Raw genomic sequence first — 72,089 nt, 5'->3', positions numbered from 1 at the left:
GAAACTCCAAAGGAAAGTATAGCCTCAAAATTTAAATTCCTATGTGACCTTAAGTCACAATTAATTCTTGAAGATAGTCTCAACAATAAATGCCAACCATCACTCCAATTGGTAACCCACTTCAACTGCACACTCTGATCAACTCACTAAGAACTCGAAGTTAAAATCTATTGAATTTAATACTATCACATCTAATCCACTTCAGTACTCACCAAAGCCACTTCTCTCAAGCCAAAAAGAGACTAGGATTTGTACCCTCCGAAATCCATACACCCTCACCACCACTATAAATGGATCTCATGTACCCTTAGCTAAGATCAATAATCATTCTAACGTATAAGTGATCCATCACTTCCATTTCCAACATCCGTACCTTATCCTCAAAATAAACAAAATTTCATTTCCCAAAACCTGCATCATCTATTATCCTCAACTCGGTATGAATCAATCCTAAAACTTGTCACTATAACCTCCAGCTATAACAGTTATTGCCAACCAACATTCCATTGAGTAACACGCTTCCACTGAACGCTCCAATCGATTCACCACTATCACGTGTCGATCTCATACGTCCTTGGCCGAAACCAATAGTCATTCCAACTTACAAGTAATTCATTACTATTTCCATCATTTGGACTTATATATGCAAATCAACATGAATCATTCCTATATCTGCTTAACTTATACCCTTAACATCAGCAAATAGTTATCGCTTAAAACTTTGTACTGAAAATGACCTTAAACCTGCTAATAATCCGTTCCCAAAAGTCTCTGGAACATAAGGTCTCAACTTCAATCGAATTCAATACCAACAATTAAACTATTGCTTCCAAAACCTCAATGGATCTATTTCTTCCGAACCGATAAAAATCATTTCCTAAAATCGATTACTACAACCTTGAGTTAACAATAGTCATTTTCTGAACTAAGTCAATATCTACAATCCTCAAAGAAGTATATGAGCTAAATCACTACCTTCCATTCTCAAAGAAATGTACCCCAGAAAAATTTCATATCATTAACTCAACTCTGATCAACCACATTTTAATGGTTGCAAACTAATCACTCTCCAGAGTGGATCAAGCTAGCACACCAAGTCTGTAAAACTAAGAACTCAACTCTTATTATAAATTGGTCCTTCAACTCTGCAATTCTAAAACCTTAAATCAAATAAAAATAATTTCTAGAATTTCTAAGATCAATGAGCTTACACCCCATAATAGAACAATCGGCTCCCAAAGCTTTTAAAATCTAATACATTAACGGATAATAAATCATTTTCTGAAATCCTCGAGATTGATGGCTTTAATCCAAAACATTCACCTTAAAACTTGTAAATTTTAAAACTCCAATTGCCACCAAATTGTTCATCTGAATCAGCGAAATTTAAAACTTGAAATTTAATTATTTCCCCCAAAGCTTGTCGAACCTAACACCTTAATTACCAAAATCTTATTTCCTAAAATCTATAAGGCCTCAAACCTTAGATAAAATTCTCTTAAACCAATCCTTAAAGTTCGTTGAACTTACACTCTCCTATTCTATAGCCTCATTACATAAATTCTACAAAACCTAATACCTCAATAATCTTAAGCGACTTAAAGCTAATTCCCCTCCTTAGTTGCAACTTACATTCCTACTCCCAAGAGATCGCCTAATCCATGTCGTTCCCTTCTAGCCACAATATTATAAAAGTAACCCACCTCTATAAAATTCAACCCTACTACACTAAGTATTTATTCCTATCAACGATATTCTCGATAGTACCGTCCTCCTGCCATAGCATAATCCTCAACCCCACTTTTTTAACTCCGGACAAAACAAAACAAAACAACTTAAAATAAAATAAATAAAACAAATAAAACAACATACTTGCATTCAAATAAAATAAAATCAAACCAAACCAAATCAAATCGAATTAAATAAAATAAATTCAAATCAAATAAAATCGAATCAAGTTAAAGAAAAACAATTCAACTTAAATAAATTAAAATAATTTTAACACAAGCTTTTAAAACTTTCTGGTACTCCACCTATGGAACATATGGTTTTACCCAGAGCCGAACTGCTCTGATACCACCTGTGACGCCCCCAACTCCCACGTACGGCCACGTAGAAATTGAGACATCGGGACGATGATAACAGGGTCACACATCCCATCGCCAAGTGCGAAAAGTGTGTGTACAAGCAATATGTGTACAAATAAAAACACGTAGCGGATTAATAAAGTCATATAACTAAGTACTAGAATTTTTTTGTTTAACTACAAACCAGTTTAAAACAAGTGTAAATAAAATATTACATGTTCAACATCTCAAATCTAAATACATACTAATAAAAACAACGACGAATGTAATATATAAAAAGCACTCCAAAATACTCCTCTATCGGAGCCGTCTCCTCGGGCTCAGCCTCCTCGTCATCTACATCTGTACTAAAATCTACGGTACCAAAAATTGTGCCGCAAGTAAGTAATAATCCAAACGACGCAAGATAAAAACATATTACAACCAAAACAATATGCATGAAGTATGCCCAATGCACATGTCCCAAAAACAATATATTTTTCCACACACACACCAAAATCCCATTTGGCCCAAAAACATAACCTTTCCAAATATCCCGCCAAAAGTCACATTTGGCCTATATCCAACTCAAACCATTAACCAATTAATCCGTATGCACCATGACCTCCCCTAGGGGTCATCCGCACACCTTGGCTCCTGTGCCACACCACAGGTAACGACCATGCATGTGACACCTAAACGAGCGATGCCCAGTTCCGCACCCGACGCGTTCGTAGCCAAGCATCCTCTAGCCCCCACTCCCGCCGTCGCCCAGCGACAACTTAGGGGACGTCACTCAGTATATTATGCTCTCGAGTGACCAGAGGAGCTCCACCGAGATAATATCCCATCTTGGCATTGGGGTCGTGATACACACGCACCCAAAATCCATTTTAACTCATGAAAACCCATTTATCAATAATTACCACATGCATATGCTTGCACAATGCAATGCCAATAAAATTACACAATTCACCAATACTTTTGAAACATCCAAAACAACCAACAAACAACTCCGTCCTCAAATCCAACCGACCCCTGACTCCTCGGACTCAGTCTGGAATAACCAACCAGATCACAAATAATTATTGTAAAGGCAATAAGATATTTAAATCTAAAACGAAGTTTGAAAAACACTTACAGCGCTATATATTAATTTTTGAAGGATCGGCGCGCAACAAACGGTGAAGGAAAAGCAACGTAACAGTGAAATTTCACTGTGGCCATGGGTTGTAAAATACCCACTTTTGAATGGGGACAAACTAAAGCTCAGAATTGATAGGGAATGGTCTAGGGATATTTATGAAGTTAAGGGAAGTGGAGCTTGGCCATGGGTGGCGGTGCAAACGGCGGAGGAAGGGCTTAAACGTCCAAATCGGAAACTAGCTCGTGGGAGCTGCTCCGGCGACGGAGCGAGGCCGGAAATGGGTGGGTTAGGACGGCAAGGAGTCAGTGATGAAGTGGTGAAGAGGTGGTAGCCGGAGGTAGAGCGACGGCGTCGCTGGAGCACTTTGATGCCGCGAGTTGATGGGCTTTTTCTGGCTAAACGGCGGCACGGTTGGAGATGAAACTTGGTGGGGTAGTTCATCGGAGGGAGGGGAAGATTTTGGTGGTGGTGGTGTGGGCCATGTCCCCGGCGAGCGGCGGCACAGGGTGGAGAGAGAAAATGGGCAAAATGGGTATAGAGAGAGAGAAAGAATTCTCACGGGGGAGGGGGAAACCGCGGGGGAAGGGAGAGAAAAAGAAAGGGAAAAAGAAAGAAAAGAGAAAAAAAAAAGGGAAAAGTGAAAAGAAAAGATGGAGGAAAAGAAATGAGGTCCAATCCTCACCTTTGGAATCCAACAACTGATCCAACGAAAATAAGTTTAAAAGCAATAAAACTAAGAAAATATTTTAAACATAACGTAAAGCTAAAATACAATAAATAACTAGTAAAAACAAACTATTTAATTTTAAATCCAAAGACAAGCTAAAATAAATTAAACAACAATTTAAATTCAACAGCAATTAAAATCCAATTAAAATTTGATAATTTAAAATAAAGGAACTATTATATTAATTAAATTAAAATATTCCTTCAGTGAAAATACACGTAAAAACGGGGTATCACATAAAGCATGAGCAAATAATTAGAGAGAATTGGAACTCAATTATTTCTTATTAATCCTACTATTAAAGAAGCCAAAGAAACTCCTTTATTTGTTCCCCATAAAATTTCATCTCATTTAAAAATGATTTTTTCTAAAAACAAAATGATTTATTAGAACAAATCTCTAATAAATTAGAAAATTTAAATATTAATAATACTGCATGTACTTCAAAACAATCTCACAATAATGTATTAAGTAAGACAAATTAACTTGATTTATCTAATTTTGAAATTAGTAATATTGAAAATCAATTTAAAAATTTATATTTACAAATAAATAAGATTAGAGAAGTTCATATTAATAGTTTCTCTGCTAGAGATTCTAAACATCATGTTTTTATTACTTGTAATAGATATCCAAGGCCTACTCCATTGGATATATAATTCGAAGAAAGATAACATATAGTAAGATCTGTTTTTTCACCAGATTTACTATATAAATGGAATATAGATGGATTATTTGAGTATAAAATATTAAATTATTTTGAAGAAATGATTATGATTGTTAATGTTTTTAAAGGAAATGGAAAAACAGATTATCAAGTAGCTCATATTCTTGTTTTAGGTTTTACTGGACAAAGGTTATTTATACAGCTAATGGAGATGAGGGTAAGTCAATAATTTTGGTTGCAAGATGCACCTTGATGATACCTTAAGATGATATAGTTTAAGTCTAAGTTGAATCTAATTTGCTTGTATTTGTAGTCTGGGAATGAGGAAAATTTGGTTGATTTCTTTAAAGAAGTGAGGTGGTTGAAGAAGAAGAACAAACTTGTGACTCTCATTGTGGAAGAGAAATTATGAGTGTTAAAGTAAAATCCCAAGAATTTCAAGAAAAACAGCCAAATTATTTTGTGTGGTATGAGTACATATTCCTTATTAACATGTGTGATTTTCCAATGGTTGATAGTTGGAGATGGTTGTAAAGATGTCAGAGCTGGAGCCTAAGAAGCGGACTAAGGAGGCTATATTAACAATCTTTAAGGAAGTTTTGAGCCATAGATCTAGGAATGAAAGAGGGCTCGACGAGATGGTTATTCCCGAATCATCTAAACAAGCAGCTGATGCCTAAATAGCAGAATTAACTAAATGTGTAGAAAATGTGATGACCCGCTTTCACGTGTTTTTTTCACTGAAGGGTTGTTTTCATTTTAATTAATATATTAGTTTATTTATTTTAATTTATTGCATTTTAAAATTGGTTTTTAATATATTTGATGTTGTGTTTTATTTATTTTAGTCATTTTGCGGTTTTTAATCTCTTTCTCGGGGGTTTTGTTTTGTTTTCCCGGAGTGATGATTGGACCTCATCTCTTTCCTACATCTCTTTTTCCCTTTTTCCCTTTTTCTTTTTTCTCTTTTCTTTTTCTTCTTTCTTTTTTCTTTTTTTCTTTTTTCTTTCTTTTCTTTTTCTTCTTCCTTCCTCTCCCGATCGGCTCTCTCTCTCTCTCTCTCTCTCTCTCTCTCTCTCTCTCTCTCTCTCTCTCTCTCTCTCTCTCTCTCTCTCTCTCTCTCTCTCTCTCTCTCTCTCTCTCTCCCCTCTCCCACGCCGAAGCTGCCTTCTGCCCTCGACCCGCCTCTGTCTGGCCGCCGTGCAGCACACCGCCCCCACCGGTCGAAGCCTCTCCCTCCGGCGCACCTCCCCACCGAACCTCAGCCCCATCCGGCCAGCCGTTTGGCCGGAAAACGCCCTTGAAGCTCCCACGGTTTTTGCCTCGATCCGCCCCCGTCGCTCCACCTCCGGCCACCACTTCTTCACCACTTCATCACCGGTCCCTTGCCGTCCTAACCCACCCATTTTCGGCCCCTAATAGTCATCGGAACAGCTCCCACGAGCTAGCTTTCTATTTTGGGAAATCCGGCTATCAACCTCCATTTCCGCCGCCACCCACGGCCAACCACCACTTCCAATAGCTTCATAATCATCCTTAGACCATTCCCTATCAATCCCAAGCCCTGGTTTGTCCCCGTTCAAAAGTGGGTATTTTACAACCCATGGCCATAGTGAATTTTCACTGTTACGTTGCTTTTTCTCCGCCGTTTGCAACGCCGCAAGCTTTCTAAAAATACCATATAGCGCTGTAAGTATTTTCCAAACCCTATTTTCAGATTTAAAAATATATTGCTCATTCAATAATTTATCTGCTGGTTGGTTGATTCTGGACTAAGTCCGAGGAGTTCGGGGATCGGATGGATGGAGGACGGAGTTGCTTGTTTTATTGATATATGTTGGTTGATTATTTTTGTGCATTGATATTGCATTTACATGGTGCATGCACGTGTGTTTTTGTTTAATTGAGAAAAGCCTGTTTAATTGGCGTAAGTGGACTTACGGTTGCGTGTGTATCACGACCCCAAGCCGGGATAGGGTATTATCTCGGTGGAGCTCCTCTGGTCACTCGGGAGCGGAATAAACTGAGTGATCTCCCCTGGGTTGTCACTGGGCAACGACGGGAGCGAGGGCTAGGGGATGCTTGGCTACGAACGCGCCAGGCGCGGAACTGGGCATCGCTCGTTAGGTGTCACATGCGTGGTGGTACTCTGCGGTGTGGCACTGGAGCCAGGGTGTGCGGATGACCCCTATGGGAGGTCATGGTGCATACGGATAAATTGGATAATGGTTTAAGATGGATATGGGCCAAATGTGACTTTTGGCGTGGTATTTGGAAATGATATGTTTTTGGGCCAAATGGGATTTTTGGCGTGTGTGGAAAAATATGTTTTCATGGGTTTGCGCATTGGCATCACTTCATGCATATTGTTTGAGTTCTATATGCTTTTATCTGGTGGTGTTTGGATTTTACTTACCTGCGGTACCATTTTTGGTTCCGTAGATTTTGGTGCAGGATTCGAGGAGGAGGAGGAGGCTGAGACTGAGGATGCGGCTCCGCCAGAGTTTTGAGTCGAAGTTATGCTTTGTATTTAGTTCAAAACTATATTTGTGTTTTTTTTGTAATATTTTATTTATGTATGTTTTAAACAATTTGTATTATGCTAAGAAAAATTCTGGTACTTAGTTATATGACTTTTGTTATCCACTGCGTGTTCCTTCGTGCACATTTGTTGCTTTTGCACACACTTGGCACTCGTTGATAAGGTGGTGACCCGGGTTGTCACCATCCAGACGTCTTGATTTCCCCGTGTCCGTGCGTGGGGATTTGGGGGCGTCACAGAAAAGTTTGAAAATGCTGCTTTAGATTATAAGGGTCAGCTTGATTACTTACGAGGGAATGTCATGCTACTAATGAAGAGCCAAGCTGAATACGACAAGTTTATGGAGAGATACGAGTCAAAGAGGCAGACCTAGGGAGAGTCTCATAGGTAGACCCAGGCAGACTCAGGGACCTGCATAGTTAGTTACTCATTTTGGAGAAGAAACAATGTTTTGTGAATTTTGGTAAGGAGATGAAGGTTAAAGTAATATATTAAAACAAAATGTCTCCTACTTAGATAAGATTTTGTTCATCAATTTACTGGTGTGGTGTAGGTAGTGTATTATTGGGTTTTGCGGATATTTTGTAGCTTATGTCAATTTACATTTCTCTTGCCACCAATTGGTCACTTGAAAGTTGTTGGTCATTTAATGTCCAGTCAAACTGCTACAATAAAGTAAGTTATCAATACATGGCTGAACTGTATTTTTTCATTTATTCCTTTTCTTACTTTTTGCTTTTTATATATCTTTCATCATTATGCTTCAGTTCTTGTGATTTTACTCACCATATATTGAACTAATGCTATTATTAAATGCTCTGCCAAAATTGCTTGCTAAATTGACCATTTTCATTAGATAGATAAATCTAGTAGATTTTATATACTTTTATGATCCTTAGAAGTTGTAGATATCAATAAATATAGATGGCACCTTTTTTTTTCTTTTTTCTTTTTTTCATTAATTAAATGAGTTGCTATGGTGTTATTGCACTCAGTACTTGAAATTTTATAGACCTTGTTGGAAACTTGCGGGTTCATTATCAAATAAACTAAGGGGGTTTTTCCCATTGTGAAGCACTCCTACTAGTTGTGCTATGGTTTAAATGATCAGTTTTGTTATATTTCTGAAAACATTATTTTCGCTCTATTGGTATAATCATTTCTTAGGGTTGACATGCACATATACACACACACACATGTATGTATCATGTTTTCATGACATTTTGCAGAATGAGGTGTGGCACTGTATTGGTTGGTAGAAGAGTGGGACGTCTAAGGACGGAAGCCAAATGACTATTTTGGGAGGTGCAGTATAGAATTACATTTCCATATAAAAGTTAATATATACTCTCTCATTCGCACCTAGATTTTATAATGATTTATTTATGATTGATGGTTTCTCATTTAATAAATTGTAGATTTGGTGCTTTCAAATAAGCTGGTAGTCTATGATCTTGTAAAACAAGCAATTAGATGGACTAAATACAATTGTGAGTACTATGTATTGATTTAATTTTGTGTTTGCTGGTTTTGTTTCAAGTATTTATTTTGACTTGATACTTCTAATCAATTCTCACGATCTTGCTCTCTCTAGCGAGAGATATAAATCCAAAACCTCATAATCTGTTTTGTGCTCTTATTTCTCTTAGGATTGAACCAAGGTATCAAGAAATATAGAGTAAAAAAGTTTGAAAAGCTGTCAAAGATGGAATAAAAGTTGAATCCATGAAGAAAGAATTTCACTTATAAATTTACATTCCATTGTGATATGTTGGATGATATTGTGTAAAACTTAAGACTAAAAACTGGTGAATTTCAATATGTATGTTAATGTAATTTGAATGATGTTGGCAAACCAATACAAATTTCTCCAAATCTAGTATTTTTTAATTTATTAGCAAACAATTACTAGTCATAAAATAAATAAATATCAGGGAAAAAAACAACCTCACACCAGGAATAAATTTTGTCGTTTCCAAAATGCTAGAAAATTATTTTGGCAAAGACAAGACTATTTGCGGCAAAACTAACTATTTGTGACAGATCGCCGAAAATATAATTGGTGACTCAATAAATTTTGACAAAATTTTTTGCGACAAAATTTTATCAAATTAGCTGCTATTATTTTAGTAAAAAATAATGGATATTTCTGTCAATTTTTAAAATCTTCAAAAAATATTTTACTTGGCTTTCTGGAAGCAGCTACGTACTTCGATTAAAAGTAGACAAAATTCATCAATTACGGCAATTTTACCTAGTATTTTCGGAAACTTATATCGTCAGAAATGAGCTTATTTCTTTTTTTGATACTCAAACTTCCAACTTCATTAAATCAAAGAGAAGATTATAGACATAAATCAAACCATAAGGTTTGAGATAAAAAGTCCAGAATACAATCCCACCAAGTTGTAATACTATCAAGATTTCTACCATGTTGAGCTAAAGAATGGGTTGCCTTGTTAGCTTCCCTATAAACATGTGTAAACAAGCAATTTCGGAACAAAGAAGACAACTTTTTAATCTCCAAATACATCCCTCCATACTGTGAATTGGACATACTATCATTGTTTAAAGCTTCAATTACCAAAAGGCAATCACTTTCCACTTGGATATTACAAATACCCATTCCTGCACAAAGCTATAACCCACGGAAAATAGCTAAAAGTTCAATATGCTCCACTTCATTAACAAATACTTTCAGTAGTGCTGCTGCCAATAGAATGCTGCCCATATTATCTCGTAATATAGCTCCAGTTCCAGCTTTTCTAGCTTCTATATGCAAAGAACCATCAACATTAAGCTTGAGAAAATCTGCCTGAGGCACCTTCCAGTGGTTAAGAGCTTGCACTTGCCGTCGGTTATGTTTTTGTATAGATTTATAACTTCTCAACACAGATAAAGCATGATCAACAGCATGATATGGAGAAACAACAATTTGATCATGATAAAACTTATTGCGTCTATACCAAAAACCCCAAGCCACTGTAAAGAAAATAGATAAACTCTCCCAACTCTTGTCCAAACAAAACTGGAAAGCAAGATCAAAAAAATTTGAATGAGATGTTGCATGCATAGAAGGTAGGACTTTCAGCCAGGTTCTTTCCAGTAATTTACAGCCCACCAATGCGTGATAAACTCCCTCTTCCTGCTCCTTACAGAAACTGCAAATCCCATTGATAGGAACATGTTTTAGCAAAAGATTAGACTTTGTTGGTAACCCATCTTTGCAAGCATGCCACGCAAAAATCTTTATCTTGTTTGGAACCGGCAACTTCCATAAATGTTTCCAGAGCACTCTTTGAGATGTAGCATTAGAAGATTCAACTGCTTGAAAACCTTGTTTATCCATAATGAACCGGTAGCAACTTCTGACATTAAAAACACCATTTCTTTCAAACTCCCACATCCTTTTATCTCCTCGATTCATAGCACCACACGGCATTTTCAGAATTTTCATAACTAAACTTGGATTAAAGAGAGCTCTAAGTTTGTCTATATCCCAAGAAACAGAATTTTCAAAGAATAGATTATTAACACAATCCTGTTCAGTTCCCCTTCTTATCTCAATACCCTCTTTCTCCAAAGAGGCATGACCTGGAATCCACTTATCACTCCAAATATTAACACTAGTGCCATCACCTATCCTCCATCTACTCCCATCCGCAACCCACTTTCGAGCCTCCCAAATCCCTCTCCAAGAGTAAGAAGGACATCGACCCAACCCGGCTGCCAAAAAATTTGAAGATGGAAAATATTTAGCCTTTAGAAGTCTATGGAGTAAAGAACCCTCATCTTGGAGCAAACGCCACCCTTGTTTAGCTAACATAGCTAAATTATGAATTTTCAACTTTTTAAAACCCAATCCGCCCCATGCTTTCGAAGAACACATTTTATTCCAGCTTAACCAATGTATTTTCCTTTCATTATCCTTATGACCCCATCAAAACCGGGCCATCATAGCCTCCAAATCATCACATAAAGTAGAAGGAAGAAGAAAACAACTCATAGAATAGGATGAAATTGAAAGTGCTACTACTTTTATCAAGATTTCCTTACCCCCTTGAGAAAGCAATTTTTCTTTCCAAATTTGCAGCTTCTGCCACACCCTCTGTTTAATGGACTGAAATGCTCGGCCCCTAGATCTTCCGACTAAAGGTGGCAACCCGAGATACCTCTCATACTGCTAAATGTCAGAATTACCCCATAAATTTTTAATATCTTCTTGGGTTCTCCTGGACACATTTCTACTGAAAACCATTGTTGTTTTTTTCCTGTTTATCCGCTGACCAGAGACTTCCTCATACTTTGCCAAAATAGCCTGAATCCATCTTTTTTCTTCTAAATCAGCCTTGCAAAAGATCAAGCTATCATTAGCAAATAATAAATGAGTAATGTTCGGGGCTCCTCTACATATTTTAATGTCTGAAAGTTGTCTCCTCAAACCCGCTTCTTTTAATAAAGATGTTAAACCTTCAGAACATTAGAGAAAAAGATAGGGGGACAAAGGACCTCCTTGTCAGAGCCCTCTAGAAGGAAAAATAGGCCCCTTAGGTTCCCCATTAATAAGCACCAAGAAAGAAACCGAGCTAACACACTGCATAATCAGCCTCACAAACTCCTCACTAAAACCCAATACCTCCATGACAGATTTCAAAAAACCCCACTCTACCCGATCATACGCTTTGCTCATATCCAATTTCAAAGACATAAAACCCTTATTCCTTGTTCGCTTAAGCCTCAAATAATGAATCACTTCATAAGCTATAAGGACATTATCAGTAATGAGACGCCCGAGTACAAATGCACTTTGACATTCCCCAATAATATGAGATAAAACCAGTTTCAGCCTATTTACAATGACCTTTGCAATCAGTTTATAAACCACATTGCATAGGCTAATAGGTCTATAATCCGTAACTCTTATTGGAGATTTCTTCTTGGGAATCAAAGACATAAAGGTGTGATTAATAGAAGAAGGAAAAGAACTTGTATTAAAGGCATGCAGCACTGCTGCAGTCACTGAACTTCCAACCACCTGCCAATATTTTTGGAAAAATATTGGCGACATGCCATCCGGGCCCGGAGCCTTAGAGGGATTCATTTGTTGCAAAGCTATCTTAACCTCATCAGCAGAATATACACGGGTCAGCTCTTCATTCAGACTTGGAGTAACTCTTCCCCTTAAATCATGCAGGAAATCTAGTGAAGCAGTCAGATTTGAAGAAGAGAACAGCTCACTAAAATAACCCAGAATAACATTTTCCATATGAGCCCTCTCATGGCACTGGCTTGTTCATCCTGAATTCTTTGCAAACAATTCTTTTTTCTTCGTTGAGATGCCTTCATATGAAAGTATCGGGAATTATGATCACCTTCTTTTAACCATAGAGCCTTAGAACGTTGTCTCCACATCACTTCATCTCTCTCCAATCAGATAGCCACCTCCTTTCTAGCAACATTTAAGGCTGAAACATCCAACCCCTGATGATCCTCATATACCTGCTGCAATTTCAGATTAGCTTGTTGAAGCTTTTTCTGAACATTCCCAAAGCAATTCCTGTTCCAGTGCTACAGCTTGACCCCACTCTGCCTACTCGTATCCGCCACCTCCTCCAATCGTGAATGAACATTACCCATTCGCCATGTATCCTTAATGATAACTTCACAATCTAGATTTCCAACCCACATTTCCTCAAACCGAAATAGTTTTTTCTATGAGGAAAATTTGTATCACCCTCCAATTCCAACCAAATCGGAAGATGGTCAGAATAAGCCGCAAAGCCATGAACCACCTTCTCATTCGGATAAGAATTCCACCAAGTGGAATTGGCAAGAACCCTATCCAAACGCTCATTGATACAAGCGGAACCTTCCCTCATATTTGACCACGAAAATTTATACCCAGTGAACCCCAAGTCACGCAACTCACACTCCTCAACAACATCTCGGAAAGCAGATAACTGAACTTCCGGTTTAGGATTCCCCCCTGTTTCTCATGATGGAACATCGTTTCATTCAGATCACCCATGACTAACCATGCCTCCCCACGTGAGCGTCTAATACTCCTAAGAAGAGACCAGGTTCTATGCCGTAAATGGGTTTCGGGAACCCCATACAAAGCCGTTAAAAACCAACGTCCTCCAACTACATTGTCATCACTAATTTCAGCATCTATGTGAATTGAAGAAAAATTAACAATAGAAAGTGCTACTTCTTTCCCCCAATATAGAGCAAGACTCCCTTTTCTACCATTTGAACATACTGCTAAACAACTAGAAAAACCAACTTTAAACTTACAGTTTTCAGCATCTCGAACACTAAGCCTGGTCTCTTGAAGGAAAAGAACGTCGGGTGCTTCCCTCTTTGTCAAAGCGCAGAGGTGGCGAATGCCTCGTGGGCTCCCAAGCCCACGAGCATTCCAAGCAAGGACTTTCATGGCTGCCGACGGGGCTGTTCAACAGCCATCGGCGATAGCTCAGTACATCCCTCCAGCGTCGCATCCGAGAGAATCGGTGTTTCAGAAATCCTCCCAGCCTCATATCTCATTCAGACCTGCCTAACAGATTCTGTATGGGTGCTGCTCTGTTTCCTCTTTCTGCCGCTATCCTGAGTCGCAACCTCAAAAGAAGACTTAGGTTTAGACGTTTTAGACTTAAACGACAGCCTGCCAATTCTTTTACTTCCGTATGCCAAAGCCGGCTTCTTTAATGGGTTGGACAGCTCTACAACAGTTGGTCCTACCTCCACCGGAACCTCAACAAGCCCAATATCGAAAGACCCACCAGAAAGCCCTTCTTCAAAAGCCCCATCTGAAGGCCCATCCACCCCCTCCAGAATCTTGTTAACAACTTCTTCACTAATCCCATTACCACCAATTGCTGTCAACGAGCCGTTTGAAATCGAATGAAATACGTTACTCGGTAATGAAACTTCCTGAAAATCAGCCATCTTCTCTGTGGGCGTTGTAACCATTACAGTTTGACCAACGCTCGAATTGCCGGCTAAACTATTCTCGGCAGCAATACCTGGTTCCGTCGCCGACGAAGGAGCAGGGTTTTTCAATGAACTAGTCGGATCAGAATGCTCTTTAACAGAATCAAGCTTTGCTTCCCCTGAAAATCGACTCCATACGGAATTCTTCTTCTCATTGAAACTGCCGGAACGTAACCACACACCATATGGTTGAAAAATCATAGCACCATCCAGACCAGAAAGACCCTCCCTTTCACTGCAGTCTTTATCAACATGACCCAATGGCCCACACCAGTAGCAGAAGTTAGGCAACTGCTTGTAAGAAAAGCGAATCCAAATCGACTGACCACCTCCAACAGACAACTTAGTCCCCTGTAGGAGAGGTTCATTCACATTAAGCTTGACCCTCACTCTCAAATACTCGCCCCATTCCACTTCACCAATCTCCAGATCAACATCTTCAACTAAGCCAATCTTTTCCCCAAGCTTCCGACCCACATGGACATTATGAGCCATAATGGGAAGATCATGTAATCGGACCCAAAAGGATGCAGTCTCCATCTTAATTTGTTGAACTTGAAGACGACCAAAATGAGCTTATTTCTAGTAATGAGAGTTCGCTCGAGACTCACTTGAGCAAATAAAGGAATTATTGTGAAATTAGGATTTCTAACATACAACCATATATATATATATATATATATGTTTTTTATGAATAGAATGGCCGGTTAAGAACTGTGTACTTGAATGTGTATTTTGTCATTACTCAAAATAATAAAATTCTCTACAACTCTATGGATGTAAGTATGTTGTCGAATTACTTATATTTTTGTATCGTGTGATTGATTTCTTATTTAGTTTTATTTTAATTTCTTGGGTCGTTTTTCACAGCATCACCTGCAGTGGGCATCTTTTATTTCTAAACGATTTTCTCCTTGTTTTCTAGATCTTCTGTAGTATATTCATGTGCAAATATAAATTATAATATAAAATTACAAACAAATAGTAATGATTTATATTAATGTATGTATATTAGCTTAATTACACCATTTCAGCCTGCATGTGTGGTGGCATGAGAGGAATGAGGGTCCTCAAGTGTTGAAGTGCTGATCATGAGGACTTCCTTCCTCGAAGAACCTTCATTTACATCCGATGTGCCTTCTTTTGTAATTAATATGCCTGCCAGAGCTGGAGGCCTCCCAGGATTTCTATCTGCATAAAACTTTCTTATGAGACTAAAAACTTTCTTCCAAACGCTTTCGTTGCGGCCTGGAGTTGCATTTCCTTCCAAAGCATCTTGAGGTTGCTGACGACTTTCTGGTATGCGATTTAGGGATAGTAGAAGGCAAATGGTAGAGGTGGCAAAAGATGTTAGATAGAGAACCCAAAAGCTCTGGAGGTTCAGGCTTTCTGGTCTGCTAGAAGTTGTGTTGGTTGAACACTCATCGTGGCGAATATTTAACCATTCATCTTCCAGTGACCTTAAATCTCCATTCTCCGACAGTTTTAGAATAGCTTCAGAAAAATCCCTGGCAATTGGCGAGCCTTTCTGGAAGACCTAAGTGGAGTAACAACAGATTTCTATAATTAGTTTCTTTAGTATTAAATTAATTAACAGTTGAATAGAAATCAGAAAAATGAAATTAGTTTTGGCCGCTATAGACTCCTTGATCCCAGATCAATTGTTTCTTTTGCGGACATGATGGATTGATAATCTATTTTCGCAATCATAATATATATATATATATATAGGTAATATTATATGTGCATGAATTAATAATTTTGAAGAATCATTTTTCGCAGCATGCATGCATTTTGGGGATCATGTGGGTGAAGTGAGGGAGGAGGATTTTCTTCTGATCTCTAGAAAACTTTTCCTATGGCTTGGTTTAATTTTCAAGTTAGTACTTACAAAGCCCAATCCTCCAAATCTGATGTTAGGTTTGGTGGCTGTGAATCCTTTGCAATGGTGTTTGAGGAAAACTTTCCCATACGGGAGTTCAAGAAAGGCAGCAGCTATATTGTTGCTTTCGAATTGGCCTGGGTAGCTGTCTTCACTGGGAACGTCCACGATATTCTCTGGTTTGAAATGAAGCACGTCCTCCATGTATTTCCTAATAAAAGAATCGCCATCGCAACCAACTTTCATAATTTTCTTAAAGTTTGGTCGCAGTTGTTTCACAGTGAGCATTGAAGACAGACAAGCAGTGTAGCTCGAGGTTAGGATCAACACGATAAAGAGCCAGACTACAACAACCAAGCGGGTGTAATTGTTGCGAATCGTTTCACCTGCAAAATGAAGCCGCGTACGTGTGGTATATATGAGCACCAACCCGCTTGTTCATACAACAAACATATTACTGATACAGAAATCTAAATCTGCCACGCAGTCAGTACGTACAAAAAAATATTAGAAGCAGTATATATAACTTAATAATTGATACTTACGATGAGCAAAGAAAATAGAACAGAAGGTAAACCAAAGTGCAGTGCTAATCTGATCGTTCCAAGAGCCATTAAATTCTGGATTGTATTGACGCTCCAGGATCCAAACTATGAGCATAGTGTACATCAAGATGGCACCGGTGACCACCCACATTTTCCAGGTGAAAGGCTTCGCAAACATCAATGGTGAGCTCTCAGTTTTTTCTGGAACTATCATAGTCAAACCTGACTCAGCATATGGAAGGGTAAAATCTACATATTTAAACCGATCGGCAAGTATGGTCACATCACCAACGACAGCATCGTAAGTCTTTTATTGTAGTTCGCCGCCCCCATGCATGATCACAATTAGAATAAAATCATAATCAAAACATTTAAACAGAATCTTAAATAATAAACAAAATAATCAATGAAGAAGGCTTAGAAGAAGTTGGTACCTTATTAGAGACACGTTGAACCAGGTCATTGTAGGTGCCATTGAATGCCTCAAACTCGAATGGCAGATTATAGTCTAGAAGCCCAAGCACCTTCCAGAATATTTGAATGCAGAAACCATCTGCATATTTTTTGGTATTTGGCTTCTCCCCATAGTCAACCTTAACAAACTTATCAAAAGCTGTTCTACCTGGAATTCCAATTTTAAGGGGCTTTGCATCAGTAGGCATGTCCCAACCTTTTGGAGTCCATTTTAAGTTCCCTGGCCAAATGACTGGACCGAACAAATTAGAATTTGCAGTATCAAGCACATTACCAGTTTCACTTTTCTCTTGAGCTTTCTTTATAAACGGGCTCATTGAGAAACCAAACTCTGGTGTCCAGAAATCTATTTCTTTGTATCTCTTTCCAACCACGTTTACAATTCTCAGAATTAGGAGTGTCTGAAAGCTGGCCTTCTTCGAAATGTATTTTGCCACTTAAACCAGAGAATTCACTTGATAACATATAGTCTAAAAAATATTTTGGACTATGGGTGACGTTGCTAGTCATTCCCTCTATCGCTTGTGTAACCATTTTAATGCTATCATATGCTCGCAGAGCATAAACTCCAGGGTCGAAATTATCTTCCTCTACATATTCAGCTCTGAATTTTTTCCGGAATTGGCCTTTGAAGTCTAGATACTCAGAATTGCCTATCTCGGGATAGTAAGCCTTAATTCCTAATGCACCTTCCATAGATGAAATAACGGAGTTATTGACAGAGTCCAGCAAGCTTGTAATGCTGTCTGAAATTATCCAAGCTGATTCTTTCCCAACAAGTCCCATCGTCTTAGCTTCTCTGAACAAATAAGTTGCCATATCTAGTGATGAATGAAGGACCACAAAGACCCGAGATTGTGTTTTCATTACCTTAATCAGCTCTTCATGGACAACCCATTTCGGATCAGACACAGAAGATAGTGGAGGGAGAACCAAACGGTACTCAATCTCCGAACCAACCTTTTGAAGAGCCTCGGATAGAAGTGCAAACATGCCGGAGTCACTGCCATAGGCATCATCTTCATAAATCGCAATGATCCTTCGCCAATTGTATGCATGAACAATATCTGCAATGCATTTTATCTGTTGAGAACCATTTTTAGCCATCTGTATCAAGAAAGGCCAACGAATCGGCATTAGAGGGGGATTGATGGCTGGTGCTGCAAACGAAATGACCGGAACATGAGCTTGCCCTCCAACAATTGCAACACGAGCTGCTTCCTGCCATGTGTGTATGCCAATAATCACTCCAAACTTTTTGATCTCTCTAATTATCATCTCTTCGGCTGCAACAAAATTTTAATAAAATGAGTTGTTAATCAAGAACAGTGGGATTTTCGATTTGGCGGTATCAAAACAGAGAGAGAGAGAGAGAGAGAGAGAGAGAGAGAGAGAGAGAGAGAGAGAGAGAGATTAACGTAAATCATTTCTGTATCATTCAATAACAGAATTTGCACGAAAATGAATCTTTTGCTTCGAGCATCCTCATTGGCCAAACGAGGAGATTGACCAAAATTTAAATAATATATATGTGTCAAAAATACTCTACATTAATTGGATATATCTAAAATAATTTAGATTTTAATTATAGTGATTGGCCAAAGATAAATAACTACTATTCATTTATCAAACATTAAAATATTAATTTCTTATTCCAAATAAAAAAATTAAATTAATTAGAATATAATTAATATTTAACATTTAGAATATAATTATTATTAACATTTAATAATATTTAATAATATTAATTTAATATAATTACATTATTATAACATTTAAGAATACTTTTTTTAATATTAATTTAATTAGAATATAATCACTATTAACATTTAATAATACTTTTTTGTAATATTAATTTAATATAATATAATTAATATTAACATTTAATAATAATTTTTTTAATATTAATTTAATTAGAATATAATTCTTATTAACATTTAATAATACTTTTTTGTAATATTAATTTAATTAGAATATAATTATTATGAACATTTAATAATACTTTTTTAATATTAATTTAATTAGAATATAATTATTATTAACATTTAATTGGTAGAACTATAAAATGTGATCAAATAAATTAAATAAAAAATTATTAATGTAATAATATTTTATTATTTTATATAGAATAAATAACTAATTCAATGTAGAGATTGAATTTAAATAAAATAGATAAATATAAATAAAGGTTAATATTGACTAAATTTAAAAATGAATTTGATCAAAGCAACGAAAATACTCAAGGTGGAGTTTTAAAGGATATGGTGACAATGTATGGTTTGGTCCTTCAAAATTTTTATCTTAAATTCAAAATTTTCATCTCATCATTACAATTTTTTTAAATTTTCATAAAAAATATAATAAATAATTTAATTTTTTTTAACTTTTTCAAATTTAAAAATAATAATATTATTAAAATATAATATTTTAATATTTCACCTTAAAATTTAAAATTCTAATCTTACGACCAAACCATACTTTAATTTAAGCCACACAATTCTTCAAGCAATTCAAATATCAGATTTAGTACGGGAGAAAATACGATACCAAAAAGCTGCAGTGTACCCCTTCTTTACCTTATAAAGACGAAATTGCCTTAAAATCAATAAAACGACAAAATACCTATGTTAAATTTAAACAATAATCTGTAATACAAACTATTTATTACAAAAACAAAAACATATCTTTATTTATTTTCTTTTTTTCATTTTTTTCTTATTTTTTGGATTAATTTATTTTAAAAAAACTTATTGTTCAAATTTTAAAAGTTTAAATATTTTTTAAATCGTTTTATTTTTTTGATTTTACTTGTTGAAAATTTATTTTACTTTTTTTAATTTTTGATTTTTTAAATTATCAAAATTATAATATATTATGTCGAATTTTTGAACGAGGGAATACATGTCAATTTTTGGTAGCTAAGTTGGAGTCTGATTGCCAAAATTGATAAGGGTACTGCTAGTAGGCCGAATACCTATTGAAGAAGACAAAAAAAAAAAATCATTTTTTATATTTTTAAATATTTTTTTAAAAAAATTCACATTATTAAAAAATATTTTATTAATAATTAAATAAAAATAAATAAATAAATAATTCTTTCGAGACCCAAAATATTTCTGAATTGATAATTTGTATACTGGATATAGTTTGATAGGGCCCATCGTGTATTTTTTTTTCGAACGTACTGCAATATTCGGTAGGCTTTTTCTATCGTTAAGAGCTCAAATCATTTTAAAAGCAACGTATCTGTCCCTCAAAAGTAATATATTTTAATTGTTTTAATAAGCCATATGGCAATGTGGTGCTAAAATAATAGATATAAATTATATAAAAATTTTATATACAGTTATTTTTATGTATTTTTTTGTACACTTTAATGATATAATTAGTTGCGTATTAAAAATAAATAAATACAACTAATCATATTAGTAGAGTGTAAAGGGAGTACCTAAAAGTAACTGTAGCATTACTCAAATAATATATTATTAATAGTTTCTATTTTATTTATGAGAGAGACATTTGATCAATAGATGAAATAATATATCAAAATTCATCTTCTCAAGTCCTAAAATATTATCAATCTAGTCTCTATTTTGTAAATTAAGCAGACAAATTTTCACATTACGTGTTTAGTTTGAATCTAATTATATGACAGAGTCAATCTTAATCAAACGATCCTATCCACAACATGACAACCAATCCAGTTTATTATAAGGAAAATGATTAATATCTATAACGAATTATTTAAGACGAAAACAATAAATTAGAATGAGAATTGATTTATTCTAATATGAAATTATTATTTTTGTCGTAAATAATTAATCACGTATAAATATTTTTCTTGTAGTAAATTGGATTAATAGTGTTGAGGGATTTGACATATTCACTAAGACGGATGGGATTGATTAAGATTGACTCATAATTTACTATTTAAACTAATATAATCCGGACCCATTAATTCGAAAACATGAATTACCAATTAGTACTTCTTGCAAGAAAGAAAATACTCTTTAAAATTAACAACGGATTATAATTATTCTCAGATAATCTTAAATTTCTTTATTATTATTTATAAATTATTCACTATTATTTTAATTATTATTCATAAATGATATGAAATATTCTTAATATCTAAACCAACTCACTTGCTATGTTAAAATAAATAAAGAGAACAGCCAGCAGTGCGGTTCAAGTACGTTAAATTTAAGAGTGATAATATGTTATACGACTCGTTAACTCAACACGAATACAACACAATAATAATGAATTAAGATTTAGTATTAACGGGTTCGAAGTGAAAACGGATTAACTCGTTAAGATATAATTTTTTAATGAGTTGTTAACATATCAACCCGTTATGACACGTTATAACCTTTTATAATAAGTTAAAAAAATTAAAAAGCATCATATTTATAAAACAATATTACATGATGGTCTCATCGGTTTCGTGCAGATTGTACGGTGTACGTAATTTCTTTGTAATCGATAAATTTAATTTATAAGCTGATTAATATAAATAATAAAAATCTAGCTCTTTCAATCGGTTAAATCTTTTGAAATACACGTCAATTTCACAAAAAGCTTCATCGTGCTACTTATTATCCGTACTTGAGTATCTCAATACCTGTTTTCGGGAAGAGTTTTGCTACATATAAGTGCAGTTACGCATTAATTTATGTACGAACACTGATTTATTCATACTTAAAATTTAAATTAATACTGTTATCAATAAAATCTATTTTTTGACCAATCACATCATATTGATGCACAGATTAATACATAATTATGCTTGCAACTATACTTTTCCTTTCGGGAATATGTGCATGCGTAAAAAACCAAGTTAAATACATAACAAACGCACAATTCTTATATTCGAGATGCATTAAATCTTAATTATCCCCGGCCAGTACTTATCTTTTACTATTTAAATTAGAGAATGATTAATTTCATTATGATCTTATATCATATGATCGCTGATGGTAAATCTTATCTTATTTCATCTTATATAATCATTACAATATTTTTTAAATTTTTATATAAAATATAATAAATAATTCAATTTTTTCAAATTTTAAAACAAAACTAATATTAAAATTTTATAATATAATAATATTTTATTCAACTTTTAATAAAATATCTTATATCATCTTACTATATAACAAAACGATAACTTAATATCATATATACTGTTAACAAAATTGGTAATGATAGAGATTAATGACGACATACCGGCGGCAGAAGCGACACTAAGCTGGGAAAGAGAGACTTTGTGAGTCTTTGAATGGTTGTTGTAGTTTTGAGCTGCAATTTCCATGGCGACTTTCTCTTCCTTCCCAATTCGGGTATTAGGATCAATGATCATACCGATACGCGTAACTTTGATTTTGGTTTCAGCTCCATCGGAGATACTAAAAAGAAAGAACAGTACTACAAGGAAGAGCAACCAAGCAGGATAGGGCATTTGGCGATATTGTATATTGGGAATCGTCGCTGTCGTTAGGAGGGGATTCTGGGATAGTAGTACTAAAACCTTATCAACGTCTTGGGCGCATATGCATGGTCTGCTCGCTATTTAAGACAAAAACACATTTCCACGAGGAAGAATATCAGGGTGGAATCTGTGATCCTTGACTTTTCTCGGCTTCCATGAAGTTGCCTTCAAATTTCCGTACATAAATGGCTTCCTTAACATGGAAGTCTAGCTATTAAAAAAAAATAAAACATGGAATTGTAGCTTGGTGTCAGAATTACGTGCAAGTTTGGTACTCCTTTGATTTTTTCTGTTCAAAACCATTTTGGGGGAAAACGCGCTTGTGTTTTGAAAATAATTAAAATCTAATTTCTAAACAAACAGAATCGACTCATTTAAGAAACAAAATAAATATATAATACGACTACTCCGAGTACGGTGGATCTTTCTTCCCGCCTCCGCCTCTTTCGAAAGGGCAGAACGCCCCTCCTACGGTCCTATATTACATTATTTTCATGCTGGGAGAAGCATCGCCTCTATTCGCATCATGCATGCATACAATCCAAAATGTCTTGTTATTTTGGCTTTCCGATGAGAGTTTTGGGGGTACCTAGTCAGTTTTTGGGGAAGAACTCACCGACCAGAAAATTTCTACAATTATTGAGGATATTGCATCTTCACTTTTTATTTTTTATTTTTTGTAAAGCGGGCAGGATCTTCATACTTTATTAATCAACCTCACTTATGATTGAAGAAAGCCATCATACACAAAAAACAAGACTAAAAAATTATTCTAAAAGCAAGTAAAAAGAATCAATTGATCTCAAAATCGATTTACATATTCGGTAATATAATAGGCTGCAAACAACTTTATATTTGGCAGCCTTTCTTTAACTATTATTACCTTTAGTTATCTTATATTGATAGTGAAAATGACCTTCTTAAACTGTTATTTCTGTACTTTTCCTTTAATGAAGCTTGATTAGAAGGGAAAAAAAAAAAAAGTGTGAATCATGCTCTGCATCACGATTCCTAACGCATCAGACAAATTCTAATCAAACCAGCATGTTGGGAAAAAAATATAATAATAATAATTAATTAATTAATTGGTAGGGCTTATTTCGACGTACTTAAACCTTTAATTAACGTTTTCATGACTGATCTTTTTCATTGTGAGTTATCTGTAATTCTAGCTGCCAATTGTTCCAACCTTTGGGTCCGTTTCTAGATGGCTTGACCCAGCATGTAATTGAGACAAAGGAAATGGTATGCAGGGAAATGGTACGCGGGTATGCAGTTGGCAGTTGCTGGGTCCTACATTGCATTATTTTCATGCCGGGAGAGAAGCATCGCCTCTATTCATATCATGTATGTATGCAATCCAAAATGTCTCGTTATTTTGGCTTTCCGACGAGAGTTTTGGGGTACCTAGTGAGTTGTTGGGAAAGAACTTAGTGATTGGAGAATTCTACGATCTGTAAGGATATTGCATCTTCACTTATTTTTTTGGAAAGAGGGTAGGACCTTCATACTTTATTAATCAATCTCACTTATGGTGAAGGAAAACAGTTATACACAAAAGACGAGACTAAAAAATAACTCTAAAAATAGGTGAAAAAAATTGATCGATCTTAAAATCGATTTGAGCACTCGGTAGCATAGTGGGCTTTAGCATTTTTTTTTTTGGGTAAGTTTTTCTCAAGTACATTTAGCATTTTTCATTTGACTATTCTTATATTTTCAATTCCATAACATGTGACTTGAGTCTCTTGCAATTATCATATTCCAATTCTGTAGGGCTGGCCTCCGCCTCCTATAGAGTAAAAAATCCAATTCTAAACTCCAATCGAAACTTTGGAATTAGAGCTCCGATCGAAATTGAAGGAGAGAAGAAAAGCAAACAAAAAAAAAAAAGTGGAAGACCATATCAAAACTAAATTCTCAAATACCTGCATACAAAACATAGATTTGATTGAACTATATAAAATCAAGAAATCCAACAAAAGAAGGGGAGCAATGACATTGAACAAAATTGGTTAGAGCAGGACACAAAACTGAGAGAGATGGAGAGGACTTACCGAGGTGGGGTGCGACGTGGACAAAGAGAGAAAGATGGGGATATAGATGGAGAGGGAGCCTGCCGATGTGGCATGGCGAGGTGAAAATAGAAAATCAATAGGCTGAACTGGCATGGAGGCACAACATGGAGAGCACAAATTGCCTGAGGGTAATGAAAAATACAAAAAGGGAGATGAGAGACTCGGAGATTGGGCTTTGGGTGAAAGGAAAATAAAACCTTTCACAAAATGGTAAGTTTAACAACATGACTAGGGTTTTGAAAACTATGAGAGAAAATGACATCATTTTCTCATTTTCTTAAAAATCTTAAGAAAAGTTTGAAAGATATGATTGTCTCATACGCGAGGGGCTCAAACGTGGGTAAGAGGGTTGCAAAATAGTGTCTTAATCATTAGGTCACTTCACTGCCTATTATTTATATTACAATATTAAATATATTAAATATAAATATCAGAGTTGAAGTTCGGGGGTTGGAGCCAATATAGACCCTGACTTCGACCAATCTTTTTGGAGCGACTTTGACTTTGAGCTCTAATTTTTCCGACTCTGCCAGAACTAGCAATGGTTTTGTCCACCCTACAATTCTTTAGAGTTTGGATAAATAAAAATAGAACTCTTGAAACTTATAATCTAAGACCTAAAATAAAAGAGATTAACATATAAACTTATACAGTGAATATTTATGAAATACGTACTACTGCACGCTTAAAATATTTAATTCGATAGTTTTTTTTTTTTTTTGAAATACTGATCTCATTAACCAAGATATTACAATCAGACACTACACTTTAAAACACAACAAGCATAGTGATGAGAAACTACAACAGCTCTGAAGCCACAATGGACTTAATACACTGAGGACACACTTCAATATCATAGACATCCTCGGACTCCTCCAAAGCCGACTTTGCTAGCTGGTGGGCAGCCTTGTTTGCTTCCCTTTTGACATGAGACGCTGTCCACCTGATGCTTGAGTTTATTATTTTCCTAGCATCTTCAATCAGGCAACCCCCCATGCTCCAGTCCACCTCCTTGCTAAGTAACAGATTAACCACATGCTTAGAATCACCCTCAAGGCATACCTGCTGCAGACCAAGTTCCTTACAAAAAATTGCAGCCACAAGTAGACCATAAGCTTCAGCATCTGATGAACAGCCTTTGAGATACCTTTGAGCACGGAGAGTACCTATAATTAGTCCTTGGGAGTCTCTGACCACAGCACCTATGCCAATACGCCCCTCCCTGTCTCTAATTGCAGCATCCCAATTAAGTTTAAACCAGTTACTCTCAGGTTTCGTCCACCTCTGGATGACTACTGGAACTCTTTCACTGGCTTCACTTGAGGGTGTGACAGATTCTTCATAAGCTCTAGCCTCTTCTACTGCCTTCTGGAACACGCTTGTGGGATGCAAGAAATTCTTTTCATGGAGGACATCGTTCCTCCTGGACCAGATACCCTTCAAAACTACAGCACATTGTTTCAACTCAGTAGAGTTCAAGTTCTCAGCAAGGAGAGACCACACATCAAAGATAAAGTCACTATGGCATACCATCTTCTGGATCTTTTTGCTACTCTGGTTCCAAACATCCTGTGTGGCAGGGCAACTCCATAATGCATGGCTCGAAGTTTTAGGTGCTTGCTTACAGATAAAGCACAAATCATCACCCACAACCTTCCTTCTCTTCAGATTTGCCATGGTTGGTAATGCCTCACTGCATGCTCTCCACACAAGCATCTTGACTCTTGGTGGGATTCTCAGCTTCCATATACCCTTCCAAATATGCTTGTCCCGAGCTCTATTTGATGACTCCCCTTCCAGTTCATCCTCCAGTTGTTGATGGAAATGGTAGCCACTCTTCACTGAGTACTGTCCATTGGTAGTATACAGCCAAACCATCCTATCCTCTCTACCTCCTACGCTTACTGGAATGGCTTTTATTGCTTCAACCTCCCTTGGTGAAAATAACTGCTGTAAGAGTGAGTCCTTCCAGGTCCTCAAATGTACATCAATGAGGTCACTAACCTGATCACACCTGCAATTAACTGGTCGAGGAGATGTAATCTGGAATGCAGGGAGGGAAGGGACCCAGCTATCCTTCCATATGTGCACCTTGCTTCCACTCCCTACCCTCCACAGGAGGCCTTTTTTCAAAATCCCCAAACCTGCCTGGATACCCCTCCATGCAAAGAATGGTCTTGACCCCAATTGTGCTTCTAACAGATTAGTCTTGCTAAAATACTTTTGCTTGAGTACCCTTGCTGCTAGGGAGGTAGGATTCTGAAGGATTCTCCACCCTTGCTTTGAGAGTAAAGCCAAGTTGAAGCTTCTGAAGTCTCTAAAGCCAAGCCCCCCACTCTCTTTGCTATGACTAATTTGTTTCCAATTGACCCACTGAATCTTTGAGGATTCCTCATTATAGCCCCACCAGAACTTCCTTAGTAATTGATTCAACTTTCTTGTTATTGAGCTTGGAATCAGAAAAATACTCATGGAATAGGTAGGGATGGCTTGCAAAACTGCTTTGAGAAGAACTTCTTTACCTGCCGCAGATAGGAACTTAGCTTTCCAGTTAGTAACTCGAGCCCAAGTCCTGTCCACAAGATTATGGAATTCTGTAATTTTCCTTCTACCCACAAGTGCTGGTAATCTCAGGTACCTTTTAAAGTTGCTACAAGAATTTACCCCTGCCTGTTTCAGAATTTGGTCCCTCACACCCCGATTGGTGTTCTTGCTAAAGAAAATGGAAGACTTTTCTTTGTTGAGCACTTGGCCTGAGGCTCTACCATAAACTGTGAGGATGTCAAGCACAGTAGCCAGCTCTTGGGGGTTGGATTGACAGAAGAGAAGGCTATCATCTGCAAAAAAGAGGTGGTTGACTGAAATAGGACCTCTCCCTATTGGTGTAGGTGTAATTAGACCAGACTGTTCTGCATTGTTCAACAAGGCAGTGAGAGCCTCAGCACACATAATAAAGACATAAGGGGACACGGGATCACCCTGTCTAAGGCCTCTAGAGGGTCTAAACTTCCTTTGAACTTCCCCATTAACCAAGATAGAGTATGAAACTGAGTTGAGGCAGGATTGAACGAGGTTAATCCAGTGGGATGGGAAGTCCATCTTTACCATAACTGCTTTGACAAAACACCACTCTACCCTATCATAAGCCTTACTCATGTCTAGTTTTAAGGCCATACACCCTTTTTTCCCTGACATCCTTGACTTCATAGAGTGTAAGGCTTCATAGGCAACTAGAACATTGTCTGATATGAGTCTATTCGGCACAAATGCACTTTGGTTCAAGGAAATGAGTCTAGGCAATATCACTTTCAGCCTATTTGCAATTGTTTTTTATACAATCTTGTAGATAACATTGCAAAGGCTAATTGGTCTGTATTCACCAACTTTCTTTGGTCTTGCAACCTTTGGAATGAGTGATATATAAGTGTCATTGACTTCCTGAAGAAAGCCATTATGGTTGAGTACCAGCAGGGCAAAAAGGCAGACCTCATTTCCAACTACCTCCCAATGCTTCTGAAAGAAATGGGCAGGAAACCCATCAGGGCCTGGAGAGCCGAGAGGGTTCATTTGAAAGGCTGCCTCTCTTACCTCTTCCTTGGTGAAAGGATTTTTAAGCCACTGTGCCATCTCATCATTCAGTCTTGAGCTCATAGACCCCAAACACTCTTCCAAGCCAGTAGGGATAGAAGTTCTAAAAAGGGAAAAAAAATAACCTGTGAATACCTCCCTAATTCCTCCTGCTCAGCTACAATCCTACCCTGAGGATCCTCCACACTTCTTATAGTATTAGTTTTTCTCCGCTGAGATGCATGTAAGTGAAAGAACAGTGTGTTTCTATCACCAAACTGCAGCCAGTGCTGCTTGGCTCTCTGACGCCACTTTAGCTCCTCAACTGCCATTGAATCTTCTACTGTTTTCTGTAATTGAATCATGGAAGGGATATGTGTCCCAGTACCAACTTGCTGGTAGTGTCAAATCTGGTCCAAAGCTAGTTTGGTGGCCTTCTGGTTGGAAAACTTAGGCCTTGTTTGTTTAGCCAAAACCAAAAATCTCATCTCATCTCATCTCAACTCATCATTACACCTTTTTCAAATTCCAATACAAAATATAATAAACAATCTAATTTTTCAAATCCCAATACAAAATTAATATTCAAAAATTATATTATAACAATATTTTATTTATTACTATTTAAAACATCTCATCTCATCTCATCTCATCTGTGTAACCAAACGGGGCCTTAGTTTCTTGCTGCCACTTCTGCAGACCCCTTTGGCATGCCTCCAGTTTATGTCTCACTGTATCTGCCCCATGCCCTCCAAGATTAAGGCTCTTCCACCCCTCAGTAACAACTCTTTGACATTCTTCACTTAGATCCTAGGCTGCTTCATACCTAAAACAAAAACCCTTTCTCTTCCTGCCACTGTTTGGTTTCTGTTTTGTGACATGCAAAGGGGAGTGATCTGATTTTACTGCTGCTAGTACACTGCAGGTTGCATCACTAAACATCAGGTTCCATTCTTTATTTGCCATTGCTCTATCTAAGTGCTCCTTTGTGAAATCTCCCCCACTTCTATTGTTTGACCAGGTAAATTGAGGCCCCTGAGAGTGTATATCACTGAGGTCACAAGCTTTTACTGCTCTTCTAAAGTCTTCTATCTGGTTATAAGGTCTTCTAGCTACACCTACCTTTTCCTTTTGGTCCAATATTTCATTGAAATCTCCCGCACAGAGCCAGGCAGTAGGATTGGAGGGTTTTAGCATTTCAAGTAGGGTCCAGCTGCTCTTTCTCTTTGCAGTTATAGGGTGTCCATAAAAGCCTGTGAATTGCCATGTTTGGCCTGTTTCAACCTCATGTACCAGTGCACTTATGTGCCATTTTGTGTAACTAATGACTTTGACTTGCCATTCCTCCCTCCATAGAAGAGCAATTCCTCCACTTAAGTTGACACTATCGACTGCAAAACACCCATACATTTGCAACTACAGCCTCACTTCCTCAAGTTTTTGTTTTCTGCTCTTAGTTTCCATCAAGAAAACTAAGAATGGGTTCTTTTCCTTAGTAAGATTCCTAAGGATTCTCACTGACTGAGGGTTCCCAAGCCCTCGGCAGTTCCATGTTAGGAGACTCATTGATTATGGCAGGGCTGGGAGTCAGCCACTGCCATTGGTTGAAGGTTTTCAGTTTGGTCCACCCTTCTCTTTTGATTCTTCCTCTCATGTTTTTTCTCATCAAAATGTCTTTTGAGACTACCTCTAGTACATATCTTCAAAGGGTTATTAGAGATTTCTGTTAAAGCTTTCCTAGTGTTCAGGTTAGTGCTGATAGCCCTCTCTCTTGCGAGCCTTTTCCATTTTCTACCCACCCTGGTTTCACCCTCCCTGATAGAGTGCTTACATGAACCAACATGTTGAGTGATACCACCTGGTCCCTTCCCAATGCCTGGTTCTGTTTGAGTTCCCTCAGAATTTGAAAGTTTTTTCCTTGTTGATTGTTGCTGTGATGTTTTAATATTAACTACCTCATGTTGAAATAAACTTGTGTCAGGGTCCAGATCCATACCTTTTGTTTGTGTATGGTTTTGGTCTGTAGAGTCAGCTACCAGTTTGGCTGTCTCCTGTATGTACGACCCTAGTGGCACTTTTGGGATTGGACTTGTAAGTCTCTCTTCATTGGGAAAGTCAGAATTGCCAGTTGTAAGGTCCACATTGGTAGATTGCATTGCAATTTCCTTCTGTGTCTTGCCTACTCCAGGGTCATGTACCAACTTTTCTGCTTTTGTCAATTCAAGCACGTCCGAATCTTGTTCATGCATAGCCTTCTGGTATTCTGACCCAGGTTCGCCCCTTATGCCTGTGCTTCTCCCTTCTGGTTGCCATTGGTGGTGGCTGCCACCTTGGGAGCCACCATACTTTCGACAGTCAAAGATGTTGGTATGCATTGGTTGGGCTCTCAGCCAAGGACCAAACTGTTGTGGTTGACTCTCTCCTTCCTATTGCTCATACCTCTGTCTCATGCAGTTTCTTCCTCTATGGTAGAGAATCCCACATTGAAAGCAAAAACTTTGAAGCCTCTCATATTTGAAAGAAATCCAGTGACGTTGGTTATTGACCACCATCCATTTTCCTCTCAGCAAAGGTTTGTGAAGATCTATAGCCACTCGAACCCTCATGCATCGACCCCATGCACGTCCATCTGATTCAGTTTCTACTCTAATAAAATGACCGATGGATGCCCCTAGCTCAGTGCCGACCTCTTCTGTCATTGTTACTAATGGAAGGTTGTGCATCTGTACCCAAAAAGGCTCATAGCGAAGCTTAAGGTTGTTGATGGACACCCTTCCGTCCAGCTCTTCCACCGTTAGCAGACTCCGATCAAAGAACCAAGGCCTCCCACTTAGCACCTTATCTTTGTCTTCCAGATATTGGAACTCAATCAAAAAACACTGATCTCCTAGCTCCTTGTATCTTACCCAGCCCACCAAACGCCAAATGTGGGACATGGTAGTTCTGAAAGCCTCACTGTTCATACTCTTCTTCGTTAGAGCTCTCCCAACTATGCAGAATTTACCTTTTACATCTTCCTGTTCGATCCCCTCCTGCTTAACATGGAAGCAGGTGCTTTCCTCAGTTGAGAGGTTTAACCTCTCCCAACGTTTTGCTAAGTCCTCTTCCTCCATATCTCCAGTTACGCCTAATCACAAGGAAGACTAAGAAAAAACCACTCTCGATAACATGACAACTAAACTCACAAGATGTGAGACCGAAACCTCCACTGGTCTCCAATGAAGGTACTGAAGCCTTACTCTGTCTCTAGAGAGCAGAGAAGACACTCCCTACAAGATTGACTTAATTCGATAGCTATAAACTATGTAAGATACACTTCACTTCACGTGTGTTATCTTTGTGATCTTACTTTAAATTCTATCAATACCAATTACTTGGCTTGGGTTAATTCATGAGTACGTGTCTTATCTTAGAACCCAGTTAGAAACTGATCTAGGGGTTGCAATTTCTAGTTTATGAATTATTCAAAGTCAAATGTTCTCATCATCGGTCGCCTCTTACATATTATATATATATATATTTATATAACTCCGCCATTATCAAATACATCGTTTGTTTACTAAAAAAGCTGATGATCGGATGACTCCCAACATGACATGCACGGGCGTGCTACAAACATTGTTGAATATAAGGGGTCTGACCGCTTTAAAACCCACGGGTGTGCTACAAACATTGTTGAATATAAGGGGTCTGACCGCTTCTACATCGATCGATCTCGGTCCTGTATAAATTTAAGTTCTGACCGTTTGCATGTAGGTGAAGCCCCTAGGACAAAGTACGCTACTGATCAAGCTTGTAATAAGACTTGAATCAGTCTTACTTCGTTACCAATATATCGACCCTAAAGGTTTGCATTAATGCAAGCCACGTATCGTTGTCAACCGAACGGTTTCCAGCTTTAAACTCGTCTAAAACCCCGATTTTAAGCGTAGTGTAATAGTTATAAAGAGATTTCATAAAAATAAATATACAAATTGATATAATTAATTTTATGTGATACATTAAATTTACTTTAAAATAAAAACAATTTTACAATCTGACGGCCACATTAAACCACATCAGTTTGTTAATTTATTTTTATAAAATTTCTTTGTAGTCAAAATATTTATCTTATTAATTATAGTTATAATTGAATGTAAATTAGCACACTAGTTTGAATGCATAGAAAGTATATATTTATCCCAGCAAGTCAGTAGATTCTGAGAATGTTGTTTAGGGGCTCATGCACTACAGATAATATAAGTCAATGAACGCGGTATATATGTACGTAATACTTGGAGATCGACTACGGTTGAATAATTTGATATTTCTAGATTGGAATCTAGGAATTTTAATTAACTAGTCAACAATGATATGCATTTTTCTTTCAAGCAAGAATATTATATATATATATATTGATTTAGAACACCTGTATGAACTTGTGACCCGTGAGTTTATTATTTTTGCCGCTCCTATATATTAATAATGCATATATAGTAGATAGGCTAATTTCCTGTCGTTGAAAATATATAAAAAAAAATTATTTAATTATCTACAAAAAAATGACTTTTTGTATCACCTAATTTCGTCGCAAAAAATACAAAATACATTATTAATAAATAATTGCGACGCATTTTGCATTTTTTGTGACAAATTTAGATGATTCAAAAAGTACTCGTTTTTCTTGTATGATCAATTGCATGCAATATCATCAATAATATAATGAAGCTAGAGATTATCAAATGGCTTAAGATTATAAAAAACACCAATAGGATATATAAATATTGTAATGAGCTTCTTCTTTTTATTATTATTATTATTATTATTATTATTAACATAGTCTATGAGAATATGAGATATTGCGCGCATGATTCCGCACACCCTGAAAATTTCTCGAAATAGCGTGTTTTCTGAAGCAGCATTCTCAGCTTTGATTTCTTAAATAGATTGGTGATTGAGTTGAAATTAGATTAAGTATATTAAGTGAAAAATCGTGGTATTTGAGAATTGATGATATTTTAGGATTACGAGAGTATTAGATTGCTTTTAAGGAAAAAGCGGTTACGTACTATTTCAGGTTTAAGCTTTGTAATACACTTTAGTTGGGAATTTATGAAAGTTACATGACTATTTTATATGTGATGATTGATTTTCGTTTAGTACTATTGTGGAGAAATTCAGAAAGTTAAAAAGTCCAAGTAAGCGGAGTTCCTATATTAGACTTTGCATAAAATAAATGAAATGAGGTTGACTTTGAAAAATATGCATGTTTTGTTATGAAAAGCATTGTGAAACAACCTCAGTTATTTGTTTTGCGTTATTCATGAAATTTTGTATAAGAATAAAGTATGTTCTGGCATGACTGGTGTAAACATGAATTATTTTGACATTTTATTTTGAACTGTTCAAAACAGAGCGAATATGATATTTTGTGCATAAATTATATTTTTGTGATCTGATTTTCTTTTATTTTGAAAATGTTCTGTAGTATTATAATTCTATTATTATCAAGAAATTAAGTATATACTGTTTTGCTTAGGTATGTGTTGGGCGATAGTTGCTGCTGAGGCTGTTGCAGCAGGTCTTAAAGCTAAAAATCCAGATAAAGATCTTCTTGAACTTTCTGCTCAAGAGTTGCTTGATTGTTGTAAAGAAGAAGAAAGAAAATGTTATACATATTCTATCAAAAAAGCTTTGGAATGGATTAAAAGTTATGGAATTAGGAAAGAGGAAGAATACCCATTCAAAGCACGTAAATGTCCTTGTCGACACAAGACTGAAGAACAGGTTATATAAATTTGAAGTTGTCCTCTCTCTCTCTCTCACTATATATATATATATATGTTTTTGTATCTAGTTAATTTATTCTTATAGTGGCTCTTCATGTAGAAAACTCTTGCCGTGAAGATTGCTGACGTCAAAAAGGTAGATCATGATAATGAAAATGAGCTTCTTATGAGAGTAAAAGAACAACCAATAGCATGTGGTTTAATAGTGACCAATGCATTCCGAGAGCTTAAAGGAGTAAGTATTATCAATTTTTAATTAGGCATACATACCATTAATAATATAATGATTATTACTTACTATTTTTTTTTGTTACTGTTTGATAGGGTATATATGAAGGATCTGAGGAACTCGATTTAATTCTCCAAGGAAAAAAGAAAGCTTATTGACATGCAATCCTTATAGTTGGATTTGGTTATGATGAGAAAGAAGATAAAAATTACTGGATTATAAAAAACTCTTATGGCAAAGATTGGGGAGTCCATGGATATGGTAGAGTTGCTCGTAAGTCTAGTCTTCTAAAAGGCAAGTCTAACTTGATCTTCCGAACCTGCTACCCAATAGTACTAAATTATAGCATTTAAATTAATATGTATATCCAACTTTTTATGTATTTTGCAAATGAGATCATTTAATTCAGAAATTCATACCATTGTCGTCCTCTCATGATACAAGAATTTTTCATTGAAACTGAAAAGATTAGAATGGCTAAAAATAGCTCTAGATTGGCAAATAGCTTATCTACCATAAACCTATCTGAAAATATGTCTTCGTGGACTATCTACTTTGTGAAATTTCAAATTGCACAATTTAACATATGTCAAGTCATTTTGTAACATCACATCTATAATTGTAGAAGTGCATTATCTCTCAATTTTCAATTAAGTAAATTAAATGCATAAATTATTAGAAACTGGATCAAGTAATAACTATTATCCAGGAAAATAACATGACGGAAGTTTTCAGAAACGAATCTCGGCGAAAAAAAAAAACCATATGAGAGAGAGAGAGAGAGAGAGAGAGAGAGAGAAGGCACAAAAAAGTTATCGTTACCAAATTATGTTCTTTTTTTAAGTGAAGTTCCCACTCCTACACAAGGAAAATAAAAAAGCCACCCAATTCACATTGACAAAAGCACGCAGCATAATCTCACTTAAGCGAAGTACCATTGAAGGCTTGAAGCAAAGGAGTTTTGCAAACAAAATTAAATAAGCAACATCAGGTCAACTTTAGAATGTCTAAATAAACACTAGAAGCACTATCTTTCCATTTAACTTGTATTATTCATGTTTCCCAATTCCAACAGCATTGTTAAACTCCATACGCATTTCACCTCTGAAAGATCTTCAAATACAACATGTTTCATCTGAAGGAAACCAAGAAAGGTCAGTGGTGTGCATAAAACCATGCATATAGAATTGCCAAAAAAAAAAAAAAATCCATTGAAGTTGCTAAATCAGGAGGTTTGAGACAAACATCTTCCAACTATAATCTAACTGAGTATAACTAGGCAAAAAATCATGAAATACAGATAGAAAAAGATAGACACGAAGGGTACAAAATAATGGATACCTATCTCCAGAAGATGGGAAAGAAAGAGTTGAGAATAAAAGAGACACCCAGCACTGGTCTGAGCAACAAAGGATAATACGACAGTAATCTACTGTATCGTTAAAATTTAACCGAACCTAAATTATTTTTTTTTTTTTATAGGTAACCGAACCTAAATTATCAACAAAGGCTTTCAGTATTGCATATCATTGCACCATTAACAGCATAAGAAGCAACAGTCAAATTACTGAAAATCATTACTAGCATTTGAGTAAACACATTGTGCTTCCGTGATATAATATAAAAATACTAACCATTGCAAAGGTTCTTTTTCCAAAACCACTGTCTCCCATGACTGCCAGAATCTACATGAAATAATACAAAGATAAAGAATAAATAAAAATCAACACTAATTTATCAAAAATAAAAGAAATAAAAATCAACACTAAATATTACTCATCAAAATCAAACTTAACACCGAAAATATATATAGCTTCTCTTAAATTACGAAGTTGGGGGTCATTGCTGTTGACTTCAACGGCATAGACCTACATGATTTTCTTGTCTTTATTGCTCCTTCTTAGTTAGGGCAAACAGTTATTTTCTTCTTGAGTATTGTACTGGGCAATATGCCCATTCATTGATCAATAAAATTTTTTTACTTCTAAAAGAAAAAGTCTCGAAGTCGACACAACAACAGAACAGTGCTAAACAAAAAATTAAAGTTCTGGTAACCAATCTCCTATTTTATACACACCGGACACTTTCTAATATATATTAATTCAAAAGTTTAAAGCCCAACACTTTGTAATAGCAATCAGAGGTTAATGCCCAACAAAATCTCTGGTTAAGATTTGAAATGTTACTCTATTGACTTCCAGGACAGGCTCCATCTCATTTCCATAACCAAAAGTTTCTGAATAACTTACAGAAAATAGGCTAGAGATAATGGGTAGAAAAGATCGAAAGTTTGGGGAGTGAGAACAAGAGGATTACAGGACAAGAAGCTCAAATGAGTTGGTGGATAAAATATCTAGTAGAATGAGAAGGTAGCTATGGATTAGTACAGCGGCAGGGGAGGATTAGGGAGGGGTATAGAGTATATTTCAGAGTGGAAGCAATACCATGTCTTTGGTTTTTTTTTTTTTTTAATGGGTAATAGAGATTTTATGGTGGCATTAAATCTAAAAGCAGTAAAGCTAAGCATATCATATGCCACTGTCCGAACTTAGAGACACTTAAGCATAATGGAATCATTCACTGCACATCTAGGTGACAAAGATTACTATTTTCCCTTTCAGCATGCCATAAGCTCCACCTTCCCAAGGGCATAACCCAAGCAATCCCAAGACATTTGAAAATGGAGTACCAAAGTGCTCTGGCCACGTCACTGTTAAGCCCTGCTCTTCCTACACAGCCAGCTCATCTCATCCACGAGTGTAGTCTCCTTCACAATGTGAACAACCTCATTTTTTATTGCTGTCACTTTGTCAGATAAGAATCTTTCTTACCCATCACTTCAATATCATGGAGATTGCGCATGAGTATCAATTTCATCCTAACGAGTCTTTGATTTTCTGAAGACATGAAAAAATGAGTAGCTCCATTGAGCTACTTTCTAATATGGTATATGAATCTCCTCAGAGATCATTTTTTTTTCCCCGATAAGTAATAAACTTTATTGAACGAATGCAACTTTATTGAAGCATCTCTCATTTCTTTCCATCCAAAGACACCACAGTAAACACAGAAATCATCCTCCACATCTCAACCAGCTGTGAGATTTGATGATGCCTCATCCAACATGCTAAAAGATCCACCATGCTCTTGGGCATGACCCAAATCAACCCAGCCCTACTTATAATGCCATTCCAAAGCTCCCTCGCCACTTCACAGTGCAGAAAAAATATGATCAGTCATTTCAACATTCTTTTTACACAGGTAGCACCACTCCAACACAATTATCCCTCTTTTCCTTAAATTATCAGCCATCAAAATCTTATCTAAAGCTGCAGTCCAGGCAAAAAATGCAACTTTAGGTGGCACGGGAACTCTCCATATGCTCTTCCAAGGGAACATAATACTGGTGGTCTTGCAACACCTTATAAAAGGATTTGACAGAAAGTTTTTTGTTCTGTAAGTGTTTCCACAGCATTCTATCTCTCCCATTTCCTCCTATCTTCGTGGAGTAAAGAAAACTGTAAAAACCTACTAACTACTCCACTTCCCAATCCTGCACATTTTTGGAAAAAGACAGATTCCAATGCATTATGCCATTAGCTCGACACAGCACATCTGAAATAGCAACACTATCATCCAGCTGGTCGAAAAACGAAACATCCCGCCGTCTCTTTGAGAAGCTCCTCATAATAGCTCACTATATGATCTTGAACATCCTCCAGAGCTTGGCACATCGTATCTCGATTGAATACCCTTAATTACATTGTTTCGCCTATGTGAGTTTGCCATTTTGTGAAAGAACTTAATACACTTGTCTCCCTCCTCCAACCATATCATCCCAGATTTTTGTCTCCAAGAGATTTCTTCCGATAACAAAACCTTCTCTATCTCCGTCACCCCCTCAACCTTTCCTCAGAGTTCTCCTCATTAGCCCCCCCCCCCCCCCCCCCCGGGACTTCTAGAGAATGCAACTCCTCCCATAGAAGACTCTTTTGCTCAACCGTGCGTCTAAGAACCTCAATATTCCACCTCTTTAAATCGAACTTAAGAGCTTTTAATTTGTTAGCCACCATGAAACTAGTTGTGCCATGGAATGAATAGGAAGCCCACCAATTCCTCATCCTCTCCTCAAAATCAGCCGATTGTAGCCACATATTCTCAAATTTGAAATAATGTTTACCCCCTGAATGCCCCCACAATCTAACAAATGGGGAAATGGTCTGAGCAAACCTGAGGCAATCTCTTCTGACATAAATTTGGATACTGAGTCTCCCAAGAAGTAGAGATTAGAAATCTATCCAACCTTGACCCTCCTCTACTATTGGACCACATAAAAATCCCCCCATGCAAGGGGAGATCAATCAAATTAAGATAAAAAATCAGCTTTGAGAAGTCCTCCATCACCCTTCTCATAGAAGAGGCCCCCTCCCTCTCACAAGGGAAACGAACAACATTAAAGTCCCCCCACACAACCCAAGGGAATTCCCATAAAGAGTACAAGCCCGCCAGTTCCTCTCACAAATAACTTTTGTCTCTATCAACATTAGGCCCGAACACTCCCACAAGAGCCCACTCCCACCCATCCTTGATGTTCTTGGAAGACCCCGCAATAGAATAATACCCACTGCAAACTTTAACTAGTTCCACCACTCTCCTATCCCACATCAACAACACCCCCAAATATCTCCACCCCACAAATGAACAGCCCCATAAACTATGAATGATATTTCTGTCAACATAATGCAGCTTGGTCTCTTGAAGAAAAATGATATCAACTTTCTAACTACAGAGGAGGGATTGGATGCGAAGTCACTTATTGACGTCGTTGATCCCCCTAACATTCCACCATAAAATTTTAGGCTTCATAAGATAAACAACTCCCCTGCCCCTTCACCCTTTCCCTCCCAACACTACCCTCATTATCATAATTGATAGTGCACACCAATCTTTTCAGCTCTTTATCTTTTTTAACTGCTGACTTTATGGCTGTTGATGTACTTGCTTCGATAGCCACTAAAAGAGCCTTAAATTGCTTCTCCTAACCTTCACACAAAATCCCTACCCACTGATGTAATTCCGCCACTTTTTCCAGCACCCAATCCGATGACTTAGGAACTGGAATAGGTGGGATAGCACAAAGAAGGGTGGGGCAACCCAACTCCTTCAGTTCCTCTCCCCCACACTTGCCTAACACTACTGCAAGTCCATCTGTCCCCACCTTCCCCATAGCTCCACCACCCTTCTTAGCCCCCTTGAATGAATCTTCTAACGGACTTGCCCCTATTGAAAGAGCCAACTCACACATCCTATTCAGCACACCTGTTGATTTCCCTGTGCCACTCTCGCCACCTCCACCGTCAACCATTTCACCCATCCATGGAACAAGCTCCCTTGATGGAGCCTCCCCGACTGGATGACTTAAACGCACTAAGGTAGCCTAAACTCTTCATCCAACACCTCCCCATCCTCTGCCCGCTCCTCTACCAACTTTCCTTCCACCCTTGTGGGGTCTAGCATGACCCGTGTTAACGCCGAGGGAGGGTGGCTCAAGCCCTGGACCGAAATATCGGCCGAGACTCGAGATGCTCTCCACACCTGCTTTGGGCTTGACCCCTTGCCCAGCCCAGGGCCCTTAGAAGGACCAACCTGACCCGCGTATAGTTTCCTCTGAGGGCCCGAATCTCTACCCAGGCTCGTCTACTAAATATGCTTCCCCTTAACACAGCGTTTAAGACCGTTTATTTCTTCCAACAATACCCCCACAATTTCCTCCATATTGACCAACACCTTTAACATTATTTCCTCATTTGCAACCAACATCACGTTGCCATCTCCTTCTCCCTTTGAGCACCCTCTGAAATGGTCACTTCTAGCAATGCTGCATGCTTCACGGCTCGAGGTAGTTCCCTCTGGGCTTGGGTCACCTCATTGTACGTCCGTGAGCCGTCTGCCGTCAAATGTGTAGGAAACACCTGTGATGTGCCTCTCTCTCTGCCACCAACTATGTTTCTCTCACTCGAAATAGGGGAAGGAGAAGTGAGCTCCTTCAAGGTATCCCTGAAATTCTTCCATCCCTCTCCCTTCCTCCCTTCTGGCACCACTAACAGGCCACTCCTCTTCTTGTGGCCAAGCACTAAGATAGAGAAGAATCTGCCATTGTGATTGAGGCCCCTTTGCACAACTAGCACCTAGTTTCCTTTTCTTCATGTTCTAAGGAACTCAGATGAACCTAGTGAAGCTACGCATTCCTTCTCCATAAAACCCAACCACACTAGAGCTTCATGGTCCACAGAAATGTGTTTCACCACACGACGACTGCTCTCCGTGATTCTACACCACCACTCATTTTCCTTCTTAAACGTAAATAGCTTCTGATCAATAAGAACCTCTTTGTGCAACCCCATTGCGACCAACCAACACTACAAACCAAACTGAAAACGAAAATAGAAAGAAAATGGGAAAAGTTCTCGACGAGAAGTGTCGTGGAACGAGGGGCTCACACCCGGTGAGAAACACCAATAATGAGATTATGAAGTGAAAGAAGTTCCCGACGAGAAGCATTGTGGAACGAGGAGCTCACACCCGGCGAGAAACGCCGGTGATGAGATTACGAACATGCATGAGAACAAGAAAAATGCACGGACTGAGTTTTACACAGAGAGAAAAATTTTTAAAAAAAAAAAAAAAAAAAAAAAGAAAAATCACCTCCTCAGAGATCATAACCAATCATGGCCCTAAAATTTATAACTGGCATAAGAGGATCCAGTGGCCTAGTGCAATTAGATGGGATATTTGTTACAGTCTCATGGAAGGTCAGCTAAATATATCTTCAAGATAATTAACAGATTCATCTATCTACCAATGAATTAATTAGAAATACGAAAACGACAATGCCATAACAGTGGCTCAGAGCTATCAAGCATCAATTTGCGAATCAATTTGCTTTACCTGGCTCATCCTCGGGGGGCTTTAGCCTAAAGGAATCCGCTGTCTCAGAGTCTAGCCCATCTAATACCACAGCTTGATACGTCTTAATCTCACCTCCATCGCCAAGATCCTTGGCCATGAAGGTTATATAATACCTGATTCCCCTGGCAGCCTGACCCATTGCCTTCAAGATCTTAACAAACTCCAACTCTGCATTATCATCCTACACACCAAACAAAGCCATCACGAATTTTCACAACTTTCTATTTAAAAAGACGATGCTGATAATAATTTTATAATGATGATGATGATGATGATCATAATAATAATAACAGAGGGAAAAGAAAAAAGAAACCTTGAACCGACGATTGTATTCGTCGATTGCGAGCTGCGAATACCGTTTATACATGTCATAATCGTAGTCTATGTTGCACGGTTGAATTTGGTGGAAACAATTGACGCCAGGGATGTCAGAAACATCAAAGCCCTAAATCAACCAATGAACCGAAAAGATGGAGGAATTAAGCAAAAAATTAAAGCTGGAGTCGGCGAAGACAATGATAATAGAAGATCGGATCAACTATAGTCAGACTCACGTCACTCTTCAAAACTTGTTCGCTATAGGAGTAGGCTTCCTCTGGTGTCATCTCATCACGGTCATCATTTAGCGCGTCATATAGCGGCGAAGGTGAAGAAAAATTATTTTGGCGGAGGATTAATTCTCTTTCCAGCTTGTCGTAACCAAACAATTCCACAAGACTAGGGCTGTAAAATAAACAGGCTACTCGACAGGCAGCTCGAATTCGACTCGATTAAACTCGAAATCGACTCGAATCGAATATTAAATGGGCTGTTCGTAAACATAAAATTATGCTCGATTATTAAACGATACAAACTCGTATAAAGCTCGACCGGCTCGATTAATGTTCGTGAACAAACTCGTATGAAACTCGACTCGACTCGTGAGCTCGACTCGTATATATTTATACATATATAATACAATATATATAATAGCCAAAAGTTATATATATATATATATATAATTTATAATATTCATAATTATGTATATAGACTTAGTCTTACTTATAGTACACTACATATACTATATATAAATTTATAATATTAACTTCTAGTCTATAAGACTAGAAGTTATGATGAATACATGAGTCCAATAAATATATAACATTTATAAGTTTACAAATTATGATGAATACATAAGTTTTATACAAAAATAATATTATACAAAATATTTTTTATATATAAGTTTTATATATAATATATATATAAATAAAGAAAATCACTCAAATATTATTACTAAATTTTGATAATTACATAAGACATTAGTAGGCTAATATAGATTATAATTATAGTTATACTAAATCACTATAACTAATACTAACATATAACTAATACTAATAGTCTAATATAGACTATAGTTATAGTTATACTAAATCACTATAACTAATACGAATAGTCTAATATTAATACTATTATATGGTTATATTAATCACTATAACTAAATCACTATAGTTTATAACTATATATATTTATTATCAATGTATTATTATAGTGATACTAATCACTATAGTCTAAACTATGTATTATAGATATATACAAAGATAATTATCAACCAATGGGATGATGACAACTATTAAAAGGATGGACAACTCTAGAGCCACCAATGAGAGCTACCGTTAGTAGTTTTAATGTGTTTTCTTTTAGTCTTTTTATTATATGTATTTTTTTATCATCTTTAAATATTTAAAAAAAAAATTCACAATATTATTAAAAAATATTTTTTTAATAACAAAGTAAAAAAATAAATAAATAAAAAGGACAGTGGTGGGTAGCTCATAGCTGGGAGCATACCTTTAGCATTATCCTAAAAGATATAACAAACATTACGAATATAAATGCTGATAAAGTAGTAAACTAATGATAAAGGACTTGGAAAGAAAAAAAAAACTAATGATAAAGGACTTAATAGTAATTTCCACTACATAGGTAAGACTAGTGCTGCTGCTTCCACGTGTCATTTCCATCTTCTTTCCCAGTGTATGATCCAACGGCTACGATCCCACTGCACTTCACATCACCTTTTTGACCAAAAGACTTCAGACCTGCTTCTCATAATTTCTTGTTCCTTCCCGAAACCTCCAAGACTCAACATTTCTTCTCAAACCGTCGACTGTAACAGAGAGCCATGCCTTGAGGGAGAAGAGAGGGAGGTTATCGAGAGAAAATCGTGCGGCAGTTCGTCCGCACAGCTGGTGACGATGGCGTTAAGCCATGCTTGACGTGAGGAGCGGCTGGGAAATGGGTGGGTGTTAGATGTCAACAATTTTTTCCTTTTATTTCTGTTGCCTTTTTTTCCCTCTAGATCCGAACAGATCTTCATATATTTTGAGAGATCGTGTTAGATGTCAGCGTTGTTAACTTTTTTTTTTCCCTTTCAGCTGATCATTATTTTTTATTTTTCTTTCAGTCTCCTTTTCTCTGTTCTTTTTCTCTTTTGTTTGTTTTTTCTTCCATCGCGGATCTGCAGGGAAATGAATACATGTTGTTCATTTCCTACAAATCCAAGTTAATGTACATTTTTTTTAAAACCTTTTATTTCGGTTGTTGGTTTTCTTCCCCTATGGATCCGAACATATGTTGATATATTTGAAGAGATCGTGTTCATATCTCAGTGTGCTTAATTATTATATTTTTCTGACCTTTCTAGTTGATCTGCTAAAATTTTGTGTTAGCGAGCCGAGCTCGAGTCGAGCTTGGGCTCGGCTCGTTAACAGAACTGAGTTCGAGCCGAGCTCGAGCTCATGTTCCTTGTACACGAGCCGAGCTCGGACGTTCTCATAAGCCCGGCTGATAAACGAGCCGAGCCCAAGCTCGACTCGAGTAGTGAACGAGCCGAGTTCGCACACCCCATGCTCGCTCGAACTCGGCTCGTTTACAGCCCTACACAAGACCCATCTCGTCGTCCGTACCCATGTCTTCGTCCGTCTCCATTGCTCTTCAAGCGATAACCCAACAATTGGAGAAACACGAAGACAAACCTAGCCGCTGCCTCCATCGCGCTCTCTCTCGCCTCAGTGACCTAAATAGGCACGGGAATGTCTCTCTCGTTAATTTAGAAACATCTCTCCACATTAATTTTTATTTCCATCAGGCATCACCGTTAACAAATAATAAATCAAACATCTTTAAAAAATTAAAAAAAAAAAAACTAAAAAAACTAAAAATTGAGAATACTAAAAAATAATTACAAGAGAGTTTACTTCTAACAAATGCTTGTTTTCAACGTTTAATATTTTATGATAATGCTCATGCAATTTAGTATGCATAATGGGTAATAATACATCTATAATTATTTTACATTTAGCCAGTACAAGCATATCACTTCATTAAAATATAAAACTGACTTTAATTTCATATAGAATTATAATATAATTGTAAAAATGTTGTTGGTAAATCATTTTCTATATATAAATTGGGATTATAAATGGAACAAAATGCTTAGCATTTGCAAGAGTTTATATTATCAAGTTATAGGTCAAACTGGAATAGAATGCCCTATTTCCAACTCTACTCTAACTTTGAGTTTGAATTCAAACTCTGACTCCGATCGTAGTAGACTCAATAAGAGCGGATTCGAAACCACAAGCATACAAAAATACCCAAATCACAACAAGCAAAATCCCCCAAAAATCACAACAAACAAAATCACCCAAAAACTACAAGAAGCAAAATCTGGAAGCAAAAATTACCGATTCACCCAAATCACAAGCAAAATCATTAAAATCACAAACCCAACAAATTGACACAGATAAGAAGATGGAGATCTAGAGTAAGGGACTTATGAGAGACAGAGACCGAGAGGCAGAGGGTGAGGGACTTAAGAGAACGATTAGGCAGCAAGGAGCATTTATGGCAAAGGCGAAGAGTAGGGGAACACAGAGGGACAGCGATGAGAGAGTGAGGTCGCGAAAGTGATGGAAGAGGCACTACTGATAGAAGAGAGAGAGAGAGAGGATGCCAGCAGGATGGGGGACCTAGGGTTTCTTAGAAGAGATCGAGGGGAGGGGGCTAAAGTTGAACTTTGAATGTCGAAGTGATCACTACAAAAAAAGGATAAATTGGTGGCATTTATAGGGGCAGCGTTTGTTTACACGCCAGTAGATATATAAATTCACCGGCGCTTAATTTTTTTCGCTAGTAAATTATTGAGATTCCTGACGTTTAAATTTTTACGTTGGTAATAATATATAGCGTTGGCGGCGTTTATAACAACGCTGCCAATATAGTAACGATGGGCCAGGAAATTAGTAGTTTTTCCCGGCATTTGTATCATATTCCAAAGACGTCCGATAGCACTAAACTTAGTATGTTTTGTGCATCCTTTATATAATGGCTCATCAGCATCTTTCAACATATTGTAAAATTTATTAACTTTTTTGCTAGAACCTTGTCGATTTTCATTTTGCACTCCAGCTTCTCCAGCATCCACACCTATTTCAGGCCCACCCTCAACTATTTCAAGATCAAACATAGGGAAAACGTCATGCAACATAGTTATCATCCCACTAGAGCCTTCATTTATTTGCTCATTATTATTTTGGGCATCAGTAGCATGGTAAGATGCCTCCCCTATTCTCTCCCCATGAGCATGCCAAATGGTATAACCTTGAGAAATTCCATAGCTAATCAAATGATCATATACCATGTTGGGCATGAACATTTTTACGTAATCCACATTTTCTACATGGGCAACAAATAGGCAACTCTGTAGCACAATTCTCGCATGCAAACTTCAAAAAGTCATTGACACCATCGACATACTCTTTTGTATGTTGAGGTTTTTTCATCTAACTTCTGTCCATAGGTTAACTATATTTTAAATATGAAAACAGAATAGAATCAGAATGCAAGATCATCAATAATTTTAAACTTCGATTATAAATAGAATAAATTATAATACATGTTGAGATACGGATTGGGAGAACATTTGGCTGGTTATATAGGAGGAATATATATATATATATATATATATACAATAATTTCCTTCTAGAAGTAAGGTGAACTACATGGAGCCAACAGCAAACAAATTAACAAGCACCGAAAGTTAACAATTTGAGAGACAAAGATTTCTCCCTCAACATGTGTTAATGTTCTACTGTATTAAGAACAGAATATTATAAACATAATTTGAGATAATATCATTAATATATCTATCAATATAGGAATATATATACCCAATTTTATAGCAATTAAAGCCGATAGATCATAAGAGTTTTCATTCTTGAACAGAAATTAAGAATCACATTCAACTTTAACTACAAAAAAGAATGTTCAGATTAATGACCGTTAGGGAAAATGAAGAAAATCATAAAATTCTTGAAGGGCATCGATCAATGAAGAATAGAAAAGATTAGAAGTTATTAGCTTTTAATATATAATATGTTTTCACATTTTAAGAAAATTTCATTTTTTGGGTAGCATATATATGGAGTTAGATTTGTGTTTTTTTCGAAAAATAAATATATCTAAAAATGTATATTTCTTTAATGATTTTTAAAAAGGACTTTTATAGAATTTGGTCGTACGTGCAGCATCCAAAAGGTTGATTCTTTCTCAGAAAATGGTGGGAGGCCGATTTGTGAGCCATTATAGCTGTCGCATAGTAATTCTGTGGTGATTAAAAATAATGATAAAAATAATGACATACTTTGGCATGGAATGTGATTAAAAAAATTGAAAATTTCAAGCTTGTTCAATCAAAAAAATAGTTCAGGCTAAAGGGGTTTGAGAAAGACATTCAATTATTTGATAACGGTTTAAAATATATATATATATATATAAATATTTGACAACTAAGATATATATTTTTTTAAACTTCAGCATTTTTATTTCCTAATCCATCTTCTGAACCCATCACGATCTTTGGGGCATAGCTTATTGATGATCATCCGACAAAAATTTATACAATCATCTGACAAATTAAAAGGAAACACAAAACAACACTACATAAGGGTTTAGTAGCTTATTGATGATCAATAGCCACATGAATTTGAATATTAGTGCCTGGAGCAATTAAATTGTGTTTCTAGTAGCTTTTGTAATCAGTAGTAGGTACATAGGGATGCTCTTTGTTAGTTATTTAAGTTTTGGTTATGAAGATGTTTGTTTAATGATGAGAAGTTTGGCCCTTAAACTATTATCTTCCACGCAAAAAACAAAGCGACTGAACAGTTTGGCCCTTAAACCATGACTACTACCAAATCGACATTCTTACTCGTTCTGTTCCTCTATTTTCATGGAAACCAAACAAAAGAAAATCTACCAAACATACTAAAATTGATATCAGTGATAATAGTTTGTAGCTAGGGAACTTGTAAATAAAATCGGAAACCATCAACTGTGTTGAGAAACCATCAACTTCTAAATAGAATGGGACTAAAGTTAATATTACCTGTATGCCTATGGCGCCCTCTACTATAGCGTTTGTATTACCGTGTACCGTGGCTATCGATATTACTAATATGGAGTGCTCTGTTTTGAGGCTGCAAAACAAAGCTTGTCTCTTCTATCAATCGGTGGACGCTGTGACAGAGGAAGGTTGGTGGGTAGAATATTTCCGTGTGGGGATGTTGTTGTGTGGAGGATGAGATGTGATTAGGCCGGGCGATGTGAAGGGACATTCTGTTGAGGCATTGCTGTGTGGGAACGTAATGCACGAGAGAATTGTGTGGCAGTAACCCTAGCCATGTTAATTATGGGGAAGATAAAACAGTAAGATATGGAGTTGTGGTGAAAAGTTGACATGGCATGAGAGTTTTTTCTCTCAAAGTCTGGTTGGGCGACTAGGGTTGCATCCTTTTTCTCTCATCCCTGTTCTTTGCCGCTGCCAGCAGGGCAGGGAGGTGGAGAGGGACCTTTGCTTCATGAGGAACATGGGCGGAAATATGTGCGTAGTGTGGGAGGTTCTCCTGTACTGGGTTTTGAGGAGGTGGTGGCTGCGAATCCACAGTTTCTTCCCGATGTGAACCTACCTTTACGTGAACCTCATTTTCAAGATGGTGAAATGTTTTTCCATTTTTCGATGGCTGAGATTCAACAATCCACAGAGCCGTTTTGGTTCTCTGTGGTGCTAAAATTCCTTAGACGTAGGCCTTCACTGGATCACATTGGCGGTTTTATCAAGACTCGATAGGGATTGAAATCCATACTGGTTATTGGAAAATTAAGGAATCAGCGGAATGTGCTGGTTTGGATGGCGAAAGAAGAGGATTTTATTAGTGTGATGGCAAGAGGGAATTCTGAGATCCATGGGGTGCCGTTTCGAGTGTCTCATTGGGCTCCTGATTTTAGGGAAGAAGTCGATTCACCATGGGTTCCTGTTTGGCTTACGCTACCGAGATTGCCTCCTAATTTTTTCCAAGAATCGATTTTGCGGAGTATTGGGAATGACTTTGGTTGGTATTTGAAGCGAGATAATGCCACGGCGTGTGTGACTCCGCCAGAGGCTGCACGAATATATGTAGAAGTGGATGTTTCCCAACCAGTCGGTACTAGGAGGTAATATATGAATCTCTTCCGCAGTTCTGTGCTTTTTGTAAAAAGCAGGGGCATCTGGAGGCGAAATGTTTGAGGCGTGAACGTCAGTGCTTGACAGAAATGATAAATAGATTGTTACATTTGATGAGGGTAAGAAAAATTTTGGAAAGAACATGTGGAAAATGGTGGGTAATAGGGGGAGTAATAATTCTGGGGTTGATAAGGAGGTGGGGGAACCATCGAAAGCTAGACGTGATGTTATCCTTGAATCGATCTGTGTGCGTAAAGAAGGAAGTGTTGTGGATACACCGAAAGTGTGGTTCGTGACACATAGGGGTTAAATATATGATAAATGTTTGGATATTCAAAGTGAAGAAATATCACCTGCATTGTGTGTTGAAGATGGAGAGTTTCAGCCTGGAACTGGAGGTGATCTCACTAGTGGTGAGATGATACAGGAAGTTGTACTTCGGAAAAATCAGCAACAACAACAGGGAGGGAACTGGTTTGAATTAACAGAGCAAGAGTCTGATGAGGAGAATCAGGAAATGAATGTGCAATTAGAACCAAGAAGCTCAGTTCATTTGGTGGATGAGGCGCTGGAGTTCTAGTTAAGTGAGGTGGGTGATCGAGAATTCTTTGTGGATGGGGACGCCATGGAGAATGAGGATGTATTGAACAAAGTAGTTGCTGATGGGGATTCTGAGGATGGGCTGAATGAATTGGCGGAAAAATGTTTTGAATCTGAACCTGATATGCAAGTACCTTTGAAAAAATTGAAGGGGGTTAGAAAAGAGAAATCTATAGTGGTGCTTGAGCGGCGTACTCGCTCAAAAAAATTTATATAGTTTTGATGCATATTCTTACTTGGAATATTAGTGGAATTCTTTCATCGAAAAGTAGGCTTCGGTGTATTTTGAATAAAAATCCCTCTTCAGTGGTGGCCATTTTAGAACCATTTGTACATTCGAATAAATGTAGTCGATGGGCAAGATGGATGAAGTTTCCATCATTTATTAATAATGCAGGGGTAGGAGGTAAAATTTGGATTTTTTGGAAGGATGAGTTTGAATTTGAACTCATAGTGATGTTGGATCAAGCTAGGGCTGTATAGAAAATCGAGACCGGTCACCGGAGTAGGGAATCTGCAGAAACCATCAGAGAACTGGTCGGCTGGCGGTAGGATTTAAGCTAAACCGATGTCGGCCAATTCGGTTCGCGGTTCGACCAGGGAAAAACCGCTGAACCGGCCGACATCATATATCTCTTATTTTTTTCAAATCTGTGTAAATGAAACGACGCCGTTTTACTTCACTTAAGTGAAACGACGTCGTTTCGATGATGCATGATACAAAAAAATAAATGCAACTGCGCTGTTTAGTCTAGGGTTAGACCAAACGGCGCCATTTAGTCTAGGGTTAGCCAGATGATACACCCCCCTTATTCTCTTTTCTTCCTTCACCAGTTCTCCGTCACCTGACCTTTGCTCTCTCTCTCTCTCTCTCTCTCTCTCTCTCTCTCTCTCTCTCTCTCTCTCTCTCTCTCTCTCTCTCTCTCTCTCTCTCTCTCTCTCTCTCTCTCTCTCTCTCTCTCTCTCTCTCTCTCTCTCTCTCTCAGCTCTCTTCTCTATTGTAATTGGTGAGACGACAACCTCGCACGCGGGCATGAGCCACCACCTCCTCCTCCCTCACCGTTGAAGTCCCGCTACACTAAAGGAAAGGGGAAACCGATCCCCAAACGGTCGAACCGATCGATGCCGACCGATCAAACTCTGGCCGGTTCTCTTCTTCCCTGTCGATTGGTTTCGGTCGAGATGTTTGGAGATTTAAGGTGTCGGTGGGTGTCGGTTTGCCACCGAAACCGACGCCGAACCTTAGGTTTTCAACCCTAGATCAAGCAATTAGTGGGTGGTTTGTCAAAGGAAACTCTCAGATTCTGGTTAAGTTTGTTTATGCGAGCTGTTTTCGGGCTAAGAGAGTGGAGCTTTGGGATTTTTTGAGAGGGCAAAATTCTGGTGGTAGTCCTTGGTTTGTTGGGGGAGATTTTAATATTATTCTTTGTGATAATGAAAAGGTGGGTGGACTTTTACAGGCTTCTCGTGCAAAAAGAGAATTTAATGATTGTATTCATGATTATGTGTTAATGGATCTCCCTTGTAATGGTAACAAATTATCGTGGTGCAACAGAAGGTTAGGAGGTAGAAGAATATGGGCAAGATTGGATCGTGTGCTGGTAAACTTGCAATTTTTGAATTTATTTGGTGATATACAGGTGTCTTATTTGCCGCAGTCTTCATCTGACCACGCACCGATGTTGGTGAAGATTAATCAAGAACGGGAGGGTATGATTCGGCCTTTCAAATTCGTTCGTATGTGGGGTTCGCATGAGGGGTTTATTCCTCTTGTGCAGGAAGTGTGGAACTCTAGTATTAATGGATGTGCTATGGTACGGATTAGTAGGAAATTAAAATTGCTTAAAGGTGCTCTACGGAATTGGAATAAAGACACTTTTGGTCGAGTAGAGGATGAACTTAAAAGGTTGGAAGATCGTATTATTGAATTGGAAATTGAAGTAACAAATAGTTACTCGGGGCAAGTTGAAAACGAATTGTTGTAGTGTAAACAGGAGCATATACAATGGGTTCATAGGGAGGAGATTTTGGCGTGCCAAAAGTCCTGGATTAAATGGATGGCAGAGGATGATTCTAATACTAAATTCTTTCATTACAATGCGGTTAAAAAAGAAAAGTAAGCGGATTGAAAAAATGAGGTTGGCAGACGGTACTTTGTTAGAGTCTTCGGAAGCAGTACATGATGGGGCTGTACGGTTTTTCTAGGAGCTTCTTATGGTGTCAATTGTGAGGAGTGAGTCGGTTGACTTGGAATTACTTGAGTCGATTGTTTCCATGACCGAAAATGAGAGGTTATGTGCTGAGCCTTCTTTGAAGGAGGTGAAGGAAGCTTTATGGTCGATACCAGCAGACAGTAGCTCGGGTCCGGATGGTTTTACTGCAAGTTTCTTCATGATGGCATGGGATATTGTTAAAAAGGATCTAATTCTATGTACTTAACAAGATTTAAATTTTTCAGATTCCGTGTAGATCATTTTTTAGATGTCGTGCCCAAGGTATACTCTGTTTTTTGGTATTTTGAGTAGGATATATAAACGAGCAGATCATTTTAAACTTACCCATTGTTTGAATCTGGACTATTATGCTTTCAACTACTAGATTAGAAGCTCTCCAGCTTGAGGATTGTATGATATTGAATATGACCCAAAGAAACATTTTGCAAGCTCAACGATTGCATAACTTTTTTGGTTATCGATTAGAAGTTTCAGCTATAGATTTATGGTTACTCTCTATTAATTTAGTATAATTTTTTTTTTAATCTTTTCTAGGCTCAACGATTGCATAACATTTTCCAAAAAACTATTGGATAAATGTGAAGAAGAAGAACCCATGAAAAAAATAGTCTTAAAGCTAATGACAAACACAATGTGAAGACGAAGAATTATTCATGAAGAACTTTAATGTGCTTTGATTTGTAATTTTTTTTATTATATGAATAATGACCCATTATATCATATTTATTATTAATTGATATATTATATTTTTTTATTGTGGGGTATCATATTATTGGTGCATTAGTAAATATCGTTAATTAATGCAATGCGCCAGCAATATATTTATTGCAGTGTTTATATTAATGTTGTTAATTTAAAAAAATATGCTGGCAACAAATTAGTGGCAGTGTTTACAATAAGCCGTATGCAGGAAAAAAACTCATGGTGACGTTTAGATAAACGCCGTTAATAAATTCAAGGTGTCGCTAATGTACTATTAGTGACATTTAAATAAAAGCCGCTAATTTGTATGATGTGCTAGCAACATAATGTGGCGGCGTTTATATTAATGCCGCTATTTTAAAAAATATCGTCGTTTAGATAAATGCCGTTAATAAATTCGCCAAAATACTATTAGTGACATTTAAATAAATGCCGCCAAATTGTATGATGAGTCAGCATCGTACTAGTGGCGGCGTTTAGCTGATCGCCGTTAAATTAGGTCATTGGCAACGTTTAGATAAACGTCATTAAATTATTTAAGGTGCCGCCACCAATATACTATTAGTGTCATTTAAAAAAATGCCACCAATTTATATGATGCATCGGAAAATTATTAGTAGCGGCATTTATCGTAATACTGCTATTTTAAAAAGCGGCGGCGATCAGAAAAATGCCCTTAAAAAGTTCAATATGCCGCCGCCGCCAATGTACTATTAGTGACATTTAAATAAATGTCGCCAATTTATATTATGCGTCAGCAATGTAGTAGCAGTGGCGTTTATGGTAACACTGCTAGTATATGCCATGGAATGGTAACGATAACATGGCGACGATTCGAGAAACACTGTTAATGTGGATACTATGGCGGCGTTTCACGAAATGCCACTAAATTGTATACAAACACCGCTAATGAGATTTATCAATACCGGCGATTGTGCAAACGCCGAAACGTGGGAAATAGCGACCCTCTAATAACGGCTAACGGTTACGCAGGTTGAAAAATGCCGCGAATTAATTAGCGGCATTTTTTTACTGGCGCATATCCAACGCCGAAAATTCTGTCTTTTTTTATAGTGGCGCTAGCTTGTTCAAATTTTCCTAGGCATGATGGTTTACAGCTTGGTCAGCAGGTGCATGTATATAGTTTGAGAACAGGTAATTGGAGAACGTTTACCAACAATGCTTTCTTGGCAATGTATGCTAAATTAGGAAGGGTTGCCGATTCGAGAGCTTTATTTGAGTTATTTGAGGACCGTGATATGATTTCATGGAACACCATGGTAAGTACTTTCACTCAAAATGATCATTTTCTAGAAGCATTATTTTTCTTACGTCTCATGGTTCTTGACGGAATTAAACCTGATGGGGTCACCTTTGCAAGTGTACTTCCTGCCCGCTCTCATTTGGAAATGTTAGATAGAGGCAAGGAAATTCATGCTTATGTCTTGAAGAATACCAATTTACCTGAGAATTCTTTTGTGGGTAGTGCTTTGGTTGACATGTATTGCAACTGTTGACAAGTTGAAAGTGGTTGCAGAGTTTTTAATGGTATCTCAAAGTGGGTATTCCAGTTTTTAATGCTATGATCACTGGCTATGCACAAAATGAGTATGATGAGGAGGCCTTGAGCCTCTTCTTTCAAATGGAAGCACTTGATGGAATTTATCCAAATGGCACGACAATGTCAAGAGTGCTGCCAGCTTGTGTTTGATGTGATCTGTTCTCTGACAAGGAAGGTATGCATGGGTATGTAATAAAGAGGGGTTTGGAGAAGGATGGGTATGTGCAGAATGCACTTATGGACATGTACTCCAGGATGGGGAATATAGAAATCTCAAAATATTTATTTGATAGCATCGAAGTAAGAGATATCGTGTCTTGGAACACGATGATCACTAGCTATGTCAATTGTGGATGCCATGAAAATGCACTCCACCTGTTACACTCCATGCAAAAAGTTGAAGAAAAAAACAAAGATGATGATTTAGCTAGCCACTATGTTCTACTGCCCAATATCTACTCTTTTGTCGGACACTGGGAAAAGTTAATGGCGATCTATTGAAGTATATGGCTCATACACTAAAAGTAGACATATGCCGGAGTGTAGTGTAACGGAGCGACATACTGAGTACATAGATTCAAAGTTCAAGGAGTTGTGTGAGTAGCATGGGATTGAGAGACACTTCACAGTACGCAAGACACTAGAGTAGAACAGTGTGGCTGAAAGAATGAACAGAACAATAGCTGAGAGAGCTCGATGTCTCAGGTTGAATGCGGGGTTTGCAAAGAACTTATGGACAGAAGTAGTGAATATGGCATGTTTCTTGATTAACAGATTATCGAGGGCAGCAGTAGATGGAAAAGTAGCAGAGGAGGTGTGGATAGGTAGTGCAGTTGACTACGCTGGTTTGAGAATGTTCAGATGTCTAGCCTACGTGCATGTTTCTAGTGAGGAGAGATTGAAGCTTGATATGAGTTCTATACAGTGTATTTTTCTAGGGTATCAGAAAGGGGTGAAAGGCTTCAAGCTCTAGGATCCAAAGGCAAACAAGGTGGTGATCAGTAGAGATGTGGTTTTTTAAGAAAAAGCCATGTTACAACGTACTCAGGAAGAAGAGAAATAGGTGCTAGAAAATTGCAGAACCAATGAACATGTGGTGCAAGTGAAGCTAGAAAACTAGGGCGGAGAAAACAATGTTCAAAATGCAAAGAGTTCTAGCTCAGGAGATCAGCAACATCACAATATAGCCACAAATAGGCCCATACGCACTGTCAGGCCACCTTCCAATTATGGCTTTGAGGATCTGGTTTCTTATGCACTCATTACTAGTAGCGGGGATCCTACTACTTTTCATTAAACTTTGCGTCTAAGCTTTGACTCAAATTAATGAACCAAAAATTTAGTGCAGTTTTACCTACAAGTATACAGGTGTTTTAGTATCTTACAGGATTGAATACACAGGGATTGACTTTTGTGATAAAGAAAATAAATTCAAACAGTGAAACGAAATTACTAAAAGAAACGTGCAATTGAATGTAAAATAAAATTACTGAGATGAAGATTTGTAAAATAACTGAATCAAACTAAAATGATAAAATGAATTGATATGGAGAAAGACTAAGGTTTCGAGGATCCGTCTAATAATTTATGATATTGTTTCCGATCGATTTACTTCAATTAAACTAGAATAATAATTCTGTTTAATTGGAAGATTTAGCATTTAAGATCAAGAAAAGTAGTCACTAATGATTGAGCGTGAACGATTGATGATTAAAACATTCACAAATCTATTTGAATATTACGGGGATTCCTCAAGCATTCATTGTATTCAGAAATCACAATGACTCAAGATAAATATATAAATAATCAAAATATCCAATAATAAAATCCTTTAATCGATCAAGCTCACAAAATAAATTTTATGTGGATCCGGAAATAATATTTTAATAATTAAACTTCACCTCTAACCTTAGTGTGAAAATTTAGCCAAACATATTCATTACAAGTACTATAGAAATCACATAAATATTCTCCATTAGAAAACTAAAATAAAACACAAGAAATACTAGGCAACAATTTAGAAATAATAAAATTTGGAACCCAGTCAACGTCGAGAGAATAAAATCCACGCCGTTGTTGAACTGCAGAAAATTGAAATGAACCTAGCTGCTCCTCTGTTCTACGTCTGAACCAACCCGATGTCTCCACTCAAATAAATTTGGACGAAGCAAACCCCCCCCTCCCCCCCCCCCACGTCTTCTCTCAACTGAAAAAAAAAAAAAAAAAAAAAAACTCCAGACCTCCAAAGACCTCACCGACTCAGCCAAAAACAATCCTTCCACCGACTCCTTACTTTCTCTAAAATCCAACTTTACGTTCCTACACCTCCCAGAAAAAAAAAAAAAAAAAAAAAAAAAAAAAAAAAAAAAAAAAAACTCCTTCAGTTAATTCCAAGCAAAAGGATTTAATGAAATTCGAGCACCGACTTTTCCTTCCACCTTTTTTTCTTTTCTCGTACAACTCTCACCAATCCAAGTCAAGACGTTTTCAGCACCGGAGGATTAAGCACTTCCAATCAAGTCCACTTTAGCCGACATCAAATATTTGATCTTCACATAAATGTCAAGCCAAACAACAAGAAGCTGCCTCAAGCCTTATGTTCACACTCCACTGAAAATTCAATCCCAGCTTCTTTTTTTTTTTTTTTTTTCTCTTTTCACTTTTGCCGTATACATCCATATCACCCACCTCCATGTCCTTTACTTGTTTTTCTTTTCAACATGCCTCTACTTGGTTTCAGCCCCATTTTTAGACTTTGACTTTGCATGTATTTGTCCACCACAAACCATTTTCTTCATCGCATGTGTTTATGAACAATCAAGGTAAGAAAGTCACCACCGAAAAGTCATCTTCATTTTGTGTCTTTTTTTCAACTGCCAAGTACACTACTTCCTTCATTCTCTTCATTCCTCTCAATTAATATGCACTTTTGGTCAAAAGTTCCAACCGGATCCCATTTGAATTTTATTTAAGCTGAAAATAAGAAGAAAGAAATAACACTCAAAAATAAATTAAAAGAAAAATAGATTATCAAAAATAGACTATATATGTGAGGAAATATTGTCCCATTAAATCATAGTTATAAAATTAAGCATAAACATGATATCAATCAATTAAAAATCACAACTCGTATTTATGCTTATTAACCATTTTTTCATCTAAAACCAATAATAGTGTCACGAAGAATTTAAAATACATTGGTTTTAAATAGCTAAAACATGCAATATTTCAGCTCAATCAAGATCCTACTACTTTTCAGGAGGCGGTACACAGCCAAGAGAAAAGTATATTGATGGGCGCTATGGTGGAAGAGATGGAGTCTCTGCATAAGAATCAGACATGGGAGTTGGTGGAGCTTCTAGAGAGGAAGAGAGTGATAGGGTGCAAATAGGTGTATAAGAAGAAAGAAACAGTATCAGAAAAAGAGGGAGAAAAGTTCAGGGCTTGTCTAGTAGCAAAGGGTTACTCACAGAGAAAATGGGTTGAGTATGATGAGATCTTCTTTCCTGTGGTCAGACACACTTCCATCAGGGCAGTGTTGGGTTTGGTAGCACATTTTGATATGAAGTTGGAGCAAATGGATGTAAAGATAGATTTTCTTCATAGTGATTTAGAAGAGCAGATTTACATGGTATAGCCATAAGGGTTAAGTCAGTCTGGACAGGAATGCTTGGTCTATAAATTGAGAAAATCACTTTCTGGGCTAAAACAGTCTTTGAGGCAATGGTACAAGCGGTTTGACTCCTATATGATCCGGATTGGTTACAGGCGATGTGAGTATGATTATTGTGTTTATGTGAAGAGCCTTGATGATGATTCATCTATTTTTCTGTTACTTTATGTGGATGATATGCTGATTGCTGTTAAGAGTATGAGTGATGTCAACAAGTTAAAGACTTTGTTGAGCAAAAAAATTGACATGAAGGATTTGGGTGCAGCCAAGAAGATTCTTGGAATGGAGATTCATAGGGATAGAACTTCTAGGAAATTATGGCTATCTCAACATAACTATGTTGAGAAGGTGTTGGATAGGTTCAGCATGGGTAATGCAAAACCAGTAAGTATACCTTTGGCGAATCATTTCAAATTGTCTACTGCTCAGTGCCCGAAGACAGATGATGAAGTTCAAGACATGTCAAAGGTTCCATATGCCAGTGCAATAAGGTGCTTGATGTATGTTATGGTTTGTACAAGACCAGATTTGGCATAAGCTGTCAGTGTGGTGAGAAATTTTCTATCAAATCCGGGACGACATCATTGGGATGCACTCAAATGGATTTTCAAATACTTGAGGGGTAATACAAACTATGGCATCATGTTTGGTAGACAACAAGGTGATCATTTAGTTGTCGGATATGTGGATGTAGACTATGCAGGGGACTTGGATGACAAGAGGCCTACCACAAGTTATGTATTCACTCTTGTGGGTGGGGCTATTTGTTGGAGGCCATGGTTTAGTCTCTAGTTGCACTATCTACTACTGAGTTAGAGTATATGGCAGTGGCTGAGGCTGCTAAGGAAGCTTTGTGGCTTATAGGGTTGGTCAAGGAGCTAGGTATTTAGCAAGGTGGAGTTCATTTGCATTGTGATAGTCAGAGTGCCATTTACTTGGAAAAGAACCAGGTGTATCATGCGAGAACCAAGCATATTGATGTGAGGTTTCACAAGATCAGGAAATTGGTTTCTTCTAGTGAACTTTTACTTGAGAAAGTTCACACTTCTGAGAATACATTAGACATGTTGATAAAGCCTGTAACCACAGATAAGTTCAAGCATTGCTTGGACTTGATTAATGTCTCCAGGTACTAGATGGGAGACGTCCCAACCTATTGTCCCAGTTGGAGTTTCAGGATATGCTTTATTTTCTCCTAAGGGGTGGATATTCGCCAAGGTGGAGATTGTTGAAGTATATGGCTCATACACTAAAAGCAGGCAGATGCTGGAGCGTAGCATAGCAGAGGGTATTTTTGTAAATTTTTTTTAAAATACGTCCATATGGCTAGGGTCAGTATAAATCCACATTATGTAACCCTAATTGATTGATAGTGAATTAGCGCCGCTTGCTCCTTATAGATGTAGGCACATCACCGAACCACGTTAAATCTTTGTGTCGATTTCTATTTTTCTTCTTTTGATCATTCCATACAATTCATCAGCAATTGCTACACGTTTCACAACAAGATCCGTAAATTGATGCAAGAAATGGGAGTAAGAAAAGAACTGGATGTAGTTGGTTCGGGTTTGGTGATGAGGTTCACAAGTTTTTGGTTGGGGATGTATCACACTCACAAAGTGAGCAGCTCCATGGATTTCTTGAAACCCTATCAGAGAGGATGAGAAAGGAGGGGTATGTGCTTGATACTTCTTGTGTGCTTCACAACGTTGATGAAGAGGAGAAAGAAACTTTACTATGTGGACACAGTGAGAAAATGGCAATAACTTTTGGTATTCTTAACACCCGTCCCGGAACTACAATTAGAGTTGCCAAGAACCTTAAGAGTATGTAATGATTGCCATGTTGCCACTAAGTTCATCTCAAAGATAGTAGATAGGGAGATCATTGTTAGAGACGTGAGGAGGTTCCATCATTTTAGGAATGGAACTTGTTCCTGTGGAGATTACTAGTGACAAGTGCCGGAACACAATTTCTCTTCTGAAAGAACGAACAAGATTTGTTTAAACTCCTATGCTGTCTGGTACTGTTCATGACAACTAGTTTTCAGATTTTGAAATTTAGTTTGTAACTAAGTTATACCATGTAGAAATTTCTTGAAATTTCATGTGTATTTATTGATAAGGGAATTTATATAGTAGAGTAGTTGGTCTTCAACTATTAATCACCACTTCTCTGATTTTGTTGTGAGTCATCGTCCTCAACCTTTGAGCTTCTAAAGTCTTCATATTTCCACAAGACTCTTGAAGATGTCAAGCTATGATAATTGGTATAAGGAGCTTTTATGGCTACAGTGCATTTTATGGCTCACAAGTAACTTCCAGTTCTAGCTTTCACTGCTGAATGTCTGCATAAAAGCGACAAGTTTTTTAAGAGAGAGAGTAGGGGTGGGGACTTACCCAATTCGTATATGGTGCTATAGGGATTTACATCGCCAAGACCATATGTAACTGTGACAAAGTCCATGTAGCATGCAGAATAGCAAGTGGAGAATTTCCATATAATTTCCATGTCTTGCAAACTACCTTTTTGTAATTACAGAGAATCGAGATGTGTTTGTAATTTCAGTAGGTGTTTTAGGGATTTCTTGGATTTGAGATATTCCAGGAATTTTATTTATTACTTTTCCAATAGGGATTTGAGAGATTCCATAAATTGTACAGATTCCACTTTATGAAATCACTTAGAGAGGAAGTAGAAAGGCTAGTAGGAAGTGGAACATGAGAGGAATGAAGCGGTATGCATGCAAACGTTCTCATACGCCTCCATCCATGGTTCTTATTACTCTCTTGACACTACAACAGAAACGTTATTTTGGGATGAAAAATTTCGTCCCAAATTGTAGGGATTTTGTCCCATAAAATATTTTGGGACGAAAAAAAATCGTCCCAAGGTCATCCCAACATCACTGTCCCAGAAGGTATTTTGGGACGAAAATCACCATTTCATCCCAGCAAATATCTTTAGGGACGATTTTGAAATTGATCGTTCGATACCATTCGAACGGGTTAGTTTTTTGTCACGGTTCAATTTCATTCCAGAATGACGTTCGAATGGTAATATATTGGGCGTTCGAACGAAATTAAATTGGTTGAACAGTTATGAAAACACGTTCAGACGATCACACATTTTGATAACGTTTGAACGGTATAAAAGAGATTCCGTTCGAACATTAAAAGAAAAGATTGAACGATAAATGGATCGAACGGTGTTGAGTTATGTTCGAACGGTGCGCTAATAGTTTTCATTCGAACGTTTTTTGACCAATCTGATGTCGTTCGAACGGCTTAATCAATAATGTTCGAACGTTACATGGTCGTTCGAATGAAAACTATTTTATTAAAATCCCATAATAATAAAAAACGAATTTGACATTCATAAGATTTGAAAAACATACATTAGAAACAATTTAGTACTCACGAAAGTTTTATAATAAGTGCGAACTAATAAATAACCACGAGACTGACATTGTTCGTACATAATTAGATAATGTTATAATCTATACGTAAAAAACCATCAGTTGCTTGGAGGCCTGTACTGTTGCATAAGCTACTATGTTTGGAGTTGCATTTCTCTCCTGAACTGTTCTTGTTGTTCTTCATGTTACTTGAGGCACGTCTCCATCTCTCCTTGTTTCGCCAATTGAGCCTCTAACTCATGCTGCCTTGCAACCAATTCTTCGATTCTGCTATTCGAATTCTCTTACGCTATAGAGGCCACAGAGGCAGACCCGGAAGAAGAGAAAGAGGGAGAAGGTTTTACACAGCGACCCAAACCCCTCAAATATCCTGAATGTTGACCTAGAACTTGTGTGGAAATCTCAACTTCATTTGTTGAGTTTTGATTTGACGCAGATTCAGCACGTATGGCAACCATTTTATCCTACACATAAGATAAATAGTTAATATCATCATAAATATTCTAATATATTTATTTAAAACAATTTATAATACTTACATAATTCTCGCGTGTCTCGATGGGCCACGCGCTAATACATGCATAATATCTTGTAGCGTGTCTCGATGGGCCACGCGCTAATACATATAGTTCATCTGATATATCGTTTGGATTATTGGCATGCATTTGTACAACCTAAATATTGAGTAAAGCTTCTATTATATCAATAAAAAAACAATCAATATTTTCTGAACTATTGGATGAGTAAAGCATATGTAATGTCATTACCCGTTGTTCAAACCATCTTGGGAACTCCTCTTCATGTTTCTGGTCTATATCATTTACTCCTAGTTCCTTGAGCATGTTAATATGATCACTGAAATTGATGATTACCACATGTATTTTATATTCTTAGCATTTTGCAAAAGTAAATGAGCGAATATTAAATTAAGAAAAGATTAGTACTTACTTCAAGTAATTCTTTATCTCAGGGCAATTTTTCAGCACGTACCACTGAGCTTTCTCAAACTCTCTTCCACATAAGTCATAACCACGCACTACACCAAGTGGACGTACTTGTTGGGAAAACACATTTCGTTGTCTTGTTCTGTCAATGTCAAAGTTTCTTTCTGGCCAATCAAACCTAGTGTCAACTCCGTGGAAATATTTAGAACAGAAGGTATGCCACTCATCATCAATATATGCTTCTGCAATTGATCCTTCTGGGCAAGCCTTGTTACCAACTGTTTGTTTCAACTTCCCAAGGAATCGTTCAATGGGATACATCCATCTATACTGAACTGGTCCTGCAAGTCGAGCCTCACGTGGTAAATGGACGGCTAGGTGAACCATGACATCGAAAAATGACGGTGGGTAAATACTTTCTAGCTTACACAATATTATGGGAATTTCCCGTTCCATTCGATCCAAAGCTTCTACATTTAATGTCCTAGCACATAAGTCTTTGAAAAATAAACCCAACTCAGTCAAAGCCACGCGCACATCTCTAGTCAAGTACCCACGGATACCAATAGGCAAGATACGCTACAAATGGACATGACAGTCATGACTTTTTAACCCAGTTATTTTCCAGTCATTTGTTCGCACACATCTTGTCAAATTCAAGGCATAACCGTTCGGTAATTTAATTTTCATTATCCACTCACAAAAAGTAGCCCTTTCATTCCTTGACAATGTATACCACCCAATCGGCATGTAAACGGACGAACCATTTTCTTGCAATTGCATTTCCGGTCTTATTCCCAACTGCTTCAAATCCTTCCTTGAGTTTAATGTATCCTTATTTTTCCTTCAATTGACATCAATGTTCCCAATACGGATTCACATATATTTTTTTCAATATGCATAACATCAAGACTATGCCGTAATTTTAACTTTGACCAGTATGGAAGATCGAAAAATATACTCTTCTTAGTCCAATTCAACTCAGATGTAGCTCGTTTTCTCTTTTGATGTTTTTTACCAAATTCATTACAACCAACATCTACAAAAATTTGCAAGTAAATCTTCTCCAGACAAATATGGTGGAGGTTGGCCCCATTCAACAGTACCATCAAACATTTATGAATTTATGCACCATCTATGGTCACCAGGTAGAAATCGACGATGACCTATGAAACATAATTTCCTCACGTAAGTGAGCCATTCAGATTTAGTATGTTTGTTACAAGTTGGACATGCCATTTTCCCCTTAGTACTCCAACCTGACAAGTTTCCATAAGCTGGAAAATCATTTATTATCCATAAAACGGCAACATGCATCTTGAACGACTTGCCTGTTGATGAATCAAATGTGACAACCCCATTTTTCCACAAATGTTTCAATTCTGCAATCAATGGCTGTAAGTGTATGTCTATATCATTTCCCGGTGATCTCGGACCTGGAATGAGCAAACTCATCATTAAATATAGATCTTTCATACACTTCCACGGTGGTAGATTATATGGCATAAGTACAACTGGCCAAGTACTATGACTAGTACTCATATTTCCAAACGGATTAAATTCATCTGTTGCCAACCCAAGTCTCACATTATGCGGTTCTTATGTAAACCATGGGTGTTCCTTATCAAATTCCTTCCACACCTGTGAGTCAGCAGGATGTGATAAAATATCATCGTTTCTAACTCTAGCTGATGAGTGCCATATCATGTTTGCAGTCGTTGCACGTGACATATATAATCGTTGTAATCTAGGTGTCAATGGAAAGTGGCGTACTACCTTTTGCGGCACATTTTGTTTGTCAGATGTCCATCTTAATTCGTGGCATATGGGACATTCGTTCAACTGCTCATTCTTTTGCCAAAATAATATGCAGTCATTCTTACATGCATGTATTATGTTGTAATCAAATCCAAGTCCTCATTTCAATTTTTTTGCTTCATAGAAGTTACGAGGTAAAGTATTATCTGATGGCAGTGCCTCCTTAAACAACTTGAGTAACATATTGACAGCCTTAATTGATAATCGGCACATTGATTTTATGTGAAGCAGTCTTACGGTAAATGACAACTTACTGTGTCTTCTGCATCCTAGATATAGCTCACGTTGTGAATCATTCCACAATTGTGCAAAAGTATTATGACCCCCATCATTTGAACTTGATGTGTCCGTGCCACCTTCATTCATAAACATTCCCGCACCGATGTCACCTAACATTTCCTCCATATCCTCATCATATTCATCTCCAACAACATCTGGTTGTACATCTTCATTGATCTCTTCTTCTTCATGTGGAATATCGAATGAAGTTGGATATGGTTCGCCGTGTAAGACCCAATCAGTATAATCCTTGTCAATACCTTTCACAAACAGATGCTCTCTTACCAAGTCTATCTTATGAGAGCGCAAATTCCTGCATTCTTTACATGAGCATCTAATACGCCCATCACTATCACATGTACCCAATGCAAACTCTAAGAATTTTTTAACACCTTCAGTATATACGTTGTAATTTTGACCCAATCGATCGCTAACTCGCATCCAACTCTTATCTATGCCGACTATCTTCATTACAAACAATCACGTGTGCATCAACAAACAAACATGATCATGTATCAATCAAGGAGTATGCCACCTTACACCGGGTAGTTGGTCCTATCCCATTCGGAATTGTAAGATCATAGTTGCAAACCTATCCTCTATAATCTGTCACGTCTAACAAAATTTTGGCAGCCTCTCCCCATAGTTCTCCAAATATGCTCGTCTGGTTGTGTGCACCGACGTTTAACACGTCCATACACCATCACCATCATGCATATCCAGAAAACAAAGGATGAATGAATCTACCAAAATCTTAATGTTGGACGTATAACAGATATAGATCGATAGTTTGCGAGAATGATCTTACAATTCCAAATTGTCCACTTTGGACAATTCAAGAGTTATCAATCTTTCAATTCATCCAGATTGATAACTTTTGAATGGGTCTAAGATTTATTTTGATGAACAAGCAATACAAGATATACTAACATGTATCATACAAACAATGCAAGATATGCTAATTAAAAGTCAATTGATTAAATTAAATTGTTAGTAAACAAATATTATTAAATCTTAACTATTTGTATTTTAATTCCAAACTTTAAATTTATTAATTTAAATAGTTAGTATTTAAATATTATTAAATCTTAACCATTTGTATTTTAATTCCAAACTTTAATTTTATTAATTTAAATAGTTACTATTTAAATATTATTAAATCTTAACTATTTGTCTTTTAATTCCAAACTTTAAATTTATTAATTTGAATAGTTATTATTTAAATATTATTAAATCTTAACTATTTGTATTTTAATTCCAAACTTTAATTTTATTAATTTAAATAGTTAGTATTTAAATATTATTAAATCTTAACTATTTTTATTTTAATTCCAAACTTCAATTTTATTAATTTAAATAGTTAGTATTTAAGTATTATTAAATCTAGAATATTTGTATTTAAGTATTATTAATTCTTAACTATTTGTATTTTAATTAACCTTCAATTCATTAATGGAGAATATTAAGTATTTAAGTATTATTAAATCTTAATTATTTGTATTTTTTTAAAATTCAGTTGATTAATTTAAATTTTAAGTATATGTTCAATTATAAACTCTTAATTATTTGACAATTAAACTAAATTCATATACTTAATTTAAAGATTAAGTATTTAAGTATTATTGAATTTTAATTATTTGTAGTTTAATTAATATTGAAATTGATAGATTTCAAGAATAAGTTGGATATTCTAATTTGTAATTAATATTTTAACACTGACCAACATAACGTTCAAACGGTGAACTTGACCGTTCGAACTTATGACGCACGTTCGAACGGTAAACGTGTACCATTCGAACGGGTCTAGAACAGATTCCAGTCGTCTTCAATCTCTGAAAACCCCAACATATATGTTACTCATTACATCAAACGAAATCACACAATATCACAAACTCAGTGCAGCAAATGAAAACACTTATATTCAAACCAAAATGAGTCAAAGATAGCATAAATACCTGGTTTTGATAGATGAAATTGCAAGAGTACACATAATGCCCAAAACCTTGAAAAAGCTCTTCAAAAAAAGTAAAAATAACCTCTTAATCTGAAAATATACGAGATGGATGAAAGCAAATAATATTTGGGGGCTAGATGGAGAGAGAATGGCGCTGGTTATATGGGAAATGAACTGGGAGCGACACTGGGAGCGGTGAGACGAGCGCGAGATTGTGAGGTTCTGTGGTCTAAATGTAGAACATTTACGTTCTAACGGTAACTTACTAACCGTTCGAACATGAAATTATTTTGCGGGAAAGTTTTCCCCTGTGATTTTAACGTTCAAACGTGAAATATTACGTTCGAGCGTTAATATCTCAAGCACAAAAACGTTCAAACACATAATAGTAAGCGTTCGAACGATGTTCAAACTCAGATTCAGTGGACTTTTTTATTCGATTAAAACTTGGATTTGCACTAGATTATAGCTACTGATGTCCTATAAAAGTTCCAAGCCAAACTGAATCAAATTAAAGTGCATTTCTTTCCAAAAGTACAAAACCTAAGACATTCTATGTAATCAAAATGAACTGTTTTTTATCTGATTAGCTTTACAAATTCGAGATGTCAAGTAAAATAATAATGTTAAATTGCTAAATAAGACGGAGGAAATGCTTACAAGCTTCTTATATCAAAGACAATGATTAAGAATTATCTTAAAAAAATACATATCTTATCTCGGAGACTGCACTTCACTGCAGAGTCTCTTTGGCATACGATTGTTTAGTTTGATTTAAAGAACAATTGACATATGATTGTTTAGTTTAATTTAATGAACAACTTGACATCAATAGCTATAACATATATGCTTGATTATATATTATAATCAAATATTGCTATATATTTTAATATGTTAATATATCCTAATATATATAACATATATATACTATCATATAATATAATGTCGTCTATAGTGCTAGAATAGAGAGTGTTAGTTAATTAGCTTATAACTAAAATATAATTAGCTTAATATACTAAACAAGTCATAACATGCATTTGCCATAACACTATTATATGTTACCTAATATTATTATATAGAGAGCTCTATATAGTATATTATATTATACTATGTCATATAACTTATGCTATATATAAGTTAATATAATATAATATAATATTATCTACTAAATGAAAATATACTATATACTATATTATAAATAATAAATATAGTAATCATGAAAAATTATAATGATAAAAATATCATCTTTTAATAATAACCGAAATTACAGTTAATACCGTTCGAACGGTATTGCATATATAAGTTTCCGCGGACGTCATTTTCACGGAAGCCAAACGTGTGCATTTCGTACGTTCTCCGCCGTTAACTGTCGATCTCCGCTATTCAACGCCGTCTTCTCCGACGTAAACAGTACCCACTCGAAGCCAATCGATCTAGGTACCGGTATTCTTCTTTTTCAAAGCATTTTACCATTTAGATTTAGGTTTTGATGGATTATTTGTTTGAATTAGGATAAACCGATTTATCCATCAATACTCACCGTAGATTTGCTTTAATCCTTTGTAGGAATGTTTATTTAGGTTTGTATTTGATTTATTTGGGTGAAAAATCCATGGAATCGAACGATTCCATGGATTTCAATGGCTGAGTCGACTCGGCCTGGACGCCCAAATCGATTCAAATACCATTCGAACGCTCATAACCAGTTGAACGTTTATTTAGGTGTTCAAACGTTCATCCTAAAACAATGCAACCGTTCGACCATTCATGCAAATACTGTTCGAACGATATTTACATGTTTGAATGTTGTTTTAAACGTTCAAACGTTTGGGCCCAGTAGTAACCTGTTTGACCGTTCATGTAAACATTCGAACATTAGATAGACCGTTTGATCTCTATGTTGGGTGTTCGAACGGTAAACGTTAAACATTCGAACGTTGTTTTACACGTTCAAATGTACAGTTTTACCATTCAATCACTATTTTAGAAGTTCGAACGGTATAAACTATTTTAGTAATATTTGTTAATTGTTTTTTTTTTTTCATATTATAGTTCCAATCAATTTTAATTAAAAATAATTTCTATATTATAATACAATTAATGCCATAATTTAAAAATATAAAATTTAATATTAATGTTTCTATTAATATTAATCACATTAATATTAAATAAAGTGATATTATTTATTAAAAGTTATTTTGTTCACAATGTCTCACTTTATTAAATTGCTATTCCTTGATGTGTACTGTGAATAGTTATTTAATGTATTTTTATTGTTAATATTGTGTATTTAATTTTTAATGGTAAATTTTAGGTTGATTATAATGTCTTCTTCTAGGGTGGGACATAAGCGATGCAATCCTAGTGAGACTAGTAGTGGTCCGGTCAGGGAGAGGACTGTTTCACTGGAGCGACCAATGAAGATTTCTGATTTCCAGAGTCTTGTCTGGGAGGGTCATTCACTGCCAGCAGTCTTCAGTGATCGTGGTTAGGGACCTATCCTAGACGCACGAGAGGAAGCATGGGAGCCAATCTCCTATATTGACATTGTTGCTGAGTTCTATAAAGAGCTCGATAGTGCCAGTCCCGATGACGGAGGGGCCTACAGGATCTCCGTCCGAGGAGTACCTGTTGTATTTTCACGAGTACTACTTACTAAGCATCTCGGTATTCCTAGGCTGCCAGATGCATATTCGAATGTGGTGCCTAGAGAGTCTGATCCTTTAGCTGAGGCGGAGACAGCTAAGGAGGAGGCATCAGTTTATACTGATGAGGTCGATACCCTTGCTGATCATGAGGTGAGGGATTTGGTTGTTGGTCCAGATGCTCCACCGTATGACAGGATGAAAAGTATCAAATAGGCAGATTTATCCTCTTTCTTCAAGATTTTGAATTTGATAATTGCCAACAACATTGACCCTCAGCAGCACAAGACAGAGGTTGGCATTGATCGGACGAAATTTATGATACGGGTCGCTCGTGGCATTCCTATCGACTTGGTGGAGTATATATATTCGATCAGAGTCTCGGTACATTTCGATGGATATACTGCCATTCGGGATCCTGATCACCCGATTTCTACTATTTGCTGGTGTTGTGCCTGATGTTGCCGAGCCTAAACGGGAGCCAATGGGACTGTTAAACAGCACCACCCTCTCGCGCAGCACGGGACACTCGAGACTGCGTCTTCATGAACATGTTCCAGATCCGGTTGATCCTCAGAAAGATGCAGAGCTGGGAGATAATGGAGTATCAGCTGCTGGGACATCCACACAGGCTGAGGCATCAGTAAACAATGTTACTTGTGAGGAGATGGCCGAGATTGTGCGTGCAGCGATCAGCGAACAGACATCAGCGGTGATTGATGCAGTGCATATGGAGATCCATTCTGCTGTGTCTGTGCTTCGTACACAGATTGATGCCATGTCTGCGACTCAAGTCACCATCAGTACTCGACTGACACAAATAGAGGAACGTATAGCTGCAGTCGAGGAAGTGTGCAAAGACTTGGGTCTTAATTAGTACCTTCTATCTTTTTTTATTTATTTAGTTTTTGTTTTAAGTATGGACAATATTTTGTATTTTGTAAATTCAGTATTTAACTATGAAATAGGATTATTTTATATTTTCTGAACTAATTATTAATTTATATTATTCCTATTATTTAATTAACCAATTTCTTATATTTACTAGTTAATATAAATATAATTCTGTAAAAAAAATAAAAAAATAAAAAATAAAACCCCTGGTCACCGTTTGACCCCTTCAAATCATGTTTGAACCGTGCTGATGTATCATTCGAACGGTTAAACTTTAACGTTCGAACGATGAATCAATTTCCCTTTAAAGAAATTTTACTTAACGTGCCAAAATTACGTTCGAATGGTAAAACTTATACGTTTGAATGGTATATCTTTAGTGTTCGAATGTTTAACTAATTTAGGACAAAATATTTCGTCCCTAACTAGACCGTTCGAATGCGTTCGAACGGTCTGGACATCTGTCATTTTTTGGGAATGAAATTCATATTTTGTTCCAAAATCTAACTTTTTGGGACGATTTTCATTTCGTCCCAAACCAAAATCGTCCCAAAATCTATTTTTTGTTGTATTGTGAAGTTTTTGTTTGTTGTCTTTGGATATGTTTGAGTAGAAATTTAGTTTTTATGGGCAAATTGTCGCAAACAATTCCGTTTTGGATTAAATGACTTTTGGTGTTGGTTATAGTAGTGGTATCTTTTGATTGTGGTCAGGAGTTCTCACTGTTGAATCAACCCAAGTATGAAGGGCTGCACATGTGCACCGTTTCTTCCTTTGTTGTATTAGGCACCGTAATTCTGCAGCAAATGTGGACCAAGAGAGCTCTTGATCAAGCTGCACCGAAATACACCTCCCTCTTGGTCAAGAAACGTGGGAGCTTTGTCCCCCATAATTTCTCCTATAAAAGGAGATGAATTCTGAAGAGAAACCCATCCTCACTGCGGTGAGAGATCAAGGGCAGTGGGTGAGGAAAGGAAGAGGGACGTGAGAGAGAGAAATAGAATTTTGTAGATTTTCTGAAAATCTTGTACAAATTCTATAAAAGAGGCTCCAGTGGACGTAAGCATTTTGCTGAACCACTTTAAAATTATTTTGTGTGATTTTCGGACAGGTTAGAGGCTCAACAAGTGGTATCAGAGCTCTGGTTCGATCTGTCCGAAAATTCAAGTTGCTCAAAATCAATTTTTGATCACACCACAATGTTCCTCTCATCAAGACGAATCCGTAGCCGCAAACGGCGTCGAAAACGGATGTCGGAGGTGCCCGTACGCGCTCCTGGAAGTCGGAGACTGCGATGCACGCGCCTCAGTCGCACTGGAGGAAGAAGACGAAGTGGGATACACGCGCCACGCGCGGCTGGAGGTTGAAGACGCGTGATGGACACGCGCTCACGCGCCCCCCACGCGCCCTACAGAGACTCGGCGCGTGACCGCCACGCGCCTCACGCGCTCCACACGCGCACAAGCTGCTGCGGCGCGTGTACAACACGCGCCAGACGCGCCTCAGACGCCCTACTGCGGCGCGTGTACCACACGCGCCAGAGAGATCTGGCCCGTCCGATTTTCAGATCTTTGTTGGGCTAGATCTAAGCCATCCGGAGTCCGATTTCAACGATCAAATAGTGCTTTCCAACTATTTTGATTATTCCGGACTCATCCGTACGGTTAGAATATTGAGATTCACTATTGGTACTGTCGATCTGAACTATCGAGGTGTTGCAGATCATTTTGGGCTAGATCTACGCCAGTTGGAGTTCCATCGCGATGATCAAATAGTGGTGGCAAACTATTTGGATCATTCCGGACTCATCTGTACGGTGGGAATGTTGAGATTCGCCATCGGTACAGTCGATCTGAACTGTCGAGGTGTTGCAGATCATTTTGGGCTTGATCATAGCCAGTTGGAGTTCTATCGCGATGATCAAATAGTGGTGGTAAACTATTTGGATCATTCCGGACTCATCTGTACGGTGGGAATGTTGAGATTCGCCATCGGTACAGTCGATCTGAACTGTCGAGGTGTTGCAGATCATTTTGGGCTTGATCATAGCCAGTTGGAGTTCTATCGCGATGATCAAATAGTGGTGGTAAACTATTTGGATCATTCCGGACTCATCGGTACGGTGGGAATGTTGAGATTCGCCATCAGTACATTTGATCTGAACCGTCCACGTGTTGCAGATCAGTTGTGGGCTTGATCGTAGCCAGTTGGAGTCATGATGGACTCATTGGTTTTGGGATTAATTTAAGCCAATTGGGATCGTGAAATTTGATGGAGCAAATTTCAGATCATTGGACAATGCTGATTAACTTGTTATATCAGCAGGTTTTGGCAGTCATACAACTCATGGAGCATATTGTTATTAAGAGGAGAACCGCATCGGATCTCGTTGTGGCTTTCTTTGAAAAGCCAGTTGCAAATAACAAAGTGCAGATGAAGCTTTGGTGTGGTAGTGTGGATACGTACAGTCTAAGGAGGTTTTGTCTAGGAGATTGGAAATTTTAAGTGTGTCCATTGTGACCCTCCAATCTTTCCTGGGAACTAACTTAGTGAGGTACTATTCATTTCTACGGTAAATTCATTAAAGCAATGTCAGGAAGTAAGGTTTCAAATCTTGTCAGATTTGAGGTGGAGAAACGGTTCAATTTCAGATAAGGCAGAAGGTACTATTGTTGCCCA

At 37.0% G+C, this 72,089-nt stretch overlaps 2 protein-coding genes and 2 pseudogenes across 2 annotated transcripts; 2 read left to right on the top strand and 2 right to left on the bottom strand.

The window, feature by feature from the left end:
- Nucleotides 1-15,113: 15,113 nt before the first annotated feature.
- Nucleotides 15,114-22,592, bottom strand: LOC122278936 (annotated as a pseudogene).
- An 11,107-nt stretch (nucleotides 22,593-33,699) lies between these two features.
- Nucleotides 33,700-34,334, top strand: LOC122278498 (cathepsin J-like). Its single transcript, XM_043088679.1, has 3 exons — nucleotides 33,700-33,945; nucleotides 34,048-34,182; nucleotides 34,272-34,334. Exons 1-3 carry the CDS (start codon nucleotides 33,700-33,702, stop codon nucleotides 34,332-34,334), a joined length of 444 nt encoding a protein of 147 aa, XP_042944613.1.
- Nucleotides 34,335-34,988: 654 nt separating this feature from the next.
- Nucleotides 34,989-45,826, bottom strand: LOC122278497. The gene is made up of 6 exons (XM_043088678.1): nucleotides 45,568-45,826; nucleotides 41,700-41,884; nucleotides 41,459-41,590; nucleotides 41,125-41,326; nucleotides 35,811-35,861; nucleotides 34,989-35,311 (listed from the first exon to the last, which is right to left on the bottom strand). Exons 1-6 carry the CDS (start codon nucleotides 45,824-45,826, stop codon nucleotides 35,292-35,294), a joined length of 849 nt encoding a protein of 282 aa, XP_042944612.1. The 3' UTR covers nucleotides 34,989-35,291.
- Nucleotides 45,827-49,313: 3,487 nt separating this feature from the next.
- LOC122278496 lies at nucleotides 49,314-54,286 on the top strand (annotated as a pseudogene).
- The last annotated feature ends 17,803 nt before the right edge of the window (nucleotides 54,287-72,089 follow it).

The sequence above is a fragment of the Carya illinoinensis genome, chromosome 10, assembly GCF_018687715.1.
Source record: "Carya illinoinensis cultivar Pawnee chromosome 10, C.illinoinensisPawnee_v1, whole genome shotgun sequence".
NCBI lineage: Eukaryota > Viridiplantae > Streptophyta > Magnoliopsida > Fagales > Juglandaceae > Carya > Carya illinoinensis.
This window is presented reverse-complemented; position numbering and strand designations above follow the sequence as displayed.

Bases quoted from the DNA above. Each gene is read 5' to 3' on its own strand.
- LOC122278498 (XM_043088679.1), top strand. From the start codon at position 33,700: ATGTGTTGGGCGATAGTTGCTGCTGAGGCTGTTGCAGCAGGTCTTAAA. The intron at 33,946-34,047 runs GTTATATAAATT...CTCTTCATGTAG, and splicing joins GACACAAGACTGAAGAACAG to AAAACTCTTGCCGTGAAGAT. The intron at 34,183-34,271 runs GTAAGTATTATC...ACTGTTTGATAG, and splicing joins CATTCCGAGAGCTTAAAGGA to GGTATATATGAAGGATCTGA.
- LOC122278497 (XM_043088678.1), bottom strand. From the start codon at position 45,826: ATGGTATATGATCATTTGATTAGCTATGGAATTTCTCAAGGTTATACC. The intron at 41,885-45,567 runs GTTCTAGCAAAA...CCTGTCGAGTAG, and splicing joins GCAAAATGAAAATCGACAAG to CCTGTTTATTTTACAGCCCT. The intron at 35,862-41,124 runs GTAAAGCAAATT...TATTTCATGTAG, and splicing joins GCCCCCCGAGGATGAGCCAG to ATTCTGGCAGTCATGGGAGA.